The sequence below is a fragment of the Fundulus heteroclitus genome, chromosome 23 (assembly GCF_011125445.2).
Source record: "Fundulus heteroclitus isolate FHET01 chromosome 23, MU-UCD_Fhet_4.1, whole genome shotgun sequence".
Lineage (NCBI taxonomy): Eukaryota > Metazoa > Chordata > Actinopteri > Cyprinodontiformes > Fundulidae > Fundulus > Fundulus heteroclitus.
In genome coordinates, this window is record NC_046383.1 from 6075021 (window position 1) to 6147109 (window position 72089).

The following is a 72089-nucleotide window of genomic DNA, read 5'->3' on the forward strand; positions in this document are numbered from 1 at the left end:
ATCATCCAATTGCATCAATGCAAAATGAAAGTATCGATCGGTATCGTCATTTTTAACATATGCCTTTAATTTGAAATTCAGGCATGAGACTATAGTTTAGAGGTGATATATTATTTTAAAACCTATGTTTTAATTATTTAAATGCCTGTAAGAGCTCAGAAAAAAATGGTCAAATCATATGTTTTCAACGTAACTAATGATGTTAGATGGACACATAATACTGTATCGATAATTATCAACAAATTCAAAACATATATTTTAAGTGCAGCCCTGATCATTTTATGCCGTTGCTTAGCGACCTATTTTTAGATAAAAAAAACACCCAAACACTGAATTCAAACTCAACCCACTATTCATACAATTTTTTACCAAAACTGCAAGTTTTTTCAAAAGTAAAAACTCTTGGACGGGGGGTGGAGTGTTCCTGCATTGGTGATTGGTTGGGAGGATGTAATGACTAATATTGATCTACAAGGCTGGAATGCAAAAGGAAGGAAAACTTATTCTATTGAACTTTTTATTGACCCTTTTTTCTATTATCGATATACATCTATTGATCATTATTTATCAAATTATCGCCCAGTCCTAAAATATCGTATCACCCAAATTGATATATCGTGACAAAGCTGGTGATGTATAACGCTAGTTTGTACCCAATGAAATCATTCCAATTCCTGTCGTTAAACCCACAAATATCAATTTAATTTGATTTATGACGGCCAAGAAAGAGTGCTCTGCTTATGCATTTTCAACCCCCTTTAGTCTAATAAACCTACATAAAGTAAATTGGAAACTACTGCTTTAAGTTTCCACTCATATTCAGTTTATTCTGAAGAAAAAAAACATACAAACATCACGACATGACCACCGAAATGAAGGGACAGGTTTTGCAAAGGGAGGGATAACTAAAGCAGCCAACAGTACCAAGAAAGTGACTATTCATAATATAAAGCTGTACGGAGGAAAACTAACACTGCACATCCATGTGGATTTGATCACACGATTAAAATGGCATTGGCAGAATCATGCCAGAGACATTTACCCTGTATTGCACCCTTTTCATCTTCCATCAAGAAGACTCATTTGGCCAAAACTACAATAGAATGATTATTAGTATCCAGTTAAGAGCCAGCATCTGCATGTTTTAGAGTAGGGTGGCCCAGCTCCAGCTTTCAGGAGCCACTACATTACAACGTTAAGATGCATCAATCTCCTACACATCACGAGAATGTCACCTTGACTGGCCTCTGCAGAGCTGAATGTTGTTTGAGCCAGGGGTGTTGGAGAGGGGACACGTCTCAAACGTTACAGGGTAGCAGCACTCAGCTGGACTGCATCTGTTTCCATCATTCCTAAATCAAATTCAATGTTCAACACTAAAACAGATCAACCAACCCACACTGTCAAAAGTGATAGAAAACAGTTTTAAGAGACTTAAGGGTTTATCATCAGGTTCCAGCAGAGCATGACGTGCTAACAAGGTAATTCTGCATTTTTGAGTCACCCGTAGCTTTAAGGATTGAAATAGGTCACCCCTGGTTTAGATAAAAGCATGTTAATCTGTTAAAATACAATAAATCTAATTGGGTCAAGACTTTGGAATTTAGGGATGGAAAAAACAAAAAAAAACAAAAAAAAAAAAAACACATACGTCTAGGCATGCAAAGCTGGTAGACCTTGCCCAAAAACTTGCAACAGCAAATGCCATTAAAGATGATTCTATAAAGTATTGCTGCATAAAAATAGTTCCTGATCTACTAGTTTGGCTGCTATTGCGCACAAAAACTCAATATACTTTGAAGTTGACCCAATCTGTATAATATGATTATAATTGACTTTGTAAAGTGTCTTGATGCCATGTTTCATGAATTGGCGCTATATAAATAAAATTAAAAGTTTGCGACAGACAAAACAAGTGAAGTTGAAAACTGAGTATGAACCAATTTGTAAGACAGGATTTAAGACAAACTGGGTTAAACTTTTAACGTGCACACCAGTATTTTAATCTATAAGGAGTGAAATATATACATTTAGCAAGTATTATTAGCTTAAAATTAACAGTTTAGTTTAAAAACTAAACAAGGATTAAAATAGAGTTGTCAGACTTTTAGAAAAAAATCTGGCTTTACTGGAGATCTGTCCCACTTGTATGGTTGTATTAGGACATACATATAAAGGAAAGAAAATGTCTCTTTTTAAAACTTTATTTAAACTGCAACAAAAAGGCAAATTTAAATAACTTCATTCTGGATTCTGTCCACTTCCAACATTTTTTTCCAGTCGAATTGTTTCAGCCAACACCTGCAACGGAGGGCTGCCCCAGCGCCTGAAAAACAGGGAGCACAGAAAAGATTGACGTTAAATAACGAATCGATAGAATTATAGCACAACTTCACAGCTCATTTACTAAGCTTCAGTTAGATTTACAAATTAGAATTTAAATTCGAGTCAATTTGTTTATATTCAGTTGAAGGACAGGTTAGTGTAGGCCAGACCAAAGAATTTCAGTGCTCCAGGTGGATCTGACTAAGGGCTGCACTAAATATTGCAAACAGATCTTACGTCTGTGTGCAATTTCATATCACAAAGGACCCCAGTCCTTTGTGATATGAAATTGCAAACACTGGTGGTGGCCAGTATATTCCAAGGGTTAGAGAATATACATGATAATGTAATAATTGGCTAATTGAGTCTTGCTGCAGCAGATGCACAAACTGAAAAAATACTTTGTCCAAAGGGCTTAAGATGACAAGAGTGTAGTGAGCACAAATGAGAAAGGAGAGAAAAACACACCCAGTGTCACATTTTATCATTATTTCCATCACAAGATTTTCTAAAATAGTGCAGCCCTAGATCAGAGTCTAGATTTGATACTTGCACTGTACAACAGCACACCACAAACATTTTCCAACTTTTGATATAAATCAGTCCTTGCTCTACTTTGTGCAATAATCACAAAAAACGAACAGTTAAGCCTGAACAGTTAAATAGCCACCATTTATTTACCTTTCCAAAATGGAAACAGCTAACAATGAATTTAGAAAAAGGGCCCCAGCTAACAAAATGTTGTTTTCTCGTTTGGCTCAACTTTCATTGATTAACTTATGTGATGTTGCCAAGCGGTTTAATTCAATCGATTATGAAAAAGATATATTTACACTATTTAAAAACAACTGCCACAAACGTGCAGTTTGTCTAAATTCACTTTACAATAAAAGCAACTGGCTGTACAAACCAGTGCACACACGACTAAGGCTACGCTCACTGCAGGCCATGATGCTCAATTCCATTTTTTTTTTTTTTGAGGCGACCGTTCATTCTACTATTAAATGCGACTGCCATCATCAGGCTTCTGTTTGAACGGTTCGAGACGGCAAAGCGACCCGCAGATACCAGGAGACGTCACAGAGCAGCGCACTGTTTACGGAAGTAATGGTGAATGTAATAGTTTCTGGAAGTGTTCATTAAAGATTCATGGAAAAAAAAAAAAATGGGAGGGAAAATGCAAATACGGGCCGGTGTCACTCATTATTGGTAAGTTGTTGAGCCGACAATAATATCACATCACAGCAAGACGAGGTAAAATAAGAAAAAAGCAGCACAGCTATTAAAAACGGTCTTTTATGGAGCGCTAGCTGCTGTTGCTGTGTAGTGAGAGAAAGGAGAGTGACATGAAAGACGGATAAAAGGCGACATGACCGCTCAGCCTGCGGACGCCTTGTTAAACATCCGATACGTATCCGAATTAGTACCTAGGGTTCCCACACCTTGGTGAACATCAAATTCAAGGACCTTTCAAGGACTTTCCAGGACCAATTTCCTCAAATTCAAGGACCACACGTGGTGGCATTTACCTACTGTGACCGCTGAATAGGTTATCATATTTTAATACAGTGCAAATTCAATAAAAGACTAAACGGCATAGAAGTTGTTGGGTCAGAAGCAATGCAAGAAAGTGGACTTAATTTATAGCCTACATTGATATTGATCATATTCATAGCCTACATTTATATCCACAGTACATGGCTATGCCATACTACATTACATATAAGACGTACATTAGCCTACCGTTTCATGTAATTTTATGGAAAAAAGTGCAGCATTGAGATGTTCAGAATTATATCAATTTGTTTCACTTACTTTCATCTTTGATTAAGCTAGTTTTTGACTTCTGTTTAAAGTGCCACGGTTGCCAGAAAGCTGCTCAGAGATATATTTGAATCATTCTCAGGCTTTTGTTACCTTCGTTAAAGACACAATTTCAGTGCATTTTACTAACCCTCCTCCTTTACCCGGGTTTGAGACCGGCAAAATGAACCATAAAGAGACTCTATGGCGGAGTTACAAATTGTTTCTTTTCAACTTTTTTTTTTACTTTTTTTTTTCTCTTGTGGTCCACTAAGGAGCCTACAAATCATGGTAAAACATGAACATGTGGCTGTGTGAATCAAATGCCATTATTTATTTAAGATAAAATATTTCAAATTCAGTTATTTATGATCAACCTGCGCCGTCAACCCTGGAGCATGCGCGCTTCATTTGCAGTCTGGACGCTGAGGGTAAACATGCTGTGTCTCTGACTGCAGCGGGAGAACGGGGTTGGGACGGGGGAGGCGCCCCACGGCAGCACCTGCCGCTGGAGGACAAGAGTAGGAACGATGCGTGCTTTCACGCAAGATTCTCCAAAAGTCGCTAGATTTGTCGCTAGTCGCTTTTTTGAAAAAGAGTCGCTGGAGGGGTCTGAAAAGTCTCTAAATATAGTGACAAAGTCGCTAAGTTGGCAACACTGCGTGAATGTAACCTATTGGACGCACGTAGGCCTAAACCGTAGCCTACCAACTAACGAAGAAGAGCGAACGTACTTTTGCAAATTAAAAGTCTGTGGAATCAACATAATTTTAAAAGATCGTGTGGTAGTAAAAAAAAGGCCTTGAATTTATTTTTTCAGATTCACAAACTTTCAAGGATTTCAAGGACCCGTGGGAACCCTGAGTACCACATATGGAAGTGGCACAAATCGGATTCTTTGGGGGCTGAAAAGATCGGTATTGGGCCATTCACACTGCCGTGAAAAAGTCACATATGGGCAACAAGGTTGGATTTGGGTTGCATTTCCCTGCAGTGTGAACGTAGTCCGAGTCAAGCTATCGCTCCAAGCTGAACATACTTAGGTTGATAAAGATGCTCTGGGAAAACCGGTCCAACAACGGGAGGAAAGATCTCTGGTACATTTCAGCGGCCATATCTTTGACGTTTATCCTGCAACAAAGAAAAACAATTAACTTTGCTGTACTTGACTTAAGTGTGTATTAAAAAAAAAAGAGAAAGAAAACTATTGCAAATGAAAATATTGTAGTCCTTAATCCAACTTCAAGTTTCTCCATAGTGATTTTTTTCCTTCTCCCCCCAGTTTGGCTGTTGGGTTGATGTCGTTTCTCCACAGGTCTCCAGTTTTGAACGGGCATGCTTGCAGAAGAGGTTTGGTTACTGAACACAATTTGAGCCTGCTTGGTTTTTCCTAAAGACAAATGTTTTTTTTACTGGATCTCACACTGGTGATCTTGAGATATATTGTCGCCAATTCTTTCGACTCAAGCTGCACAGCTCGTTGGGCAAAAATGGTACGTTTCAAAGGGCTCAGATTGGCAAAATCTTGTTGATGAAAAGGAAGGAATCCTCATGGGTTGTTGCTCTTTAAAAAAAAAAAAAAACTAAAAATTTACCTGCTAAAAGCAATTAAAAGGGGCTTATTTCAGTTGACCTCCGTATTGCATTGTTCCCTGAGGCGACAGTTGTCTGGAGTGAAGATTGAGTAATACAGGACAATGGTTAACTCATTTACAGGTGAGAAACAAAGAGGTTTGCTTTGCTTACCAGCTGATGACTATCGGTCGAGTTGTGTTTGCTTGTTGCCTTTGGTTTTGTCGTTGTGTGCCGTCAAATTGCTCAAGGGTGACGGATCCATTTCCAAGGGGAACTACATTGGAACATTTTGACAGTAACATTTTTTTCCCCCCCATCTTGCAAACAGTAGTGTCCAGTCGGAAGCACATGTGTTTAAGAATATTTCATTCCACTCCATCATATAGCACGAACAGACTCACCTATGCATTACAGAGCTTTGCAAAGTTGATGGATGCTGTTGTCACTTTCCCCCCCCCCCCCCCACATTCATGTCAGAAATCTCGAGGTGAATAATTGATGAGGAGATGTAGAGTTACAACTAAAAGCTTTATTAACGTACGAAAGCCATATTTATAGGGCATTGCAGAATCGAATCACACTGAGCCGACAAAAAACACTTGATAACTACACTGTGACATAGGTAAAGAAATACTATATATAAAAAAAAAATAAAGGAAAAAAAAAAAAAAAAAATCACATAAAAACGGGAAAAGTAAAGATACAAAGCTAAGTTTCCTAAGTCACAGAGTTAGACACATTTTGTTTGTATTCATCAGATTTCTTCCAAAACATGTGTCACGTATGAACGAAGGTCAGAGTTTGCATTAATGAGACTTCCAAGTCCATTTTTTTAGTATCTGCTGCGAGCCATTCCTCTATCGGGCCGACCGGCACCGCGGCCGCCGCGAGGCCCTCCGCGACTTGAGCCGTACGAGTCACGAGGAGGGTAGCCTCTCTCGCCAGGGGGGGCCGGGCCCCTTTCCTGCCTGCCCATTCTCTCTCCACGGCTGGGAGGGTATGGGTCACTCCGGCTGCTGGGGTAACTGTCACGACTGCCATAGCCGTCCCGGGAGCTGCTGCCATAGTCATCGTAACGACTGCTTCCGCCGCCTCCACCATAGGATGGTGGGGGGCCCCGTGAGGGTGGGGCGCTGCGAGAGTTACCTGCAGGGTCAATGGTTCAGGTAATGGTTCAGGCAAGGTTCAACTTTCAACAAACTACTAGCACTGTCAGGTGCTCACTTTCTGCCAATAGAATTTATCCTGTGACAAATTTCATGGGTTGTGTGTTTTCATCTTCCACCAGTTGAGTGAATTCTACATTTAATGTGGATGTTTTAGTTGATGAGTGCTTGCAGTTGATAAACAATGTCCACTACATTGAACAAGTGGGTAGTTTTACTCCATTTCTGCATGCCATTTACTCGGGTAGCCATTTTTCTGAGTTCCGGGTGAAGAAAAGGACGAGGTTTTCTGACTTGTCTTGATGGTTTTTTGAAGATTACTCCTTGAGGGAGTGCTTTTCTAGGCAACATTTAACGAACAATGGGCTTTTCCAAGGATTTGGAAGGATCCTTATGGTTGCATACTCTGCGTGACAAATCAGATTCAGTTTCTTTTCCTCAAATTGCCACAAACTTTTCTTGATAAAATATGGCAATAGGACTCAGCTTTTACTCAAATTTGGGCTTTTGGCCTACATGCCAATGGTCTGAATGAAATACAAATGTGCCAGTTGGGAGATTTGTTCAGTGTGAAAGCTCTTCTCTTGGGAGGCAGTGAAAGGTGGGCTTTCTGTTGCAGCCTGTGCCGTGACTTATGTTTGCTTGTTTTCCCTGTGTGACGGTAATAATTTGTTATGCTCATGGAGCTGCATCTATCTTACCATAACCATCATAGGAATCTCGGTAGGAGCCGCCACTGGGACGATCCATGTAGCCTCTTGGCTCTCGGCCGCCTCCATAACCATCGCGGTCACTAACAGAAAGAAGAAGAGCCATTATTGCTGAACGACTACGTGTTATTTTAACACAGTTTAAAAACACAACAAAACCGTACCTGTATCCTCTTGACATTGAGCCATAATCATCTCTGGAGCCAGAGTTAGAATATTCTCTGTATGAATAATCTCTGGGGGGAGGTCCGTAGTCCCGGTCCCTTGAGCTGTAATCCCGACTAGAGTATCTAAAAATCAATAAAAAAAACAGGATGACTCATTTAAACCGATGGATTTAGGTTTAGATGAGACAATAACTGTTTATAGGCTAAATGCTTAATAACTTTACCATGTTACAATAGTACTTTTAGCCAAATCTTATTTCCATTCCTGTTGTGTGTAAATCTCTTATTTCACTTTCAGAAATATAGGTTCCCTGTGAAGACCACATCTATGACTCAATAATATTCACACTGGACCCTCGTAGATATTTCCTACCCGTCTTTAGGGTTGTAATGGTCGTCTCTTGGTGACTGATAATCGTCCCTCCTGGACATGGAGTCTCTGCGAGGTGGGGGGCCATAGGGATCCCGGTCTCTGGACATAGAAGCTGAAATACCACATTAATAGTTACACTCAAAAAAAAAAAAAAAAAAAAACTATGCTAATCTAAGCATCAGTCTTCTCTCTTACTATGTGTTTTAAATACTCACGCCTGCTCATGGGACCGGATAGGGCAGACCTCTTGGGGGGAGGACCTCCATTGCGAACTGGGGGACCTCGTTTCATTGGAGGGGGCCCTCTGGACGACATCCGATCAAAGTAGCCATCTCCATCTTCTGAATCATAGTAGTCTTGAAAGACAGATATAAACTTCGCATTAACAGTTAATTAAAAAAAAAAACAAATTTTCTTTACACCTTTCAGGGGGTTGCCACAGTGAACCATTTGTCTCCATCTAACCTCATCTTCTCCAACACCAATTACTTTCATGTCCTCTAGGCCTCTTGCCCAGCATTTCCAGACCCTTTTCCCTCCCAAAAATATTTACATTTAAAATATCTGTACTACTGAGAGCAAAGGGAACCAAAGTCAAATTCATTATTTGTATAACAAACTTACCCAATAATATGCATTATTATTAATAGACTAACAAGCGTATCCTGTTACACAGGTTGGGTTTGGCTTACCTCAGAGTTTCAAGGTTAAATTTCTACTATCCTATTTTTTGGACAATAAGTCACTTTTTTCAGTTTTGCTGATCCTGCAACTTGTATATCAATTTTAAATGGTAAATCTTACTGGCCAACATGAACCATGGAGTAATACCATGATACTTGGTTCAGATTGAAACATGCTGCTTAAATGTGTTTTATATATGCAAGCATGTTGGGTACCATACCTAAATTCTTTCTGTTGGATGTGTATTTGTGATTTTACGCGATCTAAATTTATTGCCTGTGCAAATTCTCAGTTATCCGGGTCATCGCAACAGCAAACAGGCTTAAATCGGAAGCTACCAGACTTTCGCTTAGGGCTGGACGATAATTCAATAAATATCAATCAATAGACGTATATCAATAATAGACGAAAGGCTGAATAAAAGGTTCATTAGAATGAAAGAGTTTTCCTGTTGCATTCCACCCATGTAGGTTAATGTTAGTGATTTCATCCTCAAAACCAATCCCAAACGCAGGAACACTCCACCCTCTTCAAAGAGATTTTACTCTTTTTTTTTTTTTAAACTTGCAGTTTTGGTAAAACGTTTTCTGAATAAAGGGCTGAGTTTGGATTCAGTGTTTTGTGTTCTTTATCTAAAAATAGGTTGCTATGCAACACCATAAAATGAGCAGAGCTGCACTTGAAATATGTTTTGAATTTGTTGATAATCATCAATATTGATCAATGTGATTTCTATTTTACTGATATGCTTTATTTCTGTACCCTCCAGCCCTACTGTCGCTCAGGATTTCTGATGTGAGTCGAGTACTTGGTCTCCTGACTCATGATGAGACACATTAAGCGATGGCCCCTAGGGACCCAGGACAGTGGCGGGTGGGTCACTGATTTGCATCTCACTGGAATGTGCCTAGAAGGACGGGCCTCCATGTTCTTAAAAACAGGTTGCTCAAGTACGAGCCACCTGAATCAACAAAGACTCCTGGATAGGCGTTGAAACCTTTTCACAAAGAACTGAGTGAAAGTCCGAGTGCATCCAGTTTAATCCAATCTTATTTTATTTCTCGTTTGTCATTTCCACCGATGCACAAAGATATTACTACACTGTTCTGTGCCATCTTACCTCTAGATGGGGGACCCCTCATGCCTCCCCTTGACCCACGAGGTCCTCTTGGAGGTCCCCGGCTCCGAGGATGCATGGATGGAGGCCCTCGTCTGCCTGCACTCTCAAACTGAGGCTTTGTAGCTTGCTCCACTTTAATAGGCTTGCCATCCAGAGACTGATGGAAAAAAGTTACAATTAATATCACAACTTCAAAATGTACTACTAATAATAACTGTAGGTTGGGGGGGGTCATACCTTTCCATTCATCTCACGGGCTGCATCCTTTGCATCTGCCGGATTTTCAAAGGTAACAAATGCAAAGCCCCTCGATTTGTTGGTTTCGCGGTCCTTCATTAGAAGCACTGAAATACGAAAACAAAATGTGCGGTCAGGACTGGAATTATTTTTTAAAACAAATTTACACAGTTTACAAAAGTTTTTCATTTTCTTTTGTTCTACTTTTCACTTTAGTGGATCCCTTGAACTGCAATAAAAACTAAGCAACTTTTCAAGAGTTCCCACTTACAATGCAAAACATACTCATGTTATTTGTTGTCAAATTAATTGTTGGTCAATTAAATTAGAACTCAATTTCAAGATTGAGCTCTGTTTATTAAAAGAAAATGCTAGCTTTAATATGTCAAGGCACAATGTACCGAGCAGTAACAATAAATAAAAATATTCTGTATTTGCAAACGTGACCTGTAGCTTTGATGAAGTAAAGTTTACAAGTCCTAACATTAGCAAGGGGTCAATATTCAACCATTTTAATCAAAGTTTTGTCTATCCTCCTCCCTAAATTATTTGCGTTTAGGGGTAGAGGGGCTCATAACTATTCGCCATCATTAAAGCCCCAGTATTTAGGATTTTCACACTGACACACCATCTAGTGGTGCGCTAAATAAATAACAAACGTGCCACGGAATATCATAAATGCTACTGCTAATAGCTCATAGCTACGGTCAATGCATAACATGATTTTTGGCGCTGCTACCAAGTCCGCTTGTTCACTGCTCTGTTTCTAAGATAACGCCAAAATAAACTTCACTGTTATACTGAATTAACCTGCAGAAAGCCTGCAACCTACGCTCCCTTGTGAAATATCTTCACCTGGTAATAATAGCCAATATAACTTAGAGTGTTGTTTTCTCCCGGTTCAAACTACTTTTTCTTTCCGTGGTTACTTTCTCTTCTCTCGCTGGGCAATAAGTATGGATGGTCCTCCGTTTCAAAAGAAAACAGCAAATAGAATGATCTACGTCGTCTTAGCTTGTTTATACTCCGCCACCCGCAGGTCTTCGCAGACAAATTGTGGGAAAAGCGTATGGCTGACAAGTTTGTCCCCTTTCAGCTGCTGAAATCAGAAACAGCGAAACAAAATGGTGCCTCCCAGTGGGTGCACTGACACCCATGTATTTATAAACTACTAAATGAGAATGCTTTCATTTGTGTATTTATAAAAGCAATACTTGATTCTTGCTAATTAAAAGCCAAATAAGTTACACACTGTCCCTTTAAAGCTAGGGTTGGCGATGTGGGGTGACCAATAGATATGGCAATACCCCCAGAACTTGGGGAACGAACGGCAAAGATTGGTTAGTTTTAACGGGCCTGCAGCTCCCACAGAGAATGATTTTTAACCTGCTTTTTGTGATTACATAATGTATTTGCTACTTTCAGGGTGAAAGGACGATTTTACCCAGTATAACAAAAAGTTTTCGGAATGGATTTACCAACTGTAGCTTTAACGTAACCCGAGGCAAATAAAATAACCCAGCTTTTAAAACACGGCTTTAGCCTTTAAAAGTGATCTTAATGCCTTTTTAGATAAAACCCTTTATTTAATATATTTTATTTTTACACACAAAAAAAATGTTAAGTATACCTATTGAAAGTGAAAATGAAACATACTGCATTTATGCGAATAAATAATTTTAAATACTGGTAAAACTTTCTTTTAAAAAAAGGGATGAGATGCAATTCAAAATGTAATGATTTAACCAAAAGAAAATGAGAGATTTTAAGTTTGAATTAATTAATTACAGCAACACATAGGCGGTGCACTCTGTGTAGAAAGCAAAAGCGTATTAAAAAAGCGAGTTAAACATGTGGAGGGCTGGTTCCCACCTTCGACAATCCTGCCATATTTGCTGAAGTACTGCTCCAAGGCCTTCTCGGTGGTCTCTGTGTTCAGTCCACCGATGAAGAGCTTCCCCGGTCGGTCCGCCTCGGCCATTCTGCAAAACAAAGAAAACGTCATTTTCGCCAGCTAACACAGAGGCCGTCAAAATATTTATAAACAAAATAAAAAGGGGGAACATTAAAATGTCTAATAATTCAGAATAATTTGTCTGGCAAATACCTTTTTGCTGGTTTCGAGTCGTTGAACGCGCAAAATGGCGATAAACGCGCCACCGATATCCGCGAGACAGTTATTCAAACGTCAGAGGGGGAAAAAAACCTCAATACGTCGATTTAAAATGACAAACGCACCAAGTGTAAAACGTTTAAAAGAACACGGACTTAGTCAACTCGACGCATGCAGGCTAACAACGTGCTCTAATCAAAAACTGCGAAATGTGCTTTGAGAGGCTGCAATGATGGTGAACAACGGTTGCTCTTCTTCCTCTATTCACATTCTTCCGGTTGAAAAAGGGGTTCCTGCCCTCTAGCGGCACTCCAAAGTAACGCACATCCGGTACCGCTGACCTCCCGGACATTTTCTATCGTGCTGTTTCAAAGGGCTCACGGTCACGTTGATGTGATTTATGATTATTAATACTTTTTAGTAAATCGTCAGAAAATCTTGTTAGCTGTTTCATTGTGTGCTGTTTTTATTTTCTCATTAAATTCTCGCAATAGTTCCATTTTGTTTGTTTGGGGGGAGGGGGGGTATCAGGAAGACTTACTTTTTTCTTTTGGAAATACACTATCTACATGCTCCCAATTGGCTTTATGCACATCACAGTTTGAGAGGTTATGAATATATTTCATCCTGAACAGGTAGAGAACATTTGTAAACATCAGTTTTCAATTGGACTTGGACTCTGGTTGGGCCGTTAAACATAGAATAGAGAAGAATACTTCTTTATTTGTCTTTTAGTGGAGAAATTCAAGTATATCAGCAACAAAGTAACACACAAATGGAAGAATGCAGATACACATTGGCACAAATAAGCCAATATTGTGGAGGTTCGGAAATACACTATTTCACATGCTCCGAATTGGATTTTTGCACATCACAGTTTGAGAGGTTATGAATTTATTTCATCTTGAACAGATAGAGAACATTTGTAAACATCAATTTTCAGTTGGATTTTGACTCTGGCTGGGCCTTTAAAACATAGAATAGAAAAGAATATTTCATTATTTGTGTTTCAGTGGAGAAATTCAAAGTATATCAGCAACAAAGTGACACACAAATGGAAGAATGCAGATGCACATCGGCTAACATAAGCCAATACTGTGGAGGTTCCTTCAGCCATTTCTCAGCATTAGTATTTATTTCATTATTCTCTTACACGAGTATATGTAATTATAGTTGCATTTTTTTGTGATGTTAGGTTGAACAGTTGTTTGCCTATAAGTGTGCATACATTTGGTAAACAGATTGTATGTTTGTTTAGATCATTAACTGTCTTTATTATTTATTTTTATTTAAAGAACTGGCTGGGGAGAGGACTTTTTATGATGCAGCACCAGGAAATGGAAGAATCCATCAGGCTGCTGGAAGCAGGGTTGGGTTTGACTCTGGAGAAGTTCCCAAAGACCTCTCAAACTTACAGACCACAAAGACTTTAAAATGTATTTATTTTATTTTTTATTTTTGTTTTTTTAGTATTTAACATTGTGTTGTAATAATAATGAGTCAGCTTGGGTTAGTTAATTCAGATTTATTCATGGTTATCGTTTGTTGTAGGCAAGCTTTTGTGTATAAATTCACCTGTGTGTTCATCGTGAGGAGGTCAGTTTTTGTTTGTAAGCCTTAATTAAGTTTATTTTCGTTGTCCTCGTTTTTGCTTTGGCCTTTTCCCAGATTTGTTGAATTATTGTCTTTTTTTTGTGTATTTTTGTTAACTATTTTTGTGGAAGAATTAAACAAATAATTTGTTTTATACCTTTTGCCTTACTGCTTGGTCCCTGACAATTACTAATAAAATAGAAACTATGGCATGAGTAAAGTCAAATATACAAGATAAGACCAGTATACAGTCATGAAAAACTAGCAGATGAAGATTCTTGCTTCTGAAGAACAGCTTTCCCACATCATGATGCTGCCACCACCACCATGTTTTACAGTGGGATTGGACATGTTCAGGGTGACGCTCGATGCTAATGTCAGGCATAAACCTTTACTTTCAGGCCACTAATGACAACTAAACCCCTTACACGTGGTATACTGTTGATTGTATTCAAATATACACATTTTTTCATAGTCTGAAGTCCTGCCCTTGCTTCAGGACAAGAGTAGACTGATCTTTTCAAGCTGTGACAGCCAGACTGTTGAATGCACTACCCCTATTTCTGTTGAGTTTGGACAAGGTGGATACTTTTGAAAAACAGCTATAGACACTTTTATCCCAAGAAGCTGTTAATTTGATTTGGGCCTCGATGCCAGTATTGTCTTCTGTATTCTCTAGCTTCGGTAAATTGTTATGCATTTTGTTAATGTAACCTTTTTTTCGGAAACGTTTGTGACATCTGTCTGTGAAAACTAACGATATGAATAAACTTTTACTTACCTTACCTAATTATGTCTCATTTCTTGAGTTACAGTTTTTCTTCGTCGCTTCGGTACATTTCTCGAATCATCCTCAGCAATTGAAAAACAGTGAGTGCATCTCTCAAAACAATTCGTACAAATAGCAAAACACCATGGATTACCTGCAAAAGCCAGCCTCTTGTTTAAAATCCTTAGTTCCTCTCTCAAAAAGTAGATATCTGTGTCAGTAAACATGTCGGTGGCATCAGAATGACATGTCCTTGGTTTATTTTTTACAGATAACAAAGTCAAATTACTGGGTCATGTTGTCAATATAAGTGTGTACTCTGGAGGGATATTCTGATGTAAACTATGTCTAAAGTTTTATTGACAGTTATTGTAAATTGTAATTCACACCTTAGTGTACGTGGGAGATTGACTGCCAGAGACTGGACAAGCTTCACATTTACACTTTTGCTGTTTGTACTATATATATTTTCTTGATAGACTGCATCATTGCAATAAAGAAAGGAAAAGACAGCAATGCATAGCACTAAATATTAAAAAAACAAAAGTACAAATGAGAACTATAGGGCAACCTATTCACCAGGGACTTGTTGTAATACGATTTGATGGACACGGCGTAAGCAATTAATAATGTAGGTAACAACAGAGAGTTGTATATGATCACATGCATTTTCAATTTCTTTGAAAAAAAAAAAAGATAAACTGCTTTAGTTGCAAACGTGACACAATGATGTTAAGATTAAACTACTAGTTATGAGATATTCAATATCGATCTGAGAAATGTACCAAAGCAACCGACTAAAACTGTAATGAGTCTCAAGTATCCATGGTTTAGAGTTGAGTGTCATAAATGAAACAGCCCCCCAAAAAAGGGGTATGGGTAGAAAGTGACATTAGAAATGGGTGGACAGTAAATGTCAACAAACCCAAAAGAAAGGACGACCGTCTGAAAGATTGAAAACTATTGATCAAACCATTGTAAGTGGCCACAAGAATGTGACTTTATGGAAGTTATAATGACATTGTGCATTGCACAAGACTACTGCACAATCACTTTTTAAGAGACATTTTCCAAACAAATGTAATCAGTTAGATACAGAGAATCTCTACAGAAACCATGATAAACTTGACGTTTCTTCTACCTTTTTGTATAACAGAAATCCTGCAAAATTCCACTGAAGAATGAAACCTCTGCTTCAAATACATAGAACACAGACAGATGGATTGATTGGTTGATTGATTGTTTGTTTGGTAGATTGATTGGCTGATTGTTTAGTTGATTGTTTGCAAAGGCCAGCTCTTGTTCACAACCCACTGCAGGGCAAGAAAGGAAGCCTCAGAGAATGATATTTTCTGCATCATGTTTCACTGTAGGTATTTGGTGATGCACAACGTTGTTTTTCTACAAAACCATGAAAATGTAGCTCGAAATCTTTGCTTTTACTTGACCTTCCAAAATTCTTCCTCAAGGAAAAGAGAGATTTTAGCCAGACCTGAAAGTATTAGTTAAATGAAAAGTATTTTGTCTTGCAGCTCTATATTCCTTCGACTAGGGCATGCATGTAAGATATGTTACCACATATATAAGATGAAATGCTCCTTCTGTGTTTCTGTCAGCTTTGTGGCAGCATCCCTACGCAGTTCTGATCTGTTTTTTTCCTCATCAGTTTTGCAGTTTTTTGTTTTGTTTTATTTTAACGTGTTCTGTTCTAGAATTTTAGGAATACTATATTAATTAACTACTGTATAGTTACTATAGTGTTAGTTTTGCCTTAAAATAGAATCAGGGATACCCCCTCTATTTATCTTTATTAGATTAGAAATAGTGCATCTAGCATCAGTTTTTGCAATGTGGCTGTTGTTCCATATTGTCTCCAGCTATGGATGAATGCTAACTTGTGGCAGTGAATGATAAGGTATCATTCATTTGTACCACTGATACAGTGAGGTCCTTTTGATAATTGTAACCTCAAACAAATGTACAAATGTGTAAATGTCAAGAAAATCCTACAAGGACTGCTGGGCTGCGTTATTACAGATTTTCTGTTTTTTTCCCTTCTATTTTTAACCCTCAAACTATTTTTGTGCAGGATACGTGTCAACAGTTGCGTTTAAAAATAGCTATTAAAAATGATGAAACCTGCAGCACAGACTTTTTTTGGTTGTAGAAAAAAATTTTTGTTGGATGTGACGATTTATATTACTATATTATCACCTTCCTAAAATAGTGGCATAAGTATTTTTTTTCAGGTTTTTCTGAAACCATTAAACGAATTTTACCAATAAGCTATTTAGCTAATTTAGACCCAAAAAATTACAAAAAATAAAAATAAAAATAAAAATCAATAATTTTCGGCAGGTGACAATATAATTTATAACACAAAAAAGGTCTGTCTTCTAAACGATGGCTGAAACTGATGTCAAACGTCAAATCAATATCAATAAATACAAGACATTGAGTTGGTGAACTTTTTTAATGTGAAAATAATACTGTCTTTGATTTGTAGTATATATGTGCACAGACAAACGGTTGTTAGGGGTGCAAATGAAAGCTGAAATTCTGTCATTTATTCATTTAAACTCTTTATTTAAACTAGGCTAAATTACAAAGAACAGTTCTCAAACTCAATGTTTGCAATATAACAGGATCAGATAAGGAATCTCTCTTGTTTACTTGCATTTAGAGTTACAATGGTTCAATTGAGGGTGTACAACTGAAGAGAAATTAAATAATATAAACAACAGTGCATCATCATTCATAGTACGAGTACATCAAATGATGGGGTGACCAATTAGACAAAGCATTTTATACTTATACCAGTAAATACATTGAAATTATACTAGTAAATAACTTTAAATACATGGCATGCAAATTCATGGTGCGCCCCATACAGAGTTGTGCACTTCCGCCTGCTTCTGCAGCAAGAGCTACGTATCATTACTGGCATTCTAATCCAGTCACACATCATTTATATATTTCCTTAATTTGCCAACACATTCACCATTCCATTTAATTTTACACCCTTTCTACTTTTTCCAGATTCACATTTCTTTAAACATTTCCACGATATCATTTTTCTCTCCGTAATTTAGCGCAGATGTGTAAAAGAAAAAAAAAAAGAGGAAAACAAGGGTGTTGATGGTGGCTCACAAGCAACGTGAAGTTCCACGGTGTCAAAAAACGATACCTGTCAAAATAAATCGGAGGGCAAATATACCAGCACGTCTTAAACCGTTATATAATTTTAGAATAATACTGCAAAAAAATATCATCACACAAATTATATCACGCGTAGTTTTACTTATTCCGCAAGACCACAAATCCAACGCGTGGAGCATGGGAAAACCTGCGTGCCTTTATTTTGAAGGGCAAGACCCGTAACTTCCGCATAGCTTGACAGAGGTGCGCGACGTTGTCATTCTGGGTCGGTCTCCGCATCCCGAGTTAAGAGAGACGGCTCTGAGGCAACCGTGTGTACCCGGTGAACAGTGCGCCCGTAGAAGCGAAGGGTCCCGCCACTTTGTGAAGAACAGAGAAGCGCAGCGTTGGAGAGCCGAGCCCGCGTTAAAATGAAGACGCGACAGCCAGTCGGATGGGTCTATTTGCTAGTCGCCTATTTCACTTCATGCTCGGCGTTTTATCTTCCGGGTTTAGCTCCCGTGAGTTTTTGTGAAACAGCTTCCGAAGATTGCCAGGTATGGAAAACTCCAATGGCGTAACGTTGCGTTTTAGTTAATTTTAATGTCAAGAAGTCGTGAATGTGTGTGTTTTTGTGACGTCTTGATACAGCTGGAGGAGATAGCAGTAGCTTAGCCGCTTGTCCGCTAGGCCCCGGCTAATTGCTGGAACAGAACGCTGGCACGTCGTGATGATGCTTGGGCACTTTCCCCTTGCTCCCCCCTTGCTGTTGATTGCTACGAAAGTACACAAAAGGCGCTCTCTGGTCTTGACGCGTTCCCCTCTTTGAGATTTCTTTAAATTGTAAGAAATGTACACGCATGCTAGCGTAAAATGACGATCGGTAGCCGACATCTGCTTGTGTCGAAAGTTTAAATTACAAACCAGTAACCATCTCTTGGCCTTTCTTCCCACTCCATTGCAAACGTTTCTGGCGTGGCGTGATAATTATTTATCTACTTAGCTCCTGTCAGTGTCGGGCGCATTATCTGGTAGGGGAGGCTGGCTTTTTAATGTCCTATAAAAAGAGTTGCATTTGAACGTCTCTCTTGTCTCCACAGTCGCAGATTGAGCTGTTCGTTAACCGCTTGGACTCAGTGGAGTCTGTTCTGCCCTATGAGTATGACATGTGAGTCCCACCTTTTTTTCTCTCTCTTTAACATTTTTAGATCAAAGTCGTCCTGATCAGTGTAATTTTCCTGTGGATGACCATTTATTTGTTTTGCCAAAGGTTCGACTTCTGCAAAGATGTCCATGAGAAGAGGCCGTCGGAGAACCTGGGTCAGGTGCTGTTCGGTGAGCGGATTGAGTCTTCCCCTTACAAGGTGAGGTGGCAAATGTGATCCTTGTTTCATTCAAAGTGTGCGTGGAGATGCATTGATCGATCAGTCGGTCGGTTTACCCTTGATCCTGTAGGAGAAATGCTTGAATTCTCCCCTTCTATCAGTCTAAAAAGTACATTCACTAATAGCACGTGGCTCAAGTTCTTTTTTTTTTTAGTTTGATAAACTCAAAAAGTTATGAATGTATGCTATGATACTAAAATGGGCATGATCTTATATTCCCTTTGTTTTTATTGGATAAACAAAATACAGAATGTTGGTGGGAATCAGTATTAGCAGGTCAGACTTTAAAGAGAACAATACCAAAACGAATGGGCTTTGGCCAGGAAAAGTCTGATTAGTGCATCTTTACATGTTTGTATCGTGTTCTGAGCCGGCTATTACATCGCCTGCGTTTCTTTCAACAGTTCAACTTTAAAGAAGAAGTAAAATGCAAGAAAGTGTGCACAAAGTCGTACAAAGCAGCCGACAAAGATGACGTGGCAAAGCTGGATTTTCTCAAGATGGGAATGCAGCTGAACTATCAACATCACTGGTTAGTGAGAGATGCACAATATGCACGCTCTAATGATTTCCTCTCCAAAGCTGGTAGTGATCTTTCAAAAATAAGAGTACACCAGCAAGGGGAAAATATCTAAGTAAACAAATGTAAATGTATTTCCAGGATTATCGACAACATGCCAGTGACATGGTGTTACGAAGTTGAGGAGGGTCAAAGATACTGCAACCCAGGCTTCCCCATTGGCTGCCTGGTCACATCGGAGGGTAAAGCGAAAGATGCCTGTGTAATTAATGTGAGTTGCACTTTCTCCCCTTTTTTGGGATTTTTCTGCTTTTTCTTGTTTTATAAATAAATAAATAAATAATAAAGAGAGATTCAAATAAAAGTGGCAATTAGCCAAAACATGTTAGTTAAAGTCCATTTTTTTTCTCCAAATATGGAGTTCCAACAGAGAAGACATTGTACAGTTAAAGTAAACTAAACGGCATTAGTGTAGTGGTTGTAAACCTCGTTGGACTTTATAATTCAACCAAACTAGTTTAGCTTTACCGACCAGTAATACCTGCTGGAGCAGTGTGGCAGGATAACAGCCATACACGGACGAGCACAATACAAAGAATAAATACGCCATGTGAGAGTCTTTAATGGCAATGCATTGTTTTAACCAGTATGTAGTTTAAATTAAATATGTAAGGAGCTGTTAAAGATCTGTATACAAGGTTATGAACCTTTATATAAAGCTTATAACTATGCCTGTACTTTCATTTGTCTTTTAACACATTCAAGTAAAATTATCGCTGGAATGGATCTAGATTAGTTTTTTTTTTTTTTTTTTTTTTTTTTTCAGTCCGACTTCAACAAGAGAAACACGTTTTATGTCTTCAACCATGTGGACATAAAGATCAATTACCACAGTGGAGACTCAGAGAGTTGGCACGGAGCTCGCCTGGTTGCTGCCACTCTTGAACCAAAGAGGTAAGTGTTGAGTGGATGTGGACGGAAAATCTATATTCTTTTTTTTTTTTTTTTTTATATCTTGTATCAAAATATACTGAGGTTTTCCATAATTTAGCATTTTAAAAGCACAAAGGGTTTCAGCCATATTATTCTGATGAGTTAAAGCACCTTTAGTTGGGTAGCTCAGAGTAACAAACTGCTGCTTCCTGCTGGTCAGCTGGTTGAAAGGCCACCACCGCTATCCTTTGCTCACAATAAAGACAAAATTATCTCTTCTTGAAATCTTCTCGGTCACAGGAAACAAAACAACCTCTGTTGTCATTTATAAACTAATAATACATCAAAATAAGGATAAACGCTATAGATGACAATGTTATAACTGGCAAGTCCACATGCTCTATCATTTTTAAGCTGCTGTTGAAATAATAATTTTTCAGTTTTCAAATAAAAGCGTGCATAAATGGACCACGCTTATCGTACAACAGGAATGTCTTACAACTCGTGGTTAATGTTATGAGCTAAAATGACTGTCAGCTTTCCTTTTTAACTATTACGTTTTAACGAGACGTTGCTTTTTCAACCTTTTTTGCCAACAGCTTCAGTCACGCTGATGAAAACAGCCTAAATTGCGAAACGGGAGAACCAAAGGAGGTCCCAGTAGACGCTAAACAGGATGTGTCAATAGTTTACACCTACTCCGTGAGATTTGAGGTAAGCCCACCTCCATGTGTGACTTAACCTGTTAATGTGTTACCTGTTTATGAGCACTGAGGAGAAAAACGCGTTGCTGTGATGCTTTCTGTTTAAACAGGAAGATGTGCATATCAAATGGGCCTCTAGATGGGACTACATCCTGGTCTCCATGCCTCACACCAACATCCAGTGGTTTAGGTCTGAGCATGCTGTTCTTAACATTATCGCCATAGCTTCCTTCCACAGAAATTCGCCCGCTCATTCTTCGTGTTATTTGCATTAAAGGAGTGTCTTGTTGGTTTTACAGCATCATGAATTCCTTGGTCATTGTGCTTTTCCTGTCGGGCATGGTTGCCATGATAATGCTGAGAACCCTGCACAAGGACATCGCCAGGTACAATCAGGTGGATCAGGTAAAGACGTTGTTTGACTTTCCTTCTCTGATGTGTACAGAAAAGGTCTATTCCAAATACATAGAAGGGCTGCATGTTTGCCCGCTGTGAATAAGACTCAATATCTGGATCATCTCTAAGATACTTTTAGGAGGCGCCTTAATTACAGCGACATCGTTTTCATAAGCATTCACATAATATTAAAATGCAACGTTTAAGTTGACCTTGCTTTTAGAATTTAGTTGTTTTTATGCTGCATTAATGCTAAATGTTGAGTTTGTGTAGAACAGTCACGGAAAATAGCAGAAAATAAATGTGATTTTTAAAAAGGCTTGGGCCCACAGCATTCAGATCGAGCTTGATTCGCTCTGGATTTATATCAGCATAGCGTGTAAAAAGAGAATAGGTTACTTTGGGCGCGAACTGGGTAACACACCAGTCACTCTTTAGCATCAGCACGTCAATGCGGCTGCTGCTGTTTCGTGTCTCGTGGCATTTTTTTTTCCTTTTTAAATTTGACAAATAACCGTTTTGACAAAGAACTCCCCCTGAACAGCAACATCACTTTGAATTATTGCACATCAAAAGCAATATTTCCTAGTCAGTTCTGCGCTCTGCCATGCTTCTGTTGCCATTGATGGCGGCTTGTTTTTAAGGTTTGTTCTCAAGACGGCAAATTTGTTTTTAGTGCAAATCATTAGCTACACAGAGAATGGTCAATGAAGTGTGCGGCTTGATTAAGCTGCATATTTTCCTTATAATTAACATGATTAAGTGTTCAGAGGATGGTCCAGGGGCTTCACCTATGATGCGTGTGTACGCACAAAAACTTGCGGCACAATGTTTAGCGCACAACTCGGTGCGTACAAAAATGAAACAACATTTGAGCTGCCGTGAAATTGTGCAACGGCTACACAAACATTTTCAATTAACCTTTCGTCACAAAGAACCAAACACACTCAAATATACTAAAATATAACTCCATTCAGTTTTATTTAACTCAAGGAGCGTCAAACACAATGTTTGTTTTCATGAGTTTGAGCTTTTATGGTTTAAGTCCATATAAAGATATGGAATTATGTTTAGCTACATAGAATAACATAATGCACCTCAAAAACCATGCATATGACCTGTCAGAGGTAAATTATAAATATTCCTCTGTTTTTGTCGCTTGCAGATGTAAGTAAGCATGGGTCTGCGCGCCGATGCTCATGTAACGCCTGCGAATCACCTTTTTCCGTCTCTCTGAAAGAGAAAACTGGGTCGGATGAGCAGCTTAACTCCCCTCCAGTCATGTGTGATGATCCTGAGGTGGAGACAATCACATGTCCGTGAATGGCTGCATAAAGGAGCCGGTGTTAGTGGAACGACGGCAGCGTAGGCACAGATTTAAAGTCCTCCACAAAGTGTGTTTGGGGAGAGACTAGCTAACAGAAGGAGGGGAGGCATATTGACGTCATTACAGTGATTTGGTGCGCATTACAACGATCGGCATGAAGCTCAATGCAGCGGCTAAACGGCGCCGTTTGGATTTGACTTGACATTTTAGAAGAAAACAACCCAGCTACTTTATTTGAGTCGCTGATGTCTTTCTTTAGACAGGAGCTGAGTGCCCTCTGGGTATTTATGCTGATTTGCATGTATTTAGTGGCGGGGACAGGGCAGCCCAAGAAACACGTGAACCAGCGCGTTATTTCTCGCACATCTGGATCTACCGGGGCAACATGTGCGGTGCGCGCAGTTTCGTACGTCGGAGTCAAGTTTCAGGATTTCTCCCTGCTGCCGACGTTTACCACGAAAGCCGTGCACTCTTTTGTGCACGAGGCCCCGGGTCTTTATGACTTTCACACAAAAATAAAACGCTACAAGAGATCTTAAGACACAAGTGTTGCTGATCTCGGTGAAGATGAGTTGTTGAGCGGAGAATTGCGTCATGATTTTACGATTGCTTACTCACACAAGACAAGCCTACTTCCTCTTCCTCTTGGTGTTGCAAAAGCTGTGTGTTAGAAAAAAAGTGACCTCCGGATATCATCAGGCTGCACTCGTGCCAACAGTTTAAACATTAAAAAATAATGATGATGATGATATATTAGTAAACGTTTTCTCTTCATGGAAATTATTACAAACAATAGATTATTGCAGCTGTGGATGATTCATTAAACAGGGATGGTTGTTAGTCGTTGGTTGTCTTGTGTTTACATGCTTAACGTCCTGCATCGACGTGCACAATATACAGATGGATCTCAATAGGTGTGAATGTGTTTTAGTACCGTAATTCATTAGGAAAAAAAAATAAACTATTATATCCATTTCAATAAGACCAATACAAATGTATCAATTTGTAATCTGTCAATATAAGTTTCATTTTTTTAACCAAATTATTGAAATTAAATAACTTTTCACTGCTATTCTCATTTATTGAGCTGCAACTGCATTTCTATTCCTGAATGCAAAAAGGGGCTTTTGTTGCTGACTCTGATGTAAATCAGTAATCAGTGTTTTATGTAGCATGTGAGGGGTTGAGGGCGAAGCAGGCGGGTCGGTGCTGTAGGAACTCGTGCTCATTCTAGATAAGCTTACAGCTGCATGTGTTCCCTTAGTTTGAATATCTCACCAAATTAGTCGTAGTTATTGGAGAAGAGTTTTGTTTTTGTTTTTTTTGGGAAGCAGCATTGTTCCCCGGTCTGCCTTTGCTTGTTTTTTGTGGCTCATGCTTTTTAACCTGCAGCGTAAAAATACCACCCAGCACGAGCCCATTCTATCCAAAATTACCAATATTCTGTTACATTTCACAGGGAGACTTGGTAAAGCTTACGCCGACCAAGGAAAAGTCTTTTCTGCCCTATGTAAGCTTAATGAAAACACTTCAAAGATCTCTTTTTATGGTACCTAAATCAGGTGCTTGGGTGTGTATAATTCTGGCAAACAGAAAACATCTGGTATGTAAAATGTGGTGGGGATATTTAACATTTTTATTACATTTTCAAAAAAAAAAATAGAAAATCTAATTTTGTTTTCCCCTAAAAAGAAAAATACACTATTGCTTGAAATGTAATAGTTTGTTCCCACCAAATTTTACACCTTCCTTTTTTTTCAGTCTTCACTTACATTTGCTTGGTAAGCAGGAAACTGTCTGGTGGCTGGGGAACCTTTTTAACTCATCATTTCCAGTTTTCAGTCACATCCCTGACTCTTGTGTCGACCTCTGTCCCCCAGGAGGATGCGCAGGAGGAGTCGGGGTGGAAGCAGGTCCACGGGGATGTCTTCCGTCCTCCCAGGAAAGGGATGCTGCTGTCTGTCTTCCTTGGACAGGGCACCCAGATCTTCATCATGACCTTTATCACACTCTGTAAGGAAGTTTTCACTTTCAGCTGCACACAACAGGTTTCACATTCATCCAAATGGTAAAATCTGCTAAACTCTTGTAGTTTAAAAAAAAAAAAAAATTGGCCTCCTCTTGCTTCTGGTCTGGGTCGATGCCTGTTCCACGTGAACCAAGGATTGTTTAAAAGGTTCCATCTAGTGCTTATTTGCGTACCTGACACCTAGATTTACATCTGTTGTATGTGCTACAGTGAAACGAAGAAGCTTGACTGCAAAACAGTCGTTATTTTGTATAATGTGAACAAATTCAGTCCGTACGACAGGGGCGTCGAAATCATTAAAAAGGGCTGGTTGCACGTGTATAGATGATACTTTTGATTTCATAATTTAATTTCAGTTCACATAGAAATATAAAAAAATGCACAGTAACATAAAAGTAGTACCCTCATGTCCAGTTTATACAGTTTATTTGTAAAAAAAAATTTTTATTGGGATGAGTTATACTTTAAACTCATCATTCTGGGTTGTTCTAATGTGTTGTGTGAAAACCGACCTCTAGTGGCAGGATGCTGTTACTACACAGTAAAAAAAAAAAATCAACATTTCCTACAGGAGGCACAGTTTCAGCCACTTTATACAATTTAAAAGGATATATGCCTCTACTTTATGACATGATATGCCTTTTTTGGCTCTAAAGGGCCGGACAAATTTCCTTGACGGTCCGAATTCGGCCCACAGGCCTTGAGTTTGACACCTGTGCTTGCATGTCTTATGCGACCCTGGTTTTTTTTTTTTTTTTTTTTTTTTTTTTAAACATTGCTTGGCACAGAATATTTGAATTCAAGTTTCCATACCTTCTGAATTATATGATGCAGTTTGGAGTCATATCTAGTTTTTACACTAAGTTATTAGCTAACCTAGCAAACGTATCCCATTGTTTTTGTGTTGCATATTCTACATATAGTGGTACTTTAGTTTAAAACGGTGCACTGCTGACTTTTTGTCCCCTGTAGTCCTGGCCTGTCTTGGATTCCTGTCTCCTGCCAACAGAGGAGCTCTGATGACTTGTGCTGTGGTGCTCTGGGTCCTGCTGGGCACGCCTGCTGGCTACGTGTCTGCACGGCTTTACAAAAGTAACTGTCCACTTTCTACCAAAATTACATTTTTACAGAAGTAGCTGTGTGTTTTTTATTTTATAAAGTTGGGTTGTTTTGAAGTCTTTGTGATTGGTCTCCCTCTCAGCTTAGAGAATGCAGTTTGGATTTCAGATATTTCTTTTTTTTATACATATTATTTAAATAATTTAGCAAGAATATTGGATCTAAATGTCAAAAACATAATTATCCCAGCCTTGGTAAGCTGATCTGAGAGCACACACGTTCTAATACTGAATTGATATCTACTCATCAGTACTCACCAAGTCCTTGATGAAAAGTTCAGCTCAGAATATGTTAATTAAAAGCAGTTTTATTGTTCCTGTCAAAGGGCTAATGTGTGCTTCTCTTATGATCAGCTTTTGGAGGTGAAAAGTGGAAGACCAACGTCTTGCTGACAGCACTCCTCTGCCCAGGGTATGTTAATTAGTTTGCCAGATGCTCGGCAGCCATTTTTCTCTCAGCTGCTGGTCCTGCCAGGTCTGTAGCTTTGTACGCTGTGTGTCATCCAGCACACGTCTTACCTTTTTGTATTGTTTGTTTGTTTGTCGTGTTCTTTAGGATTGTGTTTGCGGACTTCTTCCTGATGAACCTGATCCTTTGGGTGGAGGGCTCCTCTGCTGCAATTCCCTTTGGTACTCTGGTGGCCATTTTGGCCATGTGGTTTGGAATCTCTGTGCCCCTCACTTTCATCGGCGCCTACTTTGGATTCAAGAAACCCGTGAGTTAGATCCTTCCGAGTTGACAAAAAACATATTAACTGACCGAATATAGACAAATAAATTTTTATTTTTGATACTGTTTGGTTTGGCGCAGGCAATTGAGCAACCGGTGCGGACAAACCAAATCCCCCGTCAAATTCCCGAGCAGTCCTTCTTCACTAAACCCATCCCTGGCATCGTGATGGGTGGGATCCTTCCCTTCGGTTGCATCTTCATCCAGCTTTTCTTCATCCTCAACAGCATTTGGTAAGAATCACCAGCTCACATTTCAGACGCCCTGACGTGATTCCAGCGCGGAGGAGTGAAGGTCTGCTGTGTCCGTTGTCGTTACGCGTTTTTAGGTCCCATCAGATGTACTACATGTTTGGCTTCCTGTTCCTGGTTTTCCTCATCCTCCTGATCACCTGCTCTGAGGCCACCATCCTGCTGTGCTACTTCCACCTGTGTGCCGAGGTACCTTCACGTTTAGCCTGGGCTTAATGAACCCAGTTAACGCGCCCTAACGCGTCGTCTTTTGCCTCGTTCATCAAGGACTACCATTGGTGGTGGCGCTCGTTCCTGACCAGCGGCTTCACGGCAGTCTATCTCTTCATCTACGCCGTGCACTACTTCTTCTCAAAGCTGCAAATAATCGGCGCGGCCAGCACCATACTGTACTTCGGATACACTATGATTATGGTTCTCATCTTCTTCCTCTTCACAGGTAAGATCTCCACTTTCATACATTTCTGCTCTTTTCTGTAAAAGCAGTTTTTATTTTCTCTCCGCTCAGGTATGTCGCAGACGTCAATCTATTGCATCCCTCGTTAAATGCAATAGAAGAGTTTCAAATCAAGATTAGTACGAGTTGTGCTGTTTCTTCAAAGATACTCTGATAGGAGCCACTGTCGGTTTACCAGTAGGAGGAGCGTTCAAGATCCCGGTCTCAGAATAGACATCAGCAAGCTTTTCTGTTTTGCGCAACATTTGTTTGCCGTCGTTTTTTATTGGCCTTTTGTAGTTACACAGGTGCATCTCAGTTAAGTAATCTAGTAGAAATATTTTATTATTTCATTAAAAGTGCAACTGATAGCGATTTGTTACACACGGTTGCTTACGTTTCTCAGATAATCTAAATATTAATTAAGAAAAATCTTTTTTTAATACAGTAATGTTCTATTATGGCCTGAGCACCAATGAGGCAGACTGCCGTCCAGCAGACTTTCATTGACACTTTGTACAGGGGGTGTAAGCCTCTAAAGCAGCTGGCTTGATGAGTGCTGTATGTGAGGATGCACTGCAAAAACTGATCTAAAAATAAGTAAAGATCTCTTGAAATTAGTGCGTTTATCCTTGATTTGAGCAGGTAAATCAAATTATCTGCCAATAGAATTAGAATTTTTACCCCTAAAATAAGGTAATTATATATAATGCACTTGAAATAAGACGATGGAGATGAGTTGCTCCTGTTTTAAGTGCAAAAAATTTATTCCATTAGCAAAGCATCTTATTTACCTGCTCAAATCAAGGATAAATGCACTCATTTCAAGAGCATTTTAGTTATTTTTAGCTCCGTTTTTGCAGTGTGTTATTGTAAAGTTGAGTGGAAGGAAAAAATGCTGTAGAAAAATGTAGACAACTGCCACCATCAGAGTCCTGAGATGATTGTGAACCAGAGCCGCCACATGGAGATTTCCAGGACATGGGCAGCTGTGGCGTTCCTGAACCAGAAACAACAGCAGAAGTTTTGTGCCTGATTTAAGAAGACAAATTGGACGGTCGGTCTTGATTTAGGGAGCTAAAGGCCCGTTTACACTACACTTTTTTAACCGAGCCGAGACCAGTCCGAGCTCGGTAACCGAGATAACTCTTGTGTGTAAACGGTCAGCAGACTGAACCAGACCGCGCTAACGATAACCGGACCGCGCTAACTGCAGACCAGTTCATCAGCAGGTCTCGGACTGGTTTTTTTTGGCCCGGTTCCCTGAGAACGAGGAGCGCATGAGCAGACCGCGTCATGCCCTTACAGTCAGCTGACTGTCAGCGGTTTTTCCGCCGTGTCTGGCTGCACGTCCCGATTCACACTCCATTCAGACAAATTTCAGACATTCATAATAATACTAGCTTCCTTACCATGCCACACGATTTCCAGAGATGACTCTGCTTATGAACCTCAGCGTCTGTTGTTGTTTCCTGCGTCTGTAAATCCTTATTAGACGTTCATTTGTCTTATCCACGTCCCAAAAGCCGACTCTGTCTAACAATAACATCCTGAATGTCACGGGCGCCGCCATTTTGATTTGCTCGGTCCCGCCTTCAATCCCAGAGAGCGGTAGTACCGCAGATCGCCACTAGGAGGCGAGGAGCAACCAAGGAACCAAGATAACCGAGATAACTCTTGTGTGTAAACGGCTGCATTTATCTCAGTTAACTGGACCAAGCTCGGACCGGTCTCGGCATGGCTTGGTTTTTAGGTGTAGTGTAAACGGGCCTCATGACATCTGCCAGTGGTGGTCTGCTGTGTGTTTCCAAGACCAGAGTCGGCACTTCCTGCTTCCCTCTACTGCAAAGCTTTATCAAGATGCCGCTTTCCAGCAGAAACAGTTTCTTAGAAAGCCACATTGGTGGCCATATGAACTCAGGGTTGCAGATCTACGTGGCACTGTCGAGCTTACTTGCCGGTTCAAATGAGATTCAGGTTGTCAGCGGAAAGCGGATAACATTAAGTAGCGAATAATGAGCGCATACCCGCCTAGTCTGTATGTTGCACAAGATCATTTGCCTCACTATGATGCTGATGGTGACACATGTCCTGGTATTATGCTGTCATTAGGCAAGATAAAAATTAGTCGGTGGCGCCGCTCGTCACGGCTGCTCTGTTTGACAATGTCTTGGGTCAGAGCTATAAGTAGCGAGTGGAGAAGATGTCAAAAGATTATCGCTGCAAAGTAGTTCTGCAGTTCAAGAAAAAAAGATTAGTTTCCCTCCTAGCTTCTAGTTTTGATTTAAATAATCCTAATCCGAATCATTCCCTCTTTTCACGTTTTATTTAGTTGTCTGTCTTTGCCATCTCATCCCAACTTTGATCCCAACTTATTTCGGCTGGGGGCTTCATGTGTGACCCCCCCGCCCCCCCATTCAGCACTCAGACAGGATTTTCTACCCAGATGAAGTGATCCACAATTTTAACTCAGACACACCGAGCCCAGCCTGATATGTTCTTTCCTTAACAAAATGATGTGTGTGTGTATATATATACATATATATTTTTGTGATATCTCGTGTCCATCTGCAGTATCAAATTGATTGCAGGTAGAACATCTTGGACCGATCAGGATCCAGGTCACAGAGTAATCTCCTGACCTGAGGTTTTAGAAAACCACTAAACTGTGTTTGATAGAATGTAATTAGAACATAGCTAATTAGCTAATTATATTAATTACTATGTTTGCAAACCAATGCTACTCTATTTCCCCCCTAATGACACTGTTGGTAATCAGATATTGTTTTTGTAATTGAAACTGTTTACGGTTGTGTATGACAGCAGAATAGATGCGTGCTCGCTGCGAACTATTAGTATTTTTTTTACATGTGCAATTTTGCACTTTTTCCTGTAAGAGTGTTTGTGTGGATACTATTTTATTATATATATTTTTTGCAATACATTTGTTAAAGTTCTTAGCTATGAAGAGCATTTTTCCAGGATTTTAAACAATGACAGGAAAAAAGTAAAACACTATTTTGGAAATTCAAGAGGGGTTTGGTCATTTATTCTTACAGCCAACCTGGAAAAAGCTTAAAAATATTTGATGTAACATAAAAAAGATGTCCCACTGCATTTCAGAACTTATATAGTAACAAATGTATCTACTACATTTAATGTGTTCTATGTTTACATTATAGTAGCTTGGATTGTTGATAAAAATGCAAGTATTAATTGGATGTTCCGAGTCAATTGAATTGAGACGATCAACACACGTCTGCCTTACTTGAATGGCATATTTATTTTATTTTTTATAAACATTTTTATCTTTCCCATTTTGAAGAGAAATGGACTTTTGTGTCCCATCATATTTATATCACAGAGAATCAGGAAGTCCTAAATCACAAAGTATCTAAATGCTCTGATCAGTTTAAAACTCACCACACATTTATCCATAGGAATTATTGAGTAACAATAGGTGGCTTTGGTAATTTTGTTATAATTATATGTGTGTTTTCATCATTTCCTAAATTAATCTTTCATACTAAACGCAATAATGTTGCTTAACTGTTGCACATTGCTCAGAGTTAAATTTTGTTCTTGAATCACAAGAAAATTTTCGTGCCTTATACAATCGTATAGGTCTGAACAATTAATCGCATTATCAATATAATCGCGATTTTAAAAAAACGCAATTTCCAAATCGCAGAGTCTGCAATTTTTGGCTATGTAACAATTAGGGAATTAGACACATCCATTAGGTGTCGGTAATATGTTTAAAGTGGGTTTGCCTCCACATGGAAGGGAAGACAGTTGCAGCAGTGAGATAATCTAATTTTATTACTTGTTTTAGAGTTTATATAATCATACATAGCATTAAGTACAGGTCAATCAGTTTAATACATAGACTTGCTTGTTGGTTGGACTTTATGTTCAACAAGGATTGATGTCCAAATCAACTAAAAGCTGTTCTCTTGAATAATATTCTGATTAATAGAAACATTAAAAATTCTTGTTTTAAATAGTCCTTGTTTACAAACATCTTTATTTAGAGGCCATTTTTGTTGCTTGTGGTTAATGCAGAGAAAAGTCAAAAGTGCAATTTTGGTTGAAATATATCGTAGGCAGAACGCAATCATTTCTGCTTTGAGTTTAGATGCTGTGGGTGTTTTTAGTAACTAATCTGCACAGCGAGGAAACAAGTTGATTTATTGATTGTATATGTTTAAAAAGACATGATGAATTAAACTGGGGAAAAAAATCGCATTAAGTTGCAATATTAAGAAAAAAAAAAATCGCAATTAGATTATTTTCCAAAATCGTTCAGCCCTACAATCGTAGTAAACTTATTTCTATTTTAAAGTTTTAAGCAATTTTTACCAGAGGTGCCAGTTTTGGTACCTGATACTGTAACCCTACCATGTTAATGTCGTGGTTAATTTATTTGAAATATTTTGGGTTGTTTTTAAGATGTGCCTTTTCTGTCTTCTTCTTTTTAGGTACAATTGGGTTCTTCGCTTGCTTCTGGTTTGTAAACAAGATCTACAGTGTGGTCAAAGTGGACTAGAGGGCCGAAGCGAGGACTAACCTCTTGGCTGCCGCAGCGCCGGGCTCCTGGGTGCTGCCTGGGTAATGAAGTGGTCTAAACGGGCCGGAACTGAAACCATCACGTCATAGAAAAAAAACTTGCAGAGCAGAGCCTGTCCTTTCTTTGTGCTTTAAACCTCTGTTGCTTTTTTTTTCTTTTTAAATATAAATATATATATATATCATATTGTTTCACTGTTGACCCATAATACTCTGAGTGGCGCCTTGAAAATCAGTGAGGGTTCCAGTGATCGAGTTGGCACTATGAGCCGTTTGTTTTACTTTAATTTTCTAAAGAAAGTAAGAAATTTAGTGTTTTGGTTTTCTATTCTTTCACGGCTAAATGCTCCTTCTTTTTTTTTTTTTCCTCTATCTGTTCTGTAATGATTTGGAAAACAAAATGTACATATGTTGTATAAAGAGGGAGAGTGAGAATGCTTCGTAAAGACTGTCACCATTATGAAATCCTCCTCTGGAGTTTTTCTTCTGCATACTTTGTTTGTTTGTTTGTTTGTTTTTTTGGTGTGAATTGGGCTAAATTTCCTTAAATACCAAACTGTAATGTAGTTTAAACATATAAAACACTGACGCTGATAAGATACATGTCCATTTTCTTAAATTTAAGATTCAGTAGAGTAGAAGGATGACGCAGGTACTGAAGGCACGCCTGTGCCATAGAGTGGATCCAGTGTGTTACATATTAAGAATGATCAGGCCAAGAGGTTGCTTATTATGTGCTCCATTGAGATGCATCCCTTAATGATCTAAAGTGGTTTGTTAAATTGGTAGTTGCATTTAACGCCGCTGCTGTATGCTCCAAGCAGCGGGAAGTCATCAGAGGTGAAACCTTTACAAATAAATGTAATTAATTCAAAGAGAAAACAATGGTTTTGTCTTTCAGTTACTGAACATGTCTGATCAGAGAGCTCTCCTTTCTACAAGCAAACGTATTCACCGCCTTGGCCCTATTCTGTTGCGTTCCCACCTGTAATTAAAATATTTTTTAATCATATTTTATGTGATTGATCTGCACCAAATCTAATGAAAATTGGCATCTGCATATCTATCCACTCCGCCTTTGTTGTGAGGGCCCTAACCAGTTCTGTTGCAACCAGTTGCTTTCAAAAGAACCATAATTAGTTAAATGAATTGACCACCTTTTCTGAAAGGCCCCAGAGGCTGCAACGCCGCTAAGCAAGAGCCATGAAGACCGAGGAACCTGCCAAACAAGTCGGGGACAATGTTGTAGAGATGTACAAGTCAGGGTGAGGTTATAAAAGACATCAAAATTCTCAAAGAGCACCATTAAATCCATCATCTTTAAATGGGAAGCACCTGGTACCACAACAAACATGCAAAGAGAGGACCGTCCCACCAGAACCCACAGATTGGGCGAGATGGGCATTAATCAGAGAGACCAAAGGTAACTCTGAAGGAGCTGCAGACTGGAGGATCACTGTAAGCCATACGCTCATAAAAATGGGCTTCATGAAAGAGTGGCTAGAAAAAAAAATCATTCCTTGGTGTTTAAAAAAGTAAGGAACGTGGGCGACTCCTCAAATGTATATGTAATGTAATTTAAATTGAGTAGAACCTGTCTGCCTGTGATTAGAGACTGACGGAGGTTCACCTTCCAGCCATACAATGACATGAAATGTAAAGCAACACTCCAGTGGTTTAAGGGAAAATGTTTAAATGCGTTGGAACGGCTTAGTCAAAGCCCAGACCTCTTTCCATTATAAAACTAAAACAAATTGGGAGCTGATTTTTTTTTTTAAACTTGGAGTAATTTAACTTGATATAATATAGTGGTGATAAATTAAACAAAAACTACCGTTTAATTCAGAGTGACCTTGTCGGAGGAAAAGGAAATGCCTGATGAGCATTTCTTGAACATATCTGCAAGTGATGCCATTTTTTTTCTTCTACATTACATATATTTTATTATTAAACAACAAACAGGATTTATTAATACAACCGAATGAATACAAAAGCAACCGAAATGTCGTTTTTCTTTTTCAAAGGCTAAAACACTCTTTTTTTTTTTTTTTTTTTTTTTTTGCTGCAATGCAAATGTTTCTTTTGAGAGATTCTGACAGGTTTGATTGTCAAATATAAGATTGGTTCATGTTTCTCTACTGGCCTGCTGGATAAATACAGGTTTATAACAAAGGCAGGTCTCATAAAGAAAAAGAAAACAATATATTACTATATAGTATGAAAAGTACAACACTAGGAGCAAAGTGAAGCAAACTTTTTAGAAATGCCAAAACGAAGATTAAACTTGCTTTATAAAATGAGCCCAAGTCAAGTTTACAGCTTCCTAAATATACATTTCTCCGTCTTAATCCCTTGTTAGATTTTTTACAGTCAGATGTTTGCATACACTCATCATAGCTATAAATGTTTAACTAGTTTTGGGGCTTTTAATAATGCGTTTGACTGATATCTTTCCAGGCGGGAATAATCAAAGAACACACCAATTCAGAGGTTTTTACAGGAAATGGAGACAGCTGGAACACCAGCATCCCTGGATGAACAGATCAGACCAAGAAAGAAGAACGTCCCTCAAAACGGACGCTCTCAAGATTGACAGAAATTTGCATCTACCCATGTCGACAAGTCAGATGTCTTCTGAATAAAACTGTACGGTCAAATTTAACAAAGATTAAGATTTAAGATTTGGTCGCGACGACAAAATAATTGGCCATATCATGGTGAGGCTTTTTGAACCTCAAAAAAAAAAAAAAAAAACACTGCACTGCATGCGATGCATGGTGTTGATTGCATCATGCTGTGGGGCTGTTTTGCAAATATAAAAACAATAAAATTCATAAAAATAATGCATGAGGACTCTGGCTGGATTCTTCAACTTCATCCTAGATGAACAGCTAGACAAATCTGGACACAATTAGGGCTTCTAAAATGAAAAATCACCCCCAAAACACACCAAAACCAACCGTAGGATGGATAAAGCAGGCTCATATTAAGCTTGCCTTTCTGAAATATTTGACCAATTCTTTTTACAATCTGAGACCTACGCCTGAAAGCCACTTTCCATAAACTCTGCCAATTTTAAAACGGAGAGAGTTGAAATATCCAACTAGAAGTATCCTAGAGGTATGTTGATAGATACAAAAAGTGTATAGTTAAGTTACAACTTGCTAAAGGTGAGGTTGTAAATGAATATTTGATCCTGATCCCCATTAAATTAAAATATATGAACCCAATTCCATTGTTTTAATAATCTGTACGATAATCATGTCACCCTGGAGAAAAAAAAAAAAGATCGACAGCATAATTAAAAGCCCAAGTTTTCTATAGCATTTATCCTCGTAATGAATGTATGTAAATTTCTGACTCCAACTATGAATGAGGCCCCTTTACATCTTTTTTTTCTGTGCTTTTTATTAAGAGGGTCGGAGGTATCTTAAACCTTTACGCGTGTTTAATGTAAGAAATGTGTTACATAAGCTCCCCTGGCTTGCAGCCTACTTTAAAAAGCTGGTAGACTGTTATATTTTTATCGCACGTCGCTCCCTGTGTCCTGTGGTGTAAAAGAAAATACTCTGTCTCCAAAGAAAGGCTGACGTTTAAAAGGCAGCAAATACTGAGTCCGAATATGGCACACTGAAGAGGTAAAAGCCTTAAGGTTTATCAGAATAAACTCAGACTGAGGCAAATGCGTTTGGCCATCGTAATACCTAAAGGGAATTATAACTCTTGTGTGTACTTTAACTTACAGGCACAATTAATAATGTTCTCTTTATTCTCCAAAAAGGCGTCTCAAGACTGAGAGCAGTTGCAAAAAAAACAAAAAAAAACAAAAACAAAGAAAAAACAAATATTTACAAGCTAAACATTAATATGGGCACAATAGTTTTCCTAATCTGCAAGCAATACCCTGAGTTTATATGGTGGAAATAAAGCTGTGCCCTCCAGCATGCTTCACATAAAAAAAAAAACACAAAAACAAAAGGTTTTGCTTCTGCAAACTAATAAATAATCCAAGATATAACTGGCCCGCGTCAGAACACAGAGGGTGTTTTATGTCAGCGCACGGTTTAACTCGATTAATTAAAACGAGGAATGTGTTAAAGGTCCGTTTTGAAGTTCAAACAGCAGTAATTACAATATTGGATCTTTCTGATGTTGCTTTTACAGACGGAACATAATGACAACTGCAAGACTTGCACATACAGTCTAACTTTTGAAAAAGCATTTACATTTTCAAAAAGTACCCCCCCCCACCCCCGTCGATCTCAAACAATTATTATAAATACGCATGACTGGATAAAAGTCGCTCCCTGGAGATTGTGTATTGAACTCCTTTGTACGAGCTTAAAGGGACAGTTCGGGATTTCTCATCTTTCTTGAGTTAATATCTTATCTGCAGTATTTGACGCTTCACTTAGTAAAAATTCAGATTAGTCGGTCTTGGGCGTTTAAGACAATTGCTCGTTCAATTGAGACTAAGAGCAAAGTGGACTTATGCCATCTTAAAATGACTCCAGGCTCAACATCTGATAGTAGTTTATCGGAGCACCATTTTATAAACCTTTAAACTGTTGTCTTGCTTGCTGTCTACACCCACTGCAAGCCGGGCACATCAGAGGCAGGAAAGCAGCATTTTAGGTGCCCCACCATGGATGGAAACACTGGAACACTGTTACGAAGTTTTAAAAGATGCATATCTGGCTTTGGGACTTTCTGATCCCTGTCTGCTTCATCTCACTCCAACCTGCAGGCAGGTGTTTAAAAGCTCCAATCCTGCGGTTCGGCCCTTTAGGAAGTGGCGAGCAGGGCGATATGGACCAAAAATTATATCTCGATATTTTTAGGCTCAATGCCGATATACGATATTTATCTCGATATGTTTTTCTTTTCATAAAGTAATTACAAAAAGGCCTCTCTGCATCAAAGCTTTATCCCAAATGTCTCACAGACACTTTTTTTTAACAAACAGCTGTAGATAAATATGAGAAAGAATAACCTACTGGATAAACGATATATAGTCTCATCTTATATCTAAATTTTTTTTTTTATCTCGTAATATTCCCCAGCCCAACTGGTGAGTCGAGGCGGGTGTTACAGGCCAGCTTTGATGACACAGGTTGGAGTGTTTTTGAAGCTTCCCCTGAAGTTGGAGGCCCCCAAAATTCAGCTTCCCCTACATGGGATGTAGGGAAAGTTTAAGGTAGAGTCTAATGTTAGCGTTTCAGACACGCATGTCATTATACCAGTAACGCACACGGCGCTGTACAACCTCACCTGGTGAGAATGCTCCTTTAAGGTTTGGGTTGCGTAAAACAGAGATCTAATGGTGTTTCGTTGGTTGCCGCTGCAACAAACAGCAGATCCAGCTGGTTTCCCAAAGTGTATTAAGGAAACGCTTGGAGTAGACGCCTCTCCTAGATCTGAGCTTCAGCTTCAAATGGAGCAGACCCTAGACACCAGCTTCTGGGAAAATGACCACCTAATGCCAGCATTGAAATAGTTCAAAGGTTTATAAAACAGCGTTCACATGAACGCCTCTGCTGTTTTAAGACCGTTGGAGTCTGCTGCCAGGTTATGGACTGTGGAACTAAAATGAACAAAGACGCCTAGGGTCGTTACTACAATTAAGATATTATCTGCTTTTTTTTTTTTGTAACATTTTAAGAAAACCTCTCTTCAAAAGAAAAAAAAATCCTCCGCTATCCTTTTTTTCTAACACAACCCATCAAAAGATTGACGAATGAAAGGTGAAGAATTCAGTACCGTCACTTACAATCTCAACAGGTTAGGTCCACATTTAGAACTGCCCAACTAGAAAGAAAACTCTTCACACAGAGTAAATAAGGACTTCTCGTCTGTTAGGCTAGATCACGAGCTTTGCCTCTCGTGAACGGGGAGCTCCCTCTCCGAGCTGAAACTGGTCGAGGTGGTCTCTCTACGGCTGTCCTTTGACTTCCTCTCACAAGTGGGAGAGTAGGACGTCGTGCACTCTTCCCACGTCTGCAGGGGGAAGACTCGGGCAGCCAGACTGGGGAGGTGAGGGTGAGCGCCGGCGCGCCCCTCCGCCGCGGCGAAGCAGCTCTCCGCCGTGGAGCTCTGGCGCGGGCGGCCCTGCTTGCAGAGCATCCCGTACAGCAACGCCAGGAACTCCTTCCTCACGCTGCGGTGCATGTAGCCGTAGATGTACGGATGTAGGCAGCACTGCAGGAAGAAGAGCACGAGGGCGACGGAGGAGAACCACGGCGGCACGGCGGCTCCGGCGCTCATCGATATGGTGTTCATGATGCTGTAGGGACCCATGCTGAAGATGTACGAGGCCATGATGACGAAGACCACGCGGGCGGCCTTGCAGTGGTAGTGGAACCGCCTGTGTCTGACCCGGACGGGGTGTCTCCGGCCCGCGTAGGGGCCCCCGGGGGAACTCGCCTGCTGGGGTAAGGACAGCCGCTGTGGGCTGCCGGGGCCCTGGAACTCCTGCTGGCAGGGCTGGGAGTAGGACTGCGTCTGTACGGGATGCACCAGGGCGTTCTGTCTGCGCGCCGCTCTGAACACCATCCAGTAGCACGCCAGCATGATCAGCACGGGGAGCCAGAAGGAAAAGGTGGACACCACGGCGGAGTAGGACAAGCTGGAGGACCACAACACCGTGCAGACCTTGCAGCGCCGGTCAAAGTCTATGACCCCCCAGCCGTAGAGAGGGGGGGTGCTCTGCAGGAAGCTCAGCACCCAGGTGGCAGCGATCAGGTTGGTGCCCAAGTGCGGGGTCATGCGGGTCGGGTAGGATAGAGGGTGAATGATGGCCAAATAGCGATCCACCGACACAACTATGATGGTGTTGACCCCGGTGAACGCAAAAAGGTGCATGAGCACCACGAGAGCTTGGCACAGCCGGGCATCCAGGGGCCACACGCCTGGCAAGGCGGCCGCGATGGCAAAGGGCATGACCAAGACGGTCTGGAGGAGGTCCGCCAAGAGGAGGTTGAGGACGAAGCGGTTGGCGACGTGAAGGAGCTGGGGCTTCCTCTGGAACACCAGGAGAACGACCACGTTCCCGAACAAGGAGAGGCACACGATCACAGATATGAGCACCACTCTCGCCACGCTGTCCGCCGAGGAGGACCACGCCGGGTCCCGACCGGAGCCGGACTCCGGGGGAAGGACGTCGGTGAAATTGGAGGCCAGAGCAGGTGCCTGGGAGCTTGACATGTTCCAGATGGGGGCCCCCCGGCGGCGGAGCGTTGACCGGGTGTCAGGTCGGTGCCATGCCGATCCGAACCTAGAACCTGCCCATCTGCTGCAGCGGGGCGCAGCAGCCTGTTCCTTCCTCAGCGGGTTTCGGCGCACAGCTCACATTGTTTTTAAACGCACTTCATCCAAAGTGACAACACCCCCCACAAGGCGCGAAAGCTGCCCACGCGTGTCATCCGCGAGCAGCTGAAGATAACCCACAGCGATTCGCCGTTCATGGCGATTAATCCCCCGAAGGCTTCACCAAAAAAAACAGGCCCCTTCTTCTCCTCCACCTCCTTCCTGCCGCCGACATCTGCTGAATGAAAAAAAAAAAAAAAAATGGAAGTCGGCGACAGCAGATGCCACCGTGCCAGCCTCCAGCGGCGAGAGCGGACACAATTTTTTTTTTATATCACCACCAGCCGCTAATCTGTCGCCTAAAAACGCAAAGATGATCAGCGAGGCGATAATTTGCCGGATGACGCTGCCGCCTCCGCCGCGCCGCGCTCCGTCTCCATCCCAGCCGCGGCTCCGGTCCTCGGCGGCGGGCTTCCACTGCGTGTCTTCACCCAGCGGGGGTCTCTCATCCAGACGGGCAGAGAGATCTTCTCCGCCGCTGCTCTTTTTTTCCCTTCTTCCTCTTCTTTCCTTCGGATTTCAAGGCGGATCGTTTAATTATTTTTATCAGCTTTGATTCCTCCTTAGCAGTGTTAGGCAGCTTACAGTCGGGTCTTGTCTCCGAGGTGTCAGAATGATGATGATGATGATGATGAAGAAGGGGGAGAATGAAAAAATCAGGACACCTGTACAGAAATCTCTCCCCCGCCGCCACCGCTGGCGCCGCTGGAGCTCGACACCGACCCCCTCCCTCCTCTGTTGTTATGAATGTGAACGCGTTTCACCATCCCGTCTGACATTTTATGCATCATAGAAACAATTAATGGCGCTATTCTAAAACCCAATTAAATAAATATATTTAAATGAAACCAACAATAAAAGGTCAAATGATCGTTTTCCCCTTTCTCTTTGTAAACGTCCTATTCATCAATCGGGTGCTCGCTTTATTCTGCGAAATATGCCATTTATGGCAAAGGAAACGAAACACGACTGGGTCTTTTCAAGAAGTTCATACAGAAATAGCCAAACAGAACTTTTCTGTAAATTTGTTGGGATTTTTTAATGACAAATCAGAAGGTGGTAACCTATATAATTTGGACGCAGAACGAAAAGGATTCATCTGTTTTAATACATACATACATACATACATATATATATATATATATATATATATAAAAAATATATAATGTTTTTTATATATATGTATTCTGTGCTTTATTGTCTCTCTTGTTATGTCTCTGCTCTGTCTTCTCTAACCCCAGTCAGTTGAGGCAGATGACCGTTCACTGAGCCTGGTTCTGCTGGAGGGTTTTCCTTTCCGTTAAAAGGGAGTTTTCCTCTCCACTGTCGCTTCATGCTTGCTCAGTATGAGGGATTGCTGCAAAGCCATGGACAATACAGACGACTGTACCTGTAGCTCTACACTTCTTCAGGAGGAGTGAATGCTGCTTGTCAAGACTTGATGCAACCTGCTGGGTTTTCTTAGATAGGAATTTTTTTTGAACAATCTGGATAATCTGACCCAATCTGACTTTGGAAAGTGCCTTTAAATAACATGTTTCTTGAATTGGCAATATATAAATAAAATTGAATTGAATTGAACTACCCCCTACCCCAAATGTAAATCTGAAAAGTGCGGCATGCATTTGTAGTCAACCCCCTTGGTCAAGACTTATCGCTGTATTATTTAGCCCGTCCGTCCGTCCGTTGTCTTCCGCTTATCCGGGGTCGGGTCGCGGGGGTAGCAGCTTCAGTAGGGAGGCCCAGACGTCCCTCTCCCCAGCCACTTGGGCCAACTCCTCTGGAGGAATCCCAAGGCGTTCCCAGGCCAGCCGGGAGACATAGTCCCTCCAGCGTGTCCTGGGTCTTCCCCTGGGCCTCCTCCCGGTGGGACGTGCCCGGAACACCTCACCAAGGAGGCGTCCAGGAGGCATCCTGACCAGATGCCCGAGCCACCTCAACTGGCTCCTCTCGATGTGGAGGAGCAGCGGCTCTACTCTGAGTCCTCCCCGGATGACTGAGCTCCTCACCCTATCTCTAAGGGAGAGCCCAGACACACTACGGAGAAAACTCATTTCAGCCGCTTGTATCCGGGATCTCGTTCTTTCGGTCACGACCCAAAGCTCGTGACCATAGATGAGGGTAGGAACATAGATCGACCGGTAAATCGAGAGCTTCGCCTTTTGGCTCAGCTCTCTCTTCACCACAACGGATCGGTACAGCGCCCGCTTCACAGCAGACGCTGCACCAATCCGCCTGTCGATCTCCCGCTCCATCCTCCCCTCATTTGTGAACAAGACCCCAAGATACTTGAACTCCTCCACTAGGGGCAGGACATCCTCCCCAACCCGGAGAAGGCACTCTACCCTTTTCCGGTTCAAGACCATGGTCTCGGATTTGGAGGCACTGATTTTCATCCCGGCCGCTTCGCACTCGGCTGCGAACCGCTCCAGTGAGAGCTGTAGATCACGCCCTGATGAAGCCAATAGGACCACGTCATCCGCGAATAGCAGAGACGCAATCCTAAGGCCACCGAAGCGGATCCCCTCAACACCTTGGCTGCGCCTAGAAATTCTGTCCATAAAAGTTATGAACAGAATCGGTGACAAAGGGCAGCCTTGGCGGAGTCCAACTCTCACCGGAAACGAGTCCGACTTACTGCCGGCAATGCGGACCAGACTCTGACACCGGTCGTACAGAGACCTGACAGCCCTTATTAAAGGGTCCGGTACTCCATACTCCCGGAGTACCCCCCACAGGATCCCCCGGGGGACACGGTCGAATGCCTTCTCCAGATCCACAAAGCACATGTAGACTGGTTGGGCAAACTCCCATGCCCCCTCCAGAATCCTGCTGAGGGTATAGAGGTGGTCCAGTGTTCCACGGCCAGGACGAAAACCACACTGCTCTTCCTGAATCCGAGATTCGACTATCCGACGGACCCTCCTTTCCAGAACCCCTGAATAGACCTTACCAGGGAGGCTTAAGAGTGTGATTCCCCTGTAGTTGGAACACACCCTCCGGTCCCCCTTTTTAAATAGGGGGACCACCACCCCAGTCTGCCAATCCAGAGGAACTGCCCCCGATGTCCACGCAATGTTGCAGAGCCGCGTTAACCAACACAGCCCCACAACATCCAGAGCCTTAAGGTACTCAGGGCGAATCTCATCCACCCCCGGGGCCTTGCCACCGAGGAGCTTTTTAACAACTCAGCACAACCTCAGCACCAGAGATGGGAGAACCCGACCCAGAGTCCCCAGGCTCTGCTTCCTCAATGGAAGACGTGTTGGTGGGATTAAGGAGGTCTTCGAATAAATTTGTTGGGATTTTTTTATGTCGAATCAGAAGGTGGTAACCTATATAATTTGAACGCAGAACGAAAAATATACATGTTTTTTAATAAATATATAGTTAACCCCCAAATAATCTGAAAAGTGTGCCATGCATTTGTAGTCAACCCCCTTGGTCAACACTTTTTGATGTATATATATGATATAGCCTCCATTAGTGTTTTGGGGTATGTCTCCGTCAGTTTTGCACAACTTGTTTTTGTTTCCATTGTTCTTTGCAAAGTAGCACTAGTAGTCCAATCAGAGGAGAGCAAGTGTGAACATTACATTTCAAGCTGCGCAGTCCTTATTGGATGATTAGGTCTGAACTTTGGTTGGGCCATGGTGGCACATGAATATGCTTTGATCTAAACCAGTCCGTGGCAATTCTGCCTAAATGTTTGAGGTGAACCTCCGGCAAAGTTTCGAGTCTTCCAGTCTCGAACACGTTTTCTTCCAGGATTACTATGTATTTGGCTCCATCCACCATCCACTCTGACCATCCTCCATGTCCCTGCTGGAAACAAGACTCTCCACAGCGCTATGTTGCCATTACCATGGGATGATCTGCTCTGGGTTTAGTTTTCCACCACTTACAGTGTTTCGCATGTTGGTTAAAAAGTTTAATTTTGATGTCATCTGACCAGATTACCTTATTCCACTTGCTTGCTGTGTCTCCCACATGAGTTGCAGTCTTTTAACATTGGCTTTCTTCTCGCCAAGCATCCAAAAAGGCCAAATTTGAAGAGGGCATGACTAATAGTATGGTATTCTTCGGTTACTTCTCCACTGTTAAACCACATTATTGTTTTTGCTGATCCATTTGTATAAAATTGTAAAGTGATCAGGCTATTGTGCCTTGGACAAAACACAATACAATAAGTGCATATGGTGAAGGCGAAGGAAAATAATACACAGTTATTTTTTAAAATTGAAATCTGAAAAGTGTGGAGTGCATTTGTATTACTCTTATTCTGACACATGTAATGATCTTTAGAAGTCACCTAATTTAACTTTGTTCACAAACACATGAGAATTCATCTTATCCCACTCCTGCCTCCGTTGCTCGAGAAGCGACCCAGCACGATTTGGCCAATGACGTTGCAGTATTATGGTTCTAAGGCAGGACATACCAGCTGTGATAAAAACAAGAGATGCCGAGCCGACAGCCAAACCAAAATAAACACGGCAGTGCAAGAAGTTGATCACGTAGCTGCTGCAACTGTTCTGCCTTTTAAGAATCCACCATTTCATCTTTGAAAGAAGAACAGCAACAAGCGCTTTGTGCTGTTTTGGATAGATAAGATGTTTGTTCCTTTTTACCTATCGCGATTGGCTGAAACCAAACTTACAGGTGGGCACTAGGTGTTGCTTCGCTTAATCTGCTGAGAATGCCCCTCGTTTCCCTAAACGGATTTAATTGTATCAGGCCCAGATTAATAATGTGTAGCATTTAGTTCCTATGCTCCACTTATCTGGAACAAACTTCCAGAAAATTGTAAAGGTGCGGAAAGCCTGAGTTCCTTTAAATCAAGATTAAAAACACATTTGTTTAGGATTGCCTTCAACTGTTCTAGTTAACTGAATCACCACTTTTTTGTTCTAATTTCTATCTACATTTTATTCCTACTTGCTTTTATTCTGTTTTAATTTGCTATATTTTAATCATGTAAAGCACTTTGCATTGTCCCTGTACTGAATTGTGCTATATAAATAAATTTGCCTTGCCTTGCCTTGCCTTGCCTTGCCTAGCACTAAAACGAGAGTGCTCCACATGATCAATCTGGCTTGCCAGGTTACATCTACTTAATATATATATTTTTTTCCAGAAGGACTTTGGACCTGCCCACACAGGTACCAATACCTGCTTCAATGAGTATGATGTCACTGATTGAGTGGCCAGAAAACTGACCATACCTAAACCCATATAAGGTTCTGGTCCAGAGAAAGAGGTGAGAGACGACACTTAATGATGCAGGAGATCTGGACACTTCAGCAGAGCTGATTACCTCCATGTCACACTGTATTGATGCAGTAATTCATGCAATAAGAGTGCCGAGGGCCCATACTGTATAGAATATAGACAAACTTTTCAGGAGGCAAACATTTGATCATCCAAAATCTCTCTAATATTTTCAATGATTTTCCAATCGAATGTGTTGCACTAATATTTGAATTAGGTTAAACTAAAGTCAGAGAAACCTAGGCTTAGAAGTCTTGATTTCTTTTTTTGTCAGTTATAATCTTGGTTTGTTTAGGTCAGTTTTTACTGTTTAACTTTTTTCGATAATAAATTATATATATATATATATATATATATAAAATAACAATATATTTTGTTATTTTGATCAGTAGATGCACTGAACCAATCTCTAGCTAACTGTGTCTACTGTTTTTGCAACTATTGTTCATTATAGGATCTATTAAACACTATTCAGAAAGTACTGAGTACATGTACTGTAAATTACATGGACACATTTTTAGTACCTGATGCGGTTTTGTATATATATATATATATAAACTTTTTTGATCTTACACTGTATGTAATATTCTAATTTTTCTGAGATGCCAAATTTGGGATTTTCACAAGCTGTAAACTCATCAAAATCTGTGAAATGAATAACTAAAATGTATCACTCTCTGTGTAATGAAGCTGTTCAATATATCTGTTTCACTTCTTGAATTACAGTAATTCACTGAAACAAATGAACTCAGTTAATTCATTTAATTCATTCAGATGCACCAGTAGTTAAAGCAGAAATGGAAACAATTAAATAGAACCATATACATATTTATAATCTTCCCTCCACTGGACTTTGCGTGTTGTTTAAACCTGCTATCATAAAAATATGTCACCTAATCTGTCAGGATTGATATTTCTCCAAAACCCAAGTTTTAACCACATAGACAGACTGAAAATAAAGTGAAATCTCTGAGAAGATGAGGAATCACTGATGGGTTTTGTTTGAGCATTTCAGATTACAGATGACTGAGTTCACATCCAAAACCAAAAGCTTCTGAGCTTGTATCTGAATCCTGGTGCATATTTATGTGAGTCTCTATTTTTACTGAGGTAAACAAAAAAATTTTTTTGCTTCAACATTTTGGTCTTTGTTGGTTGAAATAGAGAGACTTCATTAAAATGCACAGAAAACAAAAGCAGTTCCTCATTGTGCAATCCAATTAGTCTGTGGCTTACATGGCCTACTAATCAACACTAGTAATTAGCCATTTTATTTCAAGTCTGTGCTCTATCCCAGCTATCAAAAAGCTCTTTGATGTGACTCTCGAACACCCCGTGTTGTAGATTTAGATTGCAAATGAAATGCTGGTGACCATAAAGGGGTGGGGAGATGTTTCCCTGTTCCCATGTTGAATGGCCTGAGGTTCAAAGGGAGACCCAGAGGCCCTCTGTCTCATGGGATTATTAGACTCTGTGAATGCTCACAGTGTCCCCAAGAACTGATGCCACTGCCTCCAGGTCTGTCATTCATTTTCCCTGACATCGATGAGCTAACAAAGTTGAACAGACAATTGAAAGGAGGGATCAGCAGCACAGCAGTATGGTTGACAAGGACCATGTTAAATTTCTCCTTTTTTTTTTGAATTTGCAGACGTAAGAACATAGAAAACTTGAATTATTTGATTTATTCTGCTGAAAGGAAATTATACAAAATATTTTAAAGACCGTTTAGTTTTTCTTCAGCTTTTGTATTTGTAAAAAGTTAAATTCAAAGTGATTTTTTAATGTAATGCATTTATTCAATTATTTAACAGGCCCTTTGTTTGGCCAGCAGGGGGCAGGAAAAGCAACTGAACACGTGCGTAATATGTAATACCTCCAGTTAAGCTGTTGCTGACAAGATGTAAATAGGCCATGCAGTTACCTTTTGTTTTTAATAATGCAATAATGTTGTAAAGACGTGTCTCCTTTTTTCCACATTAATGACGAACTGAACAATGTCCTGAAGCCTCTCCTGGGTACTCGCAGCCCTTAATATGTTATTTTATTGTCATTTTGTCACATTACCATCACACACTTCATTATACTTTATATGGATCTGTGGCAAGCAACAAATCTAGCCCTGTTTGAATCTTATACGCTTAAACAAATCCTCTGTTACCAACTGCATTCAGAAATCACCTTATTTGTAAAAAGAACATTACTGAATCTGATTTAATCTCAGTATAAAACCAGCCGTTCTTTAAAGGCTTCCGACATTTCTTGGAGAATATTAGGCAGCAAACAGCACTATGAAGGCCAGGAAACACAGCAGAAAGGTCAGTGATAAAGTTGTAGAGAGGTTAAAGCAGAGTTAGATTATAAGACTATATCTCAAAGCCACACATTTGCCGGGGTGAGATTGTACATACGAAATGTCCAGAAGCTGTTCTTGCAGTTAAAAGCTGATTTATTCTTACTTTAGCTTTCTTATAAACAAAATATAATACAAAATGACCTGCTGGATTGTGACTGCGTTTCCCGGCCAAGCGGTCAAAACCAATCTGCCTTTTCCGGATGAAGCACACACGCATACACGGATCATTTCCCGTCTTATAAATAGACTTTACACACATTGGCCTCCACAGTCCCATTAGCAGTTTTTCACTTCATCCAGACAGCATGACATTACTTAGAATCCCTTATCTGGTCAAACGGATACAAAACAGAATGTTTTTGCGTACATGCACAACACTATGTGTGGCAGAAAACTGAGACTGCAAGTAACCCCGAACACGCAGTGAAATGTCACGGTGGTGGCAGAATCATGCTGTGGGAATGCATTCTTCGGTAGGGACAGGGAAGCTGGTCAGAGCTGGTGGGAAATGATGGATGGATAGAAAAACAGGGCAATCCTGTAAGAAAAGCTGATGGAAGCTGCAGAAATGTTTAGACTTGAATTGAGGTTCAGCTTCCAGCAGCACAACAACCCTAAGCAGACGACCTACAGCTACAATGGAATGATTCATGTGTCAGAACTGACTTACCTCAAGTTATACCATGGTCTGAGTGAATACTCAAATCTGATTGGCTGCAGTTCACGCCTCTGCATCACTCAATAATTTCTGATAATAGACACCTTGTCAGGCATTATGCTTTCCTCATTCCAAACAAAGGAATATGTGACACTTTCAGTCTCTAGATGTCATACCCAGAAGTTTTAATTGCTTCTTTTGGGGGTTTCTACAAAGTAAAGACCAATGGGATTGAACAAATATGCATAGCACATTTTATTTTTATTTTGTGAAACAACAACAACAACAGCATGTATTGTTTCATTTAAGCTTCCCAATAATGCAAACTTTGTGTTTGTCTATCACCAGAAATTCCATCAAATACATTAAATTAGTGGCTTAAACGTGACAAAATTTGAACAAGCTCAATGTGTATAAATTATTCTGCAAAGCAAACATTTGGAATCAGCTCAAAGGTGTGAACAAAGGCTGCATTTTGCTTTTGCACATGTGCAAAAACATGATTTTCTGTATGTAGTGCACAGTAATGATCAATAAACTCCAAAATGTTGACCAATCTATTCCAGTTTTGACCAACATTTCAGTAATTTGTCATGAAATCTTGTGATAATGCAGTGGCATTTTTTCTCTCCATATAATAGCCAAAAGGGTTTTGAATGTCTTATATATCGCCAGGAGTCTAATGCTGAGATTTATACATGCCTAAAACAGGTTTACATACGATGCGTGTTTGGTCATACCTTAAAGGTTTTAAAACTTGAAAAAGGACAGCACACAGTGAAAGAAGCCAAATGAGCCAACAGGTAAGTTAATGTCAGACTAGTCCCAACATATACCAGGCAGGGGGCACTTTTGGAAGCGGAAACAGAAATACAAAAAATAATTGCTGCCGTGCCCTGAAATTATTCCTGAAAGTTCAGAGGTGAGTTGTGGATTCACATAATACAGGAAAAAAAAATAGTTGAAAAGAAGTGTCAGGGAAGAAGAAGAAGTGTAAAAAGAGTGGCAAACCGTTCATATCCTCCATTTAACAGGGAATTGTAAAACACATCAATAGCTTTGGATAGCTTGCAAACGTTATGTGATCTTGAAAAAGAAAAAGAAAAGACCTCAGCTAATTAGTTTCTTTTATTAAAAAGGTAAACATCCTATTTAATAAAAGGCATGATGGGGAGGAACTCAGCAATGTGTAAAATAAACCAAGCAGACATCTGGGTCAGCACTGCAAAAATAATTTCCCAAGGTTAAGGAACAAACAAAACGGACGTCTCTGTAATCCGAATAAGTGCTTCTCTGTGAATACAATGAGCTAAGCAACTCTCCTGCTGGTAAAATAGGTTGTTGCTCTCTAATAAGGGCAAGTTAAAACTCCACCATGCAAAGAAAAAGCACACATAATCATAATCCACAACAATGCCTAATTTGAGTTAAGCTTTAGTCAAAGGCACCATCCTAATGCTGCACAAATTTGAACCATGAATGAGGAGAACAGTTTAGTTTGAACTGTAAGCCCCAACCAAACTCTTTTTTTCCCCCCATGAGAAACCCTCAACATGCCCTCATCAGGCACCTCAAGCTCGTGCACAATCCTCCAGAGGAAACAAGGGTTCATTGACGGACATTTCTTAATTCTCTTTGACATAAATGGCTACGTTTCTGGTAACTGATATTTTCTTATGTGAATGGTCAGCACTTACATGCGTGCCATGCTGTTCTGTTTACGTAGCCTGTCGTACAGACACTGTAGTAGCTGCTGCTCAGCAACGGCTCTGCATCTCGTTGTGCCGCTGGCAGAAAAAGTCGTCCCGGGTTGTCCCCTGATCGCTGCTTAATTCTACTTAAAAAAAGCCAGGATCTGCTTGATGGCACTACCAATTAGTCAATTGTTGTTATCAAATTATATCTTTAACACATAAAAACATTTCATGAAAAAGTATTCATCTCAACCAGACAAAAATAAATTGAGATAGGGTTTCTTTAAGACAGACTAAGACAAAGTGAAGGATGTTTCTCAGTAAAACAAGGGTTCATTTTTCCTAACAGTTATTTATTGTAAGTGAAGACAAGATGAAACACTTCCTGATTTCATCCATCCATCCATCCATCCATCCATCCATCCATCCATCCATCCATCCATCCATCCATCCATCCATCCATCCATCCATCCATCCATCCATCCATCCATCCATCCATCCATCCAATGCTGAGACACTTTGGACAGATAACTATACATGCACATAGTCCAAAGGGACCAAGTACCAAAAAAAGCACATTTTTAAACTGGGGGTAGAAGCCAGAGTATCGAGAGAGAACACACACATAAATGGAGAGAGCATTCAAACTTCATGTATAAATACATTACAATTTGTAAAGAGAAAAATCTCTGATTTCTAAATGAGTTTATTGTGTGTACCTGGGAAGGTCTGGATAGTTTCCCCACATGGACACGTTTCAAGTTGAAAAAAAAAATAGATTCAAATTAGGATCAAGGGTCAACAGAGATGGTGTTACATGATGTTCTCAAGCACAGACTTCAATGGGGTTTATTGGGATTGAATGTGATAGACTCTCACAAAAATGATCTATCACAGCAATGTGCATAATTGTTAAATGGAGGAAATATTATATGTAGCTTTCAAAGGTCTTTACAAATATAAAGCTGAAAAGCGTGACTCCTGTTTGCATCCAGCAGATGTAGGTTGTCACACTTCAGATGTACGTACGTTGGCTTTCAGATTCATCTAATTAGTAAATAAAGTCTCTCTGTGTGCAAACTCAGTATAAATAGTTCTGGTCTATGAATGCATCAGAGGTTTGTTAAAAAACATTAGTGAAGACACAGCATCATGAAAACAAAGGAGCACAGCAGACAAGTCAGGGATAAAGCTGTGGAGACATTTAAAGCTGGGTTAGGTGATAAAACCTCACAAATATGAGAATTAGAGAATAGTGACACAGAAAGGCACCTATTGAAATTATGCCTTAAAACGTACCATTTGCCATCAGCCAGAGGACATTACAAGCATGGAAGAAAGTGCTCTGGTCAGGGCAATCAGGAATCTCTATTGTCACTATGTGTTACTATAATGACTACCATTAAGGTTTTGGGACAAATAGCAAAACTTTATATAAGGTAGAAAACTCACACAACACATTAAGGCGGTGATACATGTTGCTGGTAATGCCACGCTGTCTGGATGATTACGTTTTGATGCATGGACAGGAATGTTAGTTGATGGAAAGATGGTTAAAGCTAAATACAGGTAAATCCTGGAAGAAAATCAGGATTAACTTGTATTTATACAACATCATTATTTTCTGAACATATTTCAAAAACCATCATGACATTAACAATATGCAAAAGAAATTATTGACTGCACCCAGTGTTTTTTGTTTGGTTTACTTCAGTTGTTTTAGTAATCCGGCAAGCCAGATTGATAATATGTAGCGCTCTCCGTTCTCCACATTATTAATCTATGCCTGCTCCCATCAAATCCATTTGGGGGAAGGAGAGACATTCAGCAGAACTCTCCAAGCTGATTGGGCAAAGAAAATATTTCCTCTTTTAGTGAGAAATACAGCTTTAACAATCATACCAATTTAAAAACGCTCTAACAATAGATTATTAGATTGCAGATCAATTAGTTCAAGATGGACATCGCTGGGTGCATTATTCACATTACAAGGGAGAAAAGAAAGATGTGCTTTTCACTCTCAGCTGTACCGAAGTCTTCAAATCTTTTTCGATAACTCACTGTGTGCCTAATATGGATGAATATGTGTGGAGGTGATTAACCGATAGTGTGACTTTCTCCTCTGTTGGCATGTGAGTGAGAATGTTGTCCTCTAATTGACTTCAAAGAAACTCCAACTTTCTCACGAAAGCTGTCACCAAGCTGTACATTCTATGTACAGAGAAGCGCTTGCCTTGCTGCTCAGTGCGTAGTTTATTCATCAGTGCGGACACACCAACGGCAAAGGCCAGATCAGACATCCAGAGTGCATCTGAGAGCTCTGGGATGTCCTTGTCTTTCTTTTCACAAAACTCTTGAATATCAGGTATTTTTTAGCATCTTGCCCAGGCAGCGCCATCTCACAGCTCGCTCCCGTCTCCTCTCTGGTACTTTCACTGTCACGCTCCTCCAACAGTGAAACAAACCGTGATTCAGAGCTCATGCTGTGATGAAATTACCTATTTCAGCTGCAACATCAACAACATGGCTAATATTTAGCACTGGCTTAGCACAACATCTCCTGATGAATGATACAAAGCAAAAATATCAGTTTCTGTTCTGGGTTCATTTCAGTCACTTTTTCTTGCGTCGGCTTCAAACATCCAACATCGTTCCCTGTCACATTTGGACAGCCACCAGTTGTAAAAACTGCCAGTTTATCCCATTTTAGTCCCAGCATGGATGCATTTACTTCTTTGAACAAATCCCTGCCTGTTCTATTGCCTGTCACAAACCATGTGGCTGCCGGCTCCTCCGTCATCCCGAAGTCTCTTCATTAATCTACATACAAAGATAAGTAACTGGGCTATGTCACGGACATTACAACTCTTGTCCAGAGACGAGGTAAACACAATTGTCTGTATTCTTTTGCAGCTGAAGTGGAAAAAATCCTCACAATGTTCTTGGCCCGCCTCGTTAAATGAGCAATAGGTGATGTTTGACCACTAGATGGTGCTAGAGCACAGTCTGCAGACCAAAACAAGAGGTTCCACTCCAGCTGCAACCTGGCACCAATTTCCCCAATATTTGTAAAGGTTAAAAACACAGCAAAACAGCATCACCTTTCAGAGGAACATGTCGAGTGAAGAAGTAACTCATGAGTTTATAATACTGTTAGCAAGAGGACATTTTCATCTGCTGGGCGTGCTCTCTGCCATCTTGTGCTTACGCAAGTAAGCCGGCTGGCTATGTAAGCAAGACACCGGAGAACAACATAGAGAGATGTGGTGTGACGTCATACCATAGTTCATCTGAGATAGAAGGGAAAGGATTGGCCGCATTGCAGCTGGAGCGTAGTAGAGAGAGGTGCGGCTTGTCATACGTCTTGTTTTGGTCTACAGACAGTGTTCAAGCACCACCTAGTGGTGAAATATCGCTTACTGATCCATCCATGCATCCATGCATCCATGCATCCATCCATGCATCCATCCATCCATCCATGCATCCATCCATCCATCCATCCATCCATCCATCCATCCATCCATCCATCCATCCATCCATCCATCCATCCACCCATCCATCCATCCATCCATCCATCCATCCATCCATCTTCTTCCGCTTATCCGGGGTTTGGTCATGGGGATTGCAGCCTTACTACAGAAGCCCAGACTTCCCTCTCTCCAGCCACCTTGGCCAGTTCCTCCAGACGCAGCACCAATCTGCCTATTGATCTCCAATTCCATCTTTCTGTCATTCGTCAACAAGACCCCGAGATAAATAAACTCCTCCACTTGGGGCAGGACATCCTTCCCAACCCGGAGAGGGCACCCTTTTCCAACTCAAGACCATGGAGGCAATGGAGCTTATTGCTCCTTTAAGTGCTATTCTATTTCATTGCATTTGTGCACCTACAACATTAAACTTTTTTTAAATAATTTTGTGGCACTATTATTGAAAGTAGGCTGACAGGAACAGTGGGGGTGGGGGGTGGGGGCTAAGAGAGGGGACAGACATGCGGCAAAGGACTTCAGGCTGGAGTTGAACCTGGGTCAGCTGCATCGAGGACTAAGGCATTAGTACATGGGCTGTGCATGCTACCCCTGCCCCACAAGGGCACCCAGAGTTTGGGAGCAGAAAAGGAGAAAGCTCTGCTCCCGATGGACCTGAGACGGGAAGAAGGAACAGTGAAGTGGACAGAAGAAGAGGATCTGAGGGTGCAGGAAGGAGTAGCGGCCTTGAATGTGTACAGAATAATTTTGAGTTCTATTCTAAATATAGAATTCAGATAGAGCCAGTGGAGCTGCTGTAGGACTGGGGTGAGATGATGAAATAAGGTGGTTTTGGTAATAATTCGAGCAGCAGAATTCTGAATCACTTGTAGCTTATGGAGTATTTTTTGAGGAAGGCCAAAGAGAAGAGAGTTTCAGTAATAAAGGTGTCAAGGCTTTGGACAAGAATGGAAGCACAGTGAGGGGAAAGGGAGGCAGTGGCGGTTTAGCAGGGGTGGCCAGGGTTTTTTCATGGAGGCACAGAACAAAAGATTGAGAAAAAAACTAAACAGCTCAATATTTAATCGTGTAATATACTAAGTGAGCCAAAGAGCCAATGGCGTACCGCGAGGGAGCTATTTTTAGAACGTGACGTCATATCACGTGGTACGAGGTAGGGCAAATATGCATTTTCCTCCAGTCTTTCGCTGTACGTTACCCTTGGTTTAACTCAGTAAAACTGCCGCTTTTTCTAAGCCGAAGACGTCTCCTAACCATGGTTTTTAAACATTGTTGTTATGGAACGTGCAACAGCGACTCGAGGTACACTGATAGGCCGCATATGAAGGATGTTAAATCCGCAAGCGACGTCGTTCAGCCCTCGCAGCCAAGCGCCGCTCCGGCCTATTGGCCACAGCTGCGGTGCCGGGCGGCCAGCTGGCCTGTGGGGTTTGCGCACCGCCGGCCACCCCCCACAGCAGTTGCTGTCAGGCATTTTCCTGGCCCGTCCACCGGGCGACTCCCACAAACGCGTTTAGAAGCGCTCCCCCATGACTCACAACAAATCTGGTGCAGACCGGTCGATGCAGCGAGGAGATACAGCCGTTGGATAATGATAATGCATTTGGCCACCGGACCGGTATAAATTGTCCGGCCGGCCGAACAATTTATACCGATTCCTGGACGGTGACTACAAACAGAAAAAAACGGCCGCTGACGCCATGAACGCCGAGCAGGAGAAAAACATCGACTTACCGTTCCATCAACTCGGCCCGTTTTCCAGTCTTTCTAAGCCCTCGACACTCAATCCATCGTTTGAGCTGAACGTTGGTATGTTGTTCCACAGTTCTACCAGTAAACCGGGCACCTGGTCATCCTCTTGTGAAAGTTTAACAGCTGAAAAGTCGGTCATATCGTTGTATCTGTTGCATGTGTAACGGCTGGTTGCTACGTGCGCTCTCACACTGTTCATGAGCAACGCCCATCTCATGGGCGTTGCTCATGAGATGGTGACGTCACGTGCGCGGTACGCCATTGTGGCTCTGGAACTGCAGGTTGCAGACCCCTGATCCTATCTCAGTATATCTGGAGCTAAACCTGAAATAGCTTAATTCTTTAATTATTGTTAGAGTAAAACCGTGAATGTAAAACATACAATCGGTCCAAGTAACATATCAGTTACGGTATCTTTGTCAGCATATTTATTTAATATCATGTCTTAAGTAATGTCTTTAGTACAGGGGCCGTAACAGGTGCCAGGACCAGATCTAGGGGCACTGGCCCCTGTGAGCCCCTGTCTAGAACCGCCCCTGAAGGGAGGGATGAATACGATTAATGTCAAGTTGATAAAAATAGGCAGAACGGGCGATGTTACTGATGTGAGAGATAAAGGATAGAGTGCTATGGAGGATGGCACCCAGACTCTTAACCTGAGGTGAGGCGGAGACTATAAACCCATCAAGGGAGAAACTGTCAGCTTTGGGTAATATAGATTTGGCTCCTACAGGGGGAATCTGTTTTATTACTGTTCAGTTTAAGGAAATTGGAGGTGAACCAGGATTTTATTACGGATAGGCAGGAGGTAAAAGAACAGGGCGGGACTGTAGTACTTGGCTTACATGAAAGATAAAGCTGGGTGTCAACCACATAACAGTGAAAATTGATGTTGAATTTCCAACATCAATTTGCCCTGAGTCATGCCAGTTGTGACGGGATGGACGGAAACTAAAGTTGAACGAACTGAGTGCGGCCAGCGAGGTAAGAATGAAACCGTGAGCGATGCCAGCTGAGAATAATCAGTGGAGATGGATGGATTGAGAGATTGTATCGAAGGCCGCACTCAGATCCAGAAGAACGAGAATAGAAAGTAGGCCAGAGTAGGCCGCCATCAGAAGATCATTGGAGATTTTTCCTTTTTGCTTTCAACCTGCTGACATGACAAAAGGTTATAAAACAGTTGATCTGTTATGTAAATTCTGAATAAAATACATTACTGTACATTATTTTTCTACATTTAAAAAAAAGGTTAAATTGGCTATCAGTGCTTTGTTTTATCACTGTTACCAAAAACCGAAAGCAGGAATACCGGATCCATCTTATTTGCGTGATTTTCTGACATTGAAACTTCTGATCGTTCACATATAATGAAACGTGAGCTCACCTCTTAGTGTGTGAGTACTTCCTTTCTTCTTTCAGGAATTATGGCATTTCCTCGTCCCCAGTGGACGCCGTCAAAACCGAAACACATCCGCGCACATGAATGAGACGCGCATATGGCTGTGGCGGTCAGCTGCACAAGGCGAAAACTTCTGTAAACAAACAGATGACAAACAGATTGAGAGCAACCATCGCGGCGCTGTTCTCTAAAGAAAGCCTTTCATTTTATTGCACAATAGCAGTTGTCTCCGAAGCCCAAACAGTTTAGAAGTAATTACCAGTGTTTTCCCCAGAAGGTGATTACTTTGCCACACTTGGCAGCCATTGTCACCATCCGTGCACCACACTCATCAGCCCCACAAAGGGGAAGAAGTGCTCGATTGATGATGAGCCTTCTGTGGTTCGGGGGAGAATTTAAAAGTACTTGTATGCGGCTCTTTTCAGGAGATTAACTTGCAATAAGGGCTACCTGCCACGGACACATTCCCTGTATTCATGGTGCTGGCACAAAGACTTTTTAAGAGGGGCACAGCTGCATGAAAGCAATTGGTGAATGGGGATAATAGTCACAAAAGACAACAAACCTCAAGTGTAAAGAAATAAAGTGTTTTTTAAGATCGGAGGCTCCCATTCAATGCCCAGGCCATTCCTTCTTTTGACCATTGAGGATCCGGCCACTCCATCACCCAAAGCCTCAATCTAATTATTTTAGGACAAGACATGTTATGGTGCAAAGTGGCAATGAGAGAGTACTCCGGAGCAAAGAGCGTTTTAATTCAATCTCTATTTGACAGATTCCCCTTCAAATGGACGTCACACACCAGTTGACTGGCACAATCAGGAGGCTCCTGGCGAGGCCTGCCGGGGGCCTCCAACCCCCCCCCCCCCCCCTTTAGGCCCGCGGTCAACAGCACGTAAATTGGGAACACTTGACAATATAAGTAAATGTAGAAATAGACATAAGCAAATGACTTATTCACCGTGTGTGTTTTTGTAGAGGAAGAGGACTGTGTAAGAGAGGTTGAGGTTTATTTTTTCCCCTCCCTCCCTAGTCTGTAAATTGTGGATATCTTCAAAGGCAGATTAGACTGCAGCCACGGGGGCCCAGTCCTGATTCCATTCATTAAGCAGAGAGAGAGAGGGAGGCTGCATGTGTCCTTGCTTGCCTAAATGTGAAAATTGCTCATGCCATTATTTCAGATGAGAAAGTGGGAACTGAATGGATTTGCTTTAATATAACAGACATGGGATACCACATACAGAGAGTCGGAGGGGGGGCCAGACTTCTTTGCTTTTTGCTCACACAGTGGAAATGCCCTGACAGGTGTGCTTTTGTATGCGTATGTCTATGTAAGGGCGAGGCAGATTGTGAGAGTGCGTGTGATGTGGAAATTAACTCACACAGACACAAGGTGGATATGTGTGCGGGTTTTGTGGGTGTGTTAAGCCTTTTCCACGTTGTGCCGCCACTCCCTGGTGAAGCGAGGGGCCTTCTCAGTCTCCTTCCAGGTCTGGTCGTGTTGAAGGCCTGGACTTAGAGCTGACCAGCACAAAGCTCAGACTAATGCTGAAGCTGTGATGGAGAAAGAGAGGGACCAAGCAGGAGTGAGCACGTGTAGGGAAACTCTGCTGCTAGCTGATGAAGAGGAGAGCGTCTTAATTGAGTTTAACTTCAATTTGTTAATGGATTTGTTCAAAATCTTTCGAGAGAATCATCAAGCCCAAAGTTTCCTCTTGGCTTTACGGTAAGAATATTTAAATCAACGACTTTTATATTTAAAATCACAGAATATTAACAAGTCTACAAGTTTAATTTGATTGTCTTCTACTCTTATCCTTGTACTTTATATCTTGTAAGAGAATTTTTCACTTTCACTGATAATGCCAGGGTCAGGGAGTTGAGTGACATTAAAAGTCAAAGGTCATGTCGGCTGATTTAATGATCACACGTCAGTGAATGAAACCAAAGCCAAATCTAAATAGCCTTACTGATACTGATAAAAGCAAGCCACATTTAAATTTTACAAATTGAGTAAAATAAGCTACATTACTTACTCGCGTTTTTTATACCAAGTACTATTTAAGTAAATACTAAGACTTCCAAGGACCACCATACAGACGGCAATACAGGACTTTTTTTTCTCATTAAAACAAACTTAATTTCAAAATTTTTTTGTGCTATGTATGTTGACTTAAAGTCAAAATCTCAAACAATGATTCAAAGTAGGAAAAATAAGATGGAAGTTCCCTTGAAGTTTGAAAGCCATGGATTTTTCACCAACCACGACCTGAAAATCCAATATGGCTGCCGCATGTTTAAGACATAGCGTTCGCTGCGATAATGGTTTTCTTAGCATTTCTGATGGCCTTTAAATCTTTCTCAGTAAAGTACTTTACAAGCTCTGTGAGTGAACATGTCCAGTGTGTAAACTGATGTTCGAGTAATATTCTGTTGTGGCTTTGACTGGTAACAGCTGGTAACAGCTGGTAACAGCTAGCAGAGCGCATCGGTTAGCAAACCCCTGTGGTTGTCCGAACTGCAACCGAAACACTGTGAAGTTGGGTTTGATGCCTTTTCCAGATCCTCGTTCCTACTCTATTGGTAATTGGAATGCTGCATAACTAGCGACTAGCATTTTTTCCCCCACTTCAGCTTGCATTAGTTATCCAATTATTCTACTTTGCATTTCTTCTGCATGCACTTCCTGTTTGAAGCAAAGATTGTGCATGAACAACTCATCCTTTTGGTGGTTTGTGCCTATTATCTTGACAATACAGTTACTTAGCTTTTTATATTTACCTCAGAAACGGCTGACACCAAATGTCTTCCTTTTACCACTAAAGACAGGAGCTTCTGAAGATGGAAAAAAAAAAAAAACATGGCACAACGGCACACCCACTCTTAACTGTTTCTCTAATTGACACTCTCCTTGTCTGGCTTGTCAGCTTAAGTGGACCGCCATGTGTTAAAGGTAACTCTGGAGGAGCCGCAGATATCCTAAACTCAGGTGGAACCAATTGCTGACAGCACAGCCATGCTTAGTACACTCCAATTTTAGACTTTGTGGAAAAGCAGCAAGAAGAGATTTATTATTGCAAGAAAGTTACAAACATCCCCTTCATACTTTTTGCCACAAGCCAAGCAGGGAACAATGCGAAACTGTGAATAAAGGTTCCTCTTTTCAAACGAAAGCAAAAATATATTTTTTTGTTCTGCATTCAAAACTAACACTGCGTATCACCCTGAAGACACACACCTATGGTGAAGCATGGTGGTAGCATTATAATGCTGTGGGAATGGTTTTCATCAGCAGGACACAGAAGCTGGTCAGCGGCGATGGGAATCATTAGTACCACCAGTTAGTGTTTGAGCTGCAGATTGCTGTAGTTTCATTTTTGGCCACTAGATGTCAGGGCTCGACCAGGAACGGCGCTCCTCCGCCCACCTCCCCTCCACTGGCACCTGAGGGGTAAACTTGTGAGTGGCCTACACATGGTGTGACAGCTTCCCCAGGAAGCTTGGGTGACATTTGCCTCACTTAATGACACAAGCTAATTAATCATTAGCCGTCCCAGAGGTATTGCTGTTAGAGAGGCTTTGTCGTGCCTCGCCGCAGTAGGGGGTCCCAGCCTCAACACGTTATGTATGCATAACTGCCTCATCCCACGCTGCAACATCTTAATTCTCACCCGTTTAGCTAGTTTGACAGAGCTACAGTCGTTCTTTTTCAGCCTGTCCATCCGGTGAAGTGTGCTCACCTGCATTTATCTCAGCCTGTTGCATGACACTCCGGGCCTCTCCGTAACTTAGGACCTGTGGTGTGATCGCCCAAAGCAGTGAGGAGGGCTGATTTTACCGATGCTTGATTGAACAGACAAGAAGATTGGGGTTTAGATTTGCTGCACCAGTGGCTTTAACCACATCACTTTGTAAAGGCCCAGTGGACACTTTCATTTATCAGATACACTCCAGATTTGCACCGGCTGTATTGTTTGTGCTGCACGCCGCGCACCTTTATGCTCTCTGCTTTCTAAACAGGCAATGTTCAAACTTTTTGAGAACATTTCAATCTCTTTCTGAGCTAATGCACGTCCGAACTTGAAGTGAGGAGACGTCTGTGTACATGTGTGCTCCCACGAGGATGTGTGAAAATACTTTAATGAATTATAGAAAGAATGAAGTCTGCCCTCAGTACACGTTTTTGCCCCTTCACCATCATTACTGCTCCTCCTGCTGGGTTTTGGGCTGGTTTTGGACACACCATGCCTGCTTGGCACGTAGCAGGGAGCTCTAGGTGATGCATGCTGATTCCCTTCACCCACTAGAGAGGACTGTGGGTTAGTGCATATGTGTATGAGGCCATTGGGGCCACGTGCTGATGAGGGCCTGGACTCCAGGAGGCCTTTGAAAAATGTTAAAGGTTTCGGGATGAGACTCAGGGAACCCTTGGGATATCATGATCCCTGACACCTGCTTGCTGACCCCTGTGCTTTGTTGTATGACCTAAGAACGGCGCATACATGTGGAAAGATAGGATGTCAGAGCTAATCCGAAACATAGTTTGTTGGGCAAACGGGCTAAATTATTTTCGCAAACTTAAGTTCTCACACTTGTGGTCTGCTTTTTTCCACTGATATCTGCACTAATATCAATTTATGAATCATACACTTACATTTGATATTTGTTTTTTTGCAATAGAATAATTTATTCATTTAAAAAGTGTTTGACAAATGTATCCCATTTTTAAATTAGGCTGTTTTGTGCAAATGCAAGCTTAATATTAGCACCACTGGTAAAGATTAGTAAAAAGTCCTGAAATAAAGTCAGTAGTTCAGTGACATCATTTCAGAGTGGATGTTTTAGAAAAATATACAAATCTGTTATAAAATAATTATTTAGTGGGGAAACATGTGTAGATAAATCAATAGTACAAAATAACAATTTTAATAAAATACTGGTGCCACAGTTTTTGCCATGTCAAAATAATTCAGATAAATTTATTTGAACTAAGACCATTTTTTATTCAGAACTTCCTTTTAAAAAACTTGATCAGTGTCAAGTTAAAAATGTTTGAATTAGAATCTGTTTCACTTGGAATTTGATTGGTTATAGCACTCATTATACACATATTAGGTGTTTATATGACAACAAAATGTTTTTTTTTTTGCAATATGTGAAGAATAAAAAGGGAGCTTTGAGTTGAGATGGTGCAAATATCCTGATTTTGTTTCACAGCAGAGTAACCGACTGCTCTGACTGAAGGAGCTTCATTGTGTTTGTCAGAAAGACAAGAAACCATCGTTGTGGCGGCCCGGTTTTTGCAAACAGCAGTCTGTAGCGCCGACCTGAAGGTAAAAGTCTAAACAGTTTCTGTGCAGGATGTGTGGGGTGTGCAAAATATTAGTTGTCCCTTTCCTGACCCTGGACCTGTACCTGTCCTGGGTGGAGGGAAGGTAATCAGTCCCGATTATTCTCTCCATGGACGTAACTGTTTGTTGCAGTTTGGACGCAGTGATCACCAGGTCCTCCTGGGGAAGATTGTACTTCTTGAGTTGCCGTAGGAAGTTTTCTGCTGGCCTTCCTCCCGTCTCTTGAGTGAGGACCAGTTCAGGTTCCAAGAAATGGTCCAAAATGAACAAAGAGTTGTTGAGGATAGTGAGGGGAGACAGTGTGGGGAGAGATCTCATCAGATTTCCACAGTCTTGAGCGGGTTAAAGTGGTTCTGATCACACCAGTAGACTAGCCGATCCATTCCCGATCCATATACAGACTTATCACCGTCCTGAATCAGACTAATGACTTTGGTGTCTTCTGAAAACTTCAGGATTTTCACGTATAGGGCTGTTAAGGTGCAGTTTGTGTACAGGTAGAAGAGGAGTGGGGAGTGGACACACCCCTCTGGGGCGCAGGTGCTGATGGTTCTTTAGCGAGAGGAAATGATAAGTAAACCATGATTTTCTTTTTATCTCGGGTTTGTTTAAAATGTGACACAGAGGTCCATTTCATGTTTCCATTTTTCAAAATGGGAAAAACAAGAAAACATGCCTTTCAAAAAAAAAAGCTGAGTTCATCTTCATAGTGGGCCTGGTGTCTTGTCCAGGGTGTACTCCGCCTCTCATCCAATGACCACTGTAGATAGACATCATCCCCCCTCCCTAACACCCCCCACCCCCACCCCACCCTGTGCCTAAACGGATAAGCAGGTATAGACGATGGATGGATGGAGCTTCATAGATTGGGAAACAGCTACAAAAAAATGTTCCTCGTTGAAACCTTATGTGTATAGTCAAAGCAACATTAAATGTTTAAAACAACTCGACCTGAGACAACCAAGTTTAGTAAATGATTCAACTTTATCTTTCCACTATTCGCAGTTATTAAAAAAAAGCAAGAACCTCAACTACAACGATTCAATTTACAGTCTAGAGTTGATCAAAATGTCTAGTCACTTTTAAATCGAAGCTCACGACTTCCTGTTTCCCTGAGGAATAAAAATGATTTGACACACAGGTTCATACGGCTTGGTTTACTCTTCAAAATGGGAAACACAAGGGTACGTGTGATTAAAGTAAGGCAGAGGTGTATCAACCTTCACAAGTCAAGAAAATAGCTACTAAACTTGCTGATATGTAGTAAGAGCAATAATTTAAACATTAAAACAACTGAAATTTGCCATAAGAAGATAAGTAAAAATTTTAGATCCTCGCTGTTGGAGATCTGCAGCAGAAAGTGGTGTCTTGGGCAAGCCGATCTCTAGATGTTGGTCCACATCTTATCCAGCGGTCTAAATGTTTATGACTTGATTTCATCGGTTCCGTAAGGTTCTGTTTAATATCATTAGAACCTACACAAGATCTCCTGTCTGTTTGTGCCTTCCATAATCAGCCAGTGTAATAGTGCTCTGGCCGAACTAATGCATGACATTAGCTTTGGTTATACACAGGAAGAAAGTTTAGCTCATTTTTGCAGAGGGTGAAACTAGAGTTAAACAAACAGGGGTCCCCGGGAATAGTCGTCCTGCGAAGATGAGAGCCACTGGGCTGCATTTACATGCCGGCATTGTCCCCACACCATGTCACCTTGATGCAGCCTTACATGATTTTAATTTCCTTTGTCACCCCTAAAAACCTTTAGTGCAAGACATCTAAGCCTTGACCTTGCCAATACAGACACCATATTTTACCCATTCGTAGCAGGAGGCCTTTGGTCATAAAACATAAAGAGAGAACAAGAAGTTTCTGTTCTGTGGCTACAGAAGCCTCCGCTGAACCTTTAAGATGCAAAGACAGATCTGTTGCCTCACTTGCCTTCGTCGTCTGTCTGGGAAAAAAAAAAAAAGAAGAAGAAAAAAAAACGCCGGGGCGTGCCCCTCCTAAGGGAGTCCCGTGACAGGCATAAAGTGATGGCGCCACCCTTTCCTCCTTACCTTTCACTGTTCGCTGTCAGCAGCTCGCATGCACGTATCCCACCTGCTCGCAGACACATAAACACATAACAAGGGGGGGGGGGGGGGGGGGGGGGGGACGGTGCAAATGTACCTGACAGTGGCAGCATTTGTGCCTGGGAACATATTTAACAATGCACACTCGAAAACCCTCCAATCGCAGCAGGAGTCCGCAGGAAACAGATGAGAACCAGTCAGTCTGATCAGGAAAAACTACCGCCTGACTGTACGTGCCATGTGCCGTGCAGAGCCCTCCAACCTCTGGGCTTATTAAGAGTTAATCAACGTAGTCTTTTTTTTTTTTTTGGGGGGGAAAGCAAAGAGACAGATTTAAAAGAAGCAAAACCAGAGTGACTGAAACTTTTTATGAGGAGTATCACCCCAGTAACTATTAAAAGGTTCCAAGCGCAACCATTTTGAAATGAGAAAACCTCAGCACCTGTCTCACAAGACAGACAGACAGACAGACAGACAGACAGACAGACAGACAGACAGACAGACAGACAGACAGACAGACAGACAGACAGACAGACAGACGTCTAAACAATCCCTAACCACAAAATCTGATCTGGCTGCTATAAATGTATTGACAGCAGCCAGATACCCTTTACTTTGCTCTTCTAATGGCTTGTTTCCCATGAAATCGTTCATGCTGTACAACCGTTGCTGGTAAACATTTTCCTTTTGGGTGTAAACTAAATGTACTGAATCAATACAGAGGTATTAGCTTGTGCCAGCTTCAGAGAGAAAAAAAAAAGAAAAAAAAAAGAAATAACCACCAGCACTTTGTTGTTGTTTCTTTGTTGTGCGCCTTGGCTTGAACTTTGATTTCTCAGAGTTGCTTCTGTTTAAATCAAAGATCACTTTTCACTTCAGCAACTCGTCTTTTTGTGGGGGCTTCTTTTGACTGTTGCTCCACGTCGCTGTTACAGAGGCTTTCAGTTGAACTGAATTAAGTTCTGGACTTAATTCCAGAAACGTAGTTTTCCTTTCACGAGGTAATTCTTTTGTGCATTTGGATATTTCCCTGGACTCATATTTATGCGAAAAATTTAATAAAATAAAAAATCAGCGACTTCCTTGCTACTGATGATTTCTCATTTAAACTAACCCCAAAGCATGATGCTGCCACCACCATGTTTAACAGTGATTTTTTTGTGTTTTTTAATGGTGATGTGGTATGTTCGAATTGTGGCCAAGGCATTTAAGTTTGGCTACATCAGACTATCCACTTTTTTTTTACAGGATTTTGGGAGAATTTAATATGGCTTTGGTACTTTCTTTGGAAAAAAGGGATTCTGTTTTGGAACCCATCTTTCTAGACCAGATACAGTATATATGGGCTATACAGACTATTCTGGTCTCTTGTGGGACACAAGTACCTGACAGAAATCCCTGCAGCTCTTTTAGAGTTGCTGCTAGTCTCTTAGCAGCCTCCTTGACCATATTGCATTTTATTTTAATTTTGTAATGTCACTGCTTTCTCACATTTTCTTTAAAATAAGATAATTTTGATGATGTCTCCAAACTATGACATTAGCTGCAGGATACAAATGAAAAACAAAAAGCAAAAGAACAAAAAAAGAGAAAGAAAAGAAAGCCAGGAACATCCTAGGACAGCTTAACGTTTCTGGTTAGGTGCTTCATCAAAAATAATTGCTTAAGGGTATGCAACCAAGTTATTACAGCTTTTTAATGTTTTATATATTTTTTTTCTAATAGACTTGTTTATCCTGTCTATTTTTTGTTCATACTAAAATGTAAAAAAATTTAAATCATGAAATCGTGTAATTTCCAAGTCACATTTGGTTGTTTTGTATGCTTTTGAGAGCCTCTGTGATCAGCTTTGTGTATACTTTGCAAAAGCTTCATAACGACATTACTTCTGCCTACCCCTAAATCCATCCCCTGGGGTACATGTGCCATAGTTACACTATTAAGCCTAGAATAGTGGCAAAAAAGGAGAGGGGCTGCCGGCCGGGCCTGCCTCATCAAGCAAAATCAACCTTTTTTTTTTTTTTGCATTTGTCCATAAGCCTCTAAGATAACTTTTTTTTAAATTTATGGCACGTAAAAGTGGAGCCAACTTTTCTGCTCTCCCCGTTTAGCAGTTGCAGCTTCCTTGTGGCAGCCCTTTCATCGTTTCAGGGGTGGGGCCGAGGATTTCGTGTGATTCTCTATCTCCAGAAAAACCCCACAATTACATCTGGCACAACTCTGCATGAAGTAACGCTTTATAAGCCTTTGTACATCCCGGCTTTGAAGAGCCGCGGCCTTCTATAAGTTTGCGTTTTGTCCCCCTCCACCCCTCTGTTGTACAGCTCCCCCCCCCCCAAAACCCCCTTTATTCTACCCCATCCCCCCAGCTTGAGACAGAGGACAGAATGTGATGTGTCGTCTCCCCTCACCACACAAAGCCTCAGTGCATTGGACACACCTTGGACGGCACAAAGGATGAAAAGCACGACGAGGCTTGGACACGCAAGACCACGCTGCCAAGCCCGATAAAGACGCTTCAAAAGTCGAGCAGCAAACACTGGCCTTCTTCCCCGCTCCTCTTTCTCCTCCCCCCCTGCTTATGGCCGAGCATTAGGAGATAAAAAAAAAATGTTTTTTAAAAAAGATAGGCCAACTGAGTAAAAAGATACGTATGTCTTTTCCGTTTTTACCCACAGGAGACCTGTGAATGTAACTGTATATCTTTGGGCAATGCGTCCACAGCTGAATGAGCAGAGTAGACGTGCACGTAAACACCTAGATTATCATTTTGTGCGTTTGCTCGGGCGAGCCGAGGATTACCCGAAAAACATCTCAGCTCTGACGCCGCCCAAAAAATAAAGTCTAGCAGCTGCTTGTAGTCAGACATTTTGGTTGGAAGATACCATTCTTTAACTACTGGCAAGATAATTTTATAAAAAAAAAATACACTGAAGAATTTATGTAGATTGTGGAACAGAATTAAAAAAAAAAAGCAATCTTGTGATTTTGAAACAATGAATGATATTTTCTCGGCCATCATTTCACCTTGTTAGTGAACAAACGTGTCCACGTATCACGACGCGTGACTTTTCACCAGCAGCGCCCTCCTCCTTTCCTCCTGCTTCGCTCTCTCCCCTGCGCTGCCACATCGAAACAGATGGCGTTTTATGCCGGGCACAATCAGGACTATTCAGCGTCAGCCTGGGCAGGCCCTCCCCACCTGTGTTCAGCCCAATCATAACCTAATGAACACATTGGGAGCAGTCTGTTCCAAATTACTCCCAGTTGGAGACAGGGCCGCAGGTAACCCCCCCACTCCACCCCCCCTGCCCAACAGCACCACCATCACACTTTGCCCCTTCCTCCACACCTTCCTTTGCAACAGTTGCCTGGCCCACCCGCCTGAACCAATATTGGCTCCAGCGCTCAGACCCCAGCTCTGACTCCTAATCAAATCAAGATTCATATCTGCGAGCTGTCAGCATACCGACACACAGCTCGGAGACTCAATGTATGCAGTGCTGGCGTATAAGTTACACGTGGGGAGATGCAGATTGACAGCTAAAGTGTTCATATGTTCGACTGGAATTGGTTTTATTTGATATAACTCTGGGAGCTGTTTTTTCAAGGTAATATTTATGGCTGAGCTTTCGCTATTAATTGTCTCTCCGCCCCGTGTAAGAGCGCACTACACACTGATAAAGAAGCCTTCTACACCCTTGAAAGGGACCTAACCACATCACTCCTACCTACAGGGCTGGTAAAAAAAAATATCACGGAAACTCACTACAGGCATTCATGTCATATGTAGATCTTGGGCTTTTAACAATATTCTTGAACTGTTCGTTTTCCAGAGTGTGTTTATTATACAACGATCAGCTTCAAAAACCAGACTTTAAACACAGGCTTATATATATATATACAAACACTATCCCAAACCTTTGGGTTTATGTCTCTTAGCATAAGGCACCTCAGCCGCAAGATCTGACATTGTTTTAATGGATATTTGACCAGTGCTCCTGATAGAATTGGCTGAGTTAGCCCATTTCCAGAAGTATGGCTGCTTGACTCGTATATATTCCAATGCCGTTTATGATTTATTTTGGATGCTGGATCAAGGTTTCTACCTTCTGCACCACACTGTCACCCTTGGACAAAAGAAAATAGGTTAGCATTGTCCAAAACAACTCAAACACCACTGCTTAAGGCTGCATTGACTGGAACCTTTTGAAGCACCCGTGTCACCGTCCCCTATGAAGCCAATTTGGCATCATCCTGGACTGAGGTTGTGCCAACCAAGAAAGACTGCCTTCCCGATGAAGGTTTTATAGTCAGATGAGACAAAGATTGAGTTTTTTGAGTCAAAATGACAACACCTGTTTAAAGGAGTCACAGTGAGGATCATCTGCTTCTTGCTAGTGGTGCAAATATTGCCCAGAAGGGATAGGATAACAAAAAAAAAGTAATGTCTCAGCAGAGACTTCGTGTTAAATCACCAAGTTATAAATGCTGACTCAGTTGGATGTTCCAACAGGACACTGATCTCAAACACATCAAAACTGGTTTTGGAAAGGATAAAGCAATTGAAAATGAAGCACTGCCTAAAAGCCAGCCCATTTAAATTAACTTCATCAAGCCTGATATGAAGAGTGGCTATAAAGTGCTTTGATTGGTCAGTATGACTGGAAAAGCGCCATATAGGTTCAGTCCATTCATAATCTGATCTCCAGCCAGATTGAGGCCAGAAGTTTGCAGTGGATGCCACAAAGCTTTTGGTTTTTCTGCAACTTAAGAAGATACATTCATTTAATGGCTGATATATTTATATATAGCTGAATCCAGATATTTGATTTCATTGTACAGGGGGAAACAATGTTTTTCCTCGGTCTGACATTACATAAAACTAAGCCTGTCTTGTTTTAGGCAAATTAGGATTACAAACAATCAAACTGTCCAATCCATCTGATCTGATGGAAAATTGCATCGTAGCAATTAGATCTGGTTGAAGTGAATTGGTCAGGGCAAACTGGCTTGCGGTTCTCAGCAACTGTGTCTGCGTAGCTCCGACCAAGGTAGACCCCAGGTCTATGTTGGCCGGAGCTATGGCCCCATATATGTTTGTCCTGGGAAAATGCACAGCTTAATAATTAATCAATAAAACATTTAAATAAACAGTGTAATTACCCATGGTAGGAGTTCAGAGGCACAGAAAACAGATAAGAAAGTGAAACGGCAATCTTCTTTGAGCTTCTTTGAGCAGCAACTGCAGCTTTACGCTTACAGCCGGGATTGGTCCAATGGCCAGGTGAGTCAGGAAAAAATCTGTACGAATCTGTCGGATCAGATGGATCAGACAGTTTGATGTGGTTTTGCCATAAGAGGGCAGCACTAAGACGGTTTTAAGACAAATATTGCAGAACTAAGCGGGTTTACATTGAAAAAATGTGCACATTGACATTAAAATAGTGACTTTAAGCCCAATTTATACAATTTATCTGCAAATAAAGTAAATTTTGGGGCGAGTTACACATTAAGTATTGGACTGAGATTAGGCGTGGCCACTCCAAAACTTTGACTATGTTGTCTTCAAACCAGTTTTTTTTTTTAGAAAGTTGGTGTTATAGCTGATGTTACTGTCCGTTTGGAAGACCCATTTGTTCCCAACCTTTAACTTCCCAGTGTATGTCGTTTAGATACAGTCTCAGCGTTTCCACACAATTTTCTTTCCTCATGATGTCATCTATTTTCTGAAGTGCAACAGACACTTTTGTAGCAACACCCACATTATGCTGCCACTCCTGTACTTCACAGTTGTGATGGTCTTCTCAGGCTTGCAGGCTTCTCCTTGCTGGCATAATGATCAGACATTTCAATCCTAGCTTCATCTGATCACAGGGCATTCATCCATTTTCCCAACCTGCTTAATCCTTTCAGTCCCTTCAGTGGTTGGTGCCAGTCTGCAACAGTTGTTGCGGGACAGGTAGGCTACGCCCCAGAAACGTCTCAGTCTATAACAGGCAAACAAAGGGACACAAAAAACAGACAACAATGAACATATATACAGTCCTACCTAAGGGAAGTTTTAGAGAGATCACTTAACCTAACATGTATGTTTTTAAAATGTTGGGAGGAAGCAAAGGGTCCGGAGAGAGCCCACATATGCATGGGGAGAACATGTAAACTAAACAGAAAGGCACCAAAGGAAACATTTCCAAACATGTAGGTCTTTGTGCCTGAGTAAATTTACAAATTTTAATCTTTTTTTTTTGTGCCATTGAAATGTTGGCTTCGTCATTGCAGCACGACCTTTCACCTGTTTTTCATACAGGGCTCATTTAACTGGAGAGATGGTAAGACTCTTACCAGCGCCAGTCAGAATCTCGATAAGGTTGTTTACTTTTATCCTGGGGTTGATTTGAACAGGTCACACCAAAATATGCTCATCTTTAGGACACAGAACCCATCTCCTTCCAGAACATTTTAACAGCTACATGTAGTGTTTATACTTGCATGTCATTATTGGACTCATTTCCTATATAATAGAAATATAAAAGCCCTAAATATAATATAAAGGCCCTAAAAATTGCAACTTAAGCATATCATTCCTAATTTCAAAAAATGTTCAAGTTATTAGTTGTATCATCATTCCCCCTGTAAAATGAGCAGTTCAAGTAAATCATTAGAAGCCCAACAATGGTATGGTATCCATGCCAGCATTGAGTGTGTGTAAACTTTTGATTGCAGCCTGTAAATGTTATTCAGAATACGCAAATAATAAGGAAATTATAAATTGCTTGCCACTGAAAAGCAGAGCATACTAATAAGCAAAAGGACAAATGGCCGATTCTTGTTGATGTGTGTCAGAACAAGCAAAAGAGCAGTTTTGGGTAGCGGGCATTTGACACCAGAAGTGTGCTTTAGTCAAGAGCCACTGACATTCTGATACATCCTGCAACATCCCTGGGGACAAAAGAATGAAACCGGGGCGCCCGGCTCGTCATGTCCCATCAATCGCCATTGGACCCCAGGAACCACAGGCCAAATAGCAGCTGCTGCTTGGGTGTCCATCACTGGTTTCGACAGGAGTTCTGCCCCACTGGCTGCCCTTCTTCACTGTCCCTCTGGTCAATCTGCACCTCAATTGGCCCTGCGCTGGTGGGTGATGCCTGCTCCTTCTGTTGCATGTCAAAAAGAGCCAGGAGCGACAGAGGAAGTGCAAATATCCTCTAATGGCCATGATCCAGATGGATGCGCCAATGACAAAAGACCCCGTGCCTGAGTTTTGGGTTTTTTTTGTCAGGGAGAAACACACAGGGGCCACCACAATAACAGCAAAATTATGCATGCAGGACAAGTACCATTGACATGTTAAAGAGCACAGCCAGTTGCTATGATAATTGAGTTAGTTCATTCCAAGGCAGAGAGCTCTTGTCTCTTAAACATGTCTCTAAAGGCACTTTGGTCACATAAGGCGGGCTCTAAGACAATCGGCGCATGAGATGCAAAAATAATGGATTCGAAGGGTCAAAATCTCTCCAGCCATTTGGTTAACATAGGTGTGAATTTTGACTCATAGACAGAATGCTGATTGATGGAAATGCCTGTAGAGGCGTGCTTTGTGGTTTTATCCTGTATCATTAGGAGAGTGACACTTTAAGGATTTGACAGATTAATAGACTACTTAATTTTGAATGTTTATTAATTTCCTGACAGGGACAAACAGGAATGTGGGCTAGGACCAATACTCTCAGGTATGAAATTACATTCTGTAATGTCACACGTGCCATGAGTGAAGATTGACCCGCTTAAGCTAACAAAAACACCAATGGCATCCCGTCTGTTGAAATTGCTTTTAACTGGGATGTTTGGTTACGTCAAGGGGTGTCTGATCTCCCCTCCACCTCCATCAGGTCACACTGAGAGTGGCCACTTTGTGTACAGCTGGGGCATGTTTGGCCAGTAAAGTAAAACCAGGAAGCCTTTGAAATTTAACCAAAGAGTCTTTAACCGAGAGGTTGGAAGTTCACTCCTATTTGGAAGTCTCCGAAGCTTTCTTTTCGGACACACGGAGCTAGGTCAGAGACATCAGAGGGGCGGTTTCTTCCTGCGTCCATGCAGCTGCAAGATGAACTAAGAGTCGATCAAAGGGTCTGAAGTGCAGGTTTTTCTCCCTGAATATACAATTCCTTGCAGAAGTACTCATACGGCTTGGACTTTTCTGCTGTTTGTCGGTTTGCAGCCACAAATCCCAATAAAATACAATAAAGGTTAACGAGAAAAAGTGTAAAAGACCAAAAAGGATATGAACACGTGTCTGTTTCAAAGATGATAGCGAAAATGCTATAAAGAATCAGCTTGTACATGAAAAAAAAGTTTGTTTGGTCATGTTTTAGCTTATTTAAAGCAAGATTCAGTGCCTGAGCCGTGTGTGTGTGTGTGTGTGTGTGTGTGTGTGTGTGTGTGTGTGTGTGTGTGTGTGCTGCCACATTAATTTTGTACATGTTTTAACTAATTGGTGACAAGCTGC

The 72089-nt window shown here is 41.1% G+C and overlaps 3 protein-coding genes across 5 annotated transcripts; 1 reads left to right on the forward strand and 2 right to left on the reverse strand.

Annotated features, from left to right (window-relative positions):
- Positions 1-2188: 2188 nt before the first annotated feature.
- Positions 2189-12558, reverse strand: rbmx (RNA binding motif protein X-linked). Of its 2 annotated transcripts, none has more exons than XM_012861798.3 (10): positions 12268-12558; positions 12033-12142; positions 10161-10267; positions 9924-10080; positions 8335-8475; positions 8120-8231; positions 7744-7869; positions 7571-7662; positions 5168-6849; positions 2189-2326 (listed from the first exon to the last, which is right to left on the reverse strand). In XM_012861798.3, exons 2-9 carry the CDS (start codon positions 12139-12141, stop codon positions 6536-6538), a joined length of 1158 nt encoding a protein of 385 aa, XP_012717252.1. In that variant the 5' UTR covers position 12142; positions 12268-12558; the 3' UTR covers positions 2189-2326; positions 5168-6535. The 2 variants fall into 2 exon arrangements, with proteins under 2 accessions (XP_012717252.1, XP_035982926.1); XM_036127033.1 differs by having other exon boundaries at positions 5168-5259; positions 12268-12557.
- Positions 12559-18014: 5456 nt separating this feature from the next.
- LOC105925775 (transmembrane 9 superfamily member 2) lies at positions 18015-33053 on the forward strand. 2 transcript variants are annotated; one of them, XM_012861778.3, is made up of 18 exons: positions 18015-18330; positions 18874-18941; positions 19044-19137; positions 19563-19690; positions 19820-19949; positions 20505-20632; positions 21211-21325; positions 21426-21505; positions 21615-21720; positions 24498-24548; positions 24919-25051; positions 26040-26159; positions 26540-26597; positions 26742-26901; positions 26997-27148; positions 27244-27355; positions 27434-27605; positions 32084-33053. In XM_012861778.3, the coding sequence occupies exons 1-18, from the start codon at positions 18205-18207 to the stop codon at positions 32149-32151; spliced, it is 2001 nt and encodes a 666-aa protein (XP_012717232.2). In that variant the 5' UTR covers positions 18015-18204; the 3' UTR covers positions 32152-33053. The 2 variants fall into 2 exon arrangements, with proteins under 2 accessions (XP_012717232.2, XP_012717234.2); XM_012861780.3 differs by lacking the exon at positions 24498-24548.
- A 4160-nt stretch (positions 33054-37213) lies between these two features.
- On the reverse strand, positions 37214-40342 carry gpr101 (G protein-coupled receptor 101). The gene has a single exon (XM_012861713.3). It carries the CDS (start codon positions 39372-39374, stop codon positions 38037-38039), a length of 1338 nt encoding a protein of 445 aa, XP_012717167.2. The 5' UTR covers positions 39375-40342; the 3' UTR covers positions 37214-38036.
- Between the last annotated feature and the right edge of the window lie 31747 nt (positions 40343-72089).

What these genes read in the sequence shown, in the direction of transcription:
- rbmx (XM_012861798.3), bottom strand. Translation starts at nt 12,141, where the DNA reads ATGGCCGAGGCGGACCGACCGGGGAAGCTCTTCATCGGTGGACTGAAC. An exon ending in CATTACAACCCTAAAGACGG is followed by an intron (nt 7,870 to 8,119) that starts GTAGGAAATATC and finishes ATTGATTTTTAG; the next exon opens with ATACTCTAGTCGGGATTACA. An exon ending in AGATTCCTATGATGGTTATG is followed by an intron (nt 6,850 to 7,570) that starts GTAAGATAGATG and finishes TTGACCCTGCAG; the next exon opens with GTAACTCTCGCAGCGCCCCA.
- LOC105925775 (XM_012861778.3), top strand. Translation starts at nt 18,205, where the DNA reads ATGAAGACGCGACAGCCAGTCGGATGGGTCTATTTGCTAGTCGCCTAT. An exon ending in AAAAGTCTTTTCTGCCCTAT is followed by an intron (nt 24,549 to 24,918) that starts GTAAGCTTAATG and finishes TCTGTCCCCCAG; the next exon opens with GAGGATGCGCAGGAGGAGTC. An exon ending in CATCTTCTTCCTCTTCACAG is followed by an intron (nt 27,606 to 32,083) that starts GTAAGATCTCCA and finishes TCTTCTTTTTAG; the next exon opens with GTACAATTGGGTTCTTCGCT.
- gpr101 (XM_012861713.3), bottom strand. Translation starts at nt 39,374, where the DNA reads ATGTCAAGCTCCCAGGCACCTGCTCTGGCCTCCAATTTCACCGACGTC.